Raw genomic sequence first — 72,089 nt, forward strand, 5'->3', positions numbered from 1 at the left:
GAAAATTATTTTGTCAAATGACTTTGATTAATTAAAATCATAACTTAAAAGGAAACAACTAATAAATCTATAAAAATTTCCACAAAGATGAAAGTGAAGTATTGGCAACGTGCATCTCATTTTAAAAATGTCGTGCCTTTGTCCTGCTTCACTCATTAATAATTTTTTGAACAGAATATTTGTTTCTGTATTAAAATCTCAGCTACATACATATCTATCAGAAATGGTACTTTTAAAGGCATATAGGATCATTTGCATTTTAATATCCCAAAAGTAACCTACTGAAATATTATCAAAAAGCTTACTTGGATGAAAGATAGTACTGGTACTGAACCCCCTGTGATATTATTCCGTCTGGCTTGCTCTCATTTAACAGAAATCAAGAAATGTATACAGGTGAATTCCAATGATCAGTCAATGGACTGAATTTTGTCTATAAAGAGTGCTGTTGACGAATTTGTGTTTCGTGATTACAAGGTGGTGCATGGTTTTTCAGTTTTCTCGTACAGTGTAACATTCACTAAGCTGAAATTTCGACAGGTTAGGTTTTGAACATTCTTCTTTGGATTTTGAGTGGTGTTATTATTGGAAATGAACAAAATGCATGAAAAGCAAATGATCCTATATGCCTTTGAGCAGTTGCAGTCAGGGAAGCTATAGTTAAGAGGATGAGTCGGGGCAGTCTGTGCTGGAGAACATTATCACTGTTACCGTCAGCACGCAGCACGCAGGTGGTTGGGTTGATAAAAGCTGATGTTATCTAGGCTGTTAATAGGCGCAGTATCAGGATTGTAGGCCACAAAGCGAGGGCAAGATGTCTGTTGTTAATGCTAGAAGCTGTTGGTCAACCATAGTCTATAAACTGAACTGAAGTAAAACAATTCCTTCCTCAATTGACAATGGAAAAAACCAGGAACAACCTGTACATGTATCGTCATAACTGCACCACTTTCAAGGGTTTCATAAATGTATCATTGATTTCAGCTTTAAACATTCACTTTTTAATATTTGGTTTTTCCCTTCACAAGTGTGCATGTGTAAAATCCAAACATGAAAGCTGAATCTCCCTCACACAATGTTCCATCGTCAATCACTTTGTGAGTCACTTTGCAACTTTGTAGTTTAAAAGTATTATTTGAATAATATATTTTCCCTTAATTAGTCAAAAATTTAAACTGCAAAATAATGTTTCTTTCAATCCTTAAATTCAAACTACGTGTAAATGTATGTAAGTGAAAACACTGATTTGTAGACAGGTATATGGCGATTCAAATTGAGCACAACATGAATTACCAAGAGCCAAATTCCTCACAATTTCCCAAGTTAGTGAAAATCTGATATTGCACTCGGATCAAACTCAACTAAATTTGGTAAATTGGGGCAATATTTGGAAAAAGGCAGTTTTTTTCCCAACGCTGGTCGGTTGACCATTGTTGGAAATTGACACAAAGATTCCACTTTTCTTGAAAATGACAGCACACTAGGTGCCATGATTTCACAGCATGACTATTACAGTCAAGTAAGGTATTTCATAATAATTTGGTAAGTTTTATTTTTTGATGTTTGCAAATGTTGTATTACCTTTAAATATAACAACTTACAAAGAGCCTGGTTTGGTTTTGGTAATCATAACCTAAGTTAGTGAAAATCTGGTGTAGCAATCAGATCAAACTCAGGATAAAAAGGGTATAAAATGAACAACAAACAGCCAACTTTAGGTAGTCACAATTCGCTAAGATAATGAAAATCAGGTACGGAAGTTGAGTCAAGAAGATGCTGGAGAAAAAAAAATGTCTTACAAAGAGCCTACTTTCGGTAATCACAAAATTACTAAGATAGGCCTAATGAAAATCAGCAGTGGTGTGCCGCAACTCGGCGCTTGTGTTCCTGGGGGCAAGCCATAGTTGCAGGCCAGGGTGCAATCTGGCACATCTACAATAGGGTCCATACAATGGACGGCGGTCGACTCACTGATTCTGGGTCAAGCAAGTTCAACGCTTCCCCCCCCCCCCACCCCATCTCTTTTTGGGGTTAAAAACTACACCCCAATTCTCCTTCTCCGACCCATAGCCAGAAGTGACGTGCTACCGTTTGCTCTGCGGCTTAAAAAAAATTCGCCGACAGTCTGTTTTTGTCATGGTAATGACAGAGTGCGAGGGATAAAAACATCAAAGAGTTGCTCGCAAGACTCCTTGTCAACTGCGAAAGGTGAGTATATTCCAGAAATGACAGCGAAATTAAAACTACCCCCATATGTTAAATAACGACAGAGTCAAGGAAATATTTACCGCTGTATAATTTTACTTTACCAAATACTTGTCTAAAAACATTTGTTGACAATCTATACTTTTGCAACTCCAACATTTTGGAATAAAATGCAATCATGATATCTAATTAATGATTCAGAGAAATGATCCAAAACTCCTAGTCTGTAATCTCCTTGACCATTGCCATGGATGTTTAAGAATTGAGAAATACATTTTCAGGTTTATTCACTGAGCTGTTATTTGAGTAATAGAAAAACAAAATCTGATTTGTAAATGTCCGTGACGTGGAATTGCCCACATGCATTTATGACAGTGTTAAAAACTACTGCAAAGAACATGGGGTCATTTATTTCAGCACACCTTATTTAATCATAAGTCGGTTAAAAATAATCACAGCATGCTTGACATTTTATGAAAATAATTGCCAAAATCTGATTTCTAACGGCAGAGTGCTGGATAATTGTACCATCCCCCCCCCCCCCCCCCTCCCCTTTGCTTGAGTGAGTGTAATGGCTGGGTAATTCGCCAGCAACGGACCGGCCCGGGCCCCGGCTGTCTAATGCAGGGCAGAGCCCCCATCCGCCTGTCAGTACGAGTTAGCGCCGGGGATTTAATGCCAAGAACATACAAGCACTCTCGCTTGTTGTGATTATCTAAGTCACTCATCCAATTAGGGATGGGGACTTATTGAGGTGTTTGGGTTGAGAGAGCGGGCGCCATGATGGTGATGTCCCTACAATGCCGGGGCCGTTAAAGGGGCTCTGAGCCATTCACGGTACAAGAAAAAAACACGCAGTTAGGACATTATCCTGCTGGACCCGCAGTGCACTGTGGGAAATCAGAGTCATTGTCGTACGTGTCCTTCACAAGTCAAAACTCAAACCCATCACAAGTAAAGTCATAAGTAGCAGTGAATGAACAATGACAAAGGAATACCGTTGACACAGTTCATTTGAATGGCTTGTCGGTTGACCTGAGACGGGAAGACTACTGATTGACGTGTGAGGGCTTGACAACTTTTGCAATGCATCATAGGAAAAAGTCAGCATCTGTGTTTAGACGCAACCGAACGGTATTCATTTTGCACTAGGTGACGAAGACAGGGAAGCTTTCTGATTTGTTCCCAGACCACACTTCAGACAAAACGGAACAATTTATAGACGTCGGAGAATTGTCACGTCAGGGAACCAGACTACCTGGCTAGCACCCATTCATTGCGAACAATTATTGTCAACTAACTAACTTTGGTAAACAAAATGCGGACTGACTAAATTCGGTAAATTGGGGGCAGTGTTTGAAACAAAGTCAGTTTATTTCAAACGATGGTCAGCCGACCATCGTTGGAAATCGATACAAAAATTCCACTTTTCTTGAAAATAACAGCACACCAGGTGCCATGATTTCACATGATGTTTGAGACTTTTATTCACTTACAGTCAAATAAGGTATTTCATAATAATTTGGTAGTTTTTTTTTCTATTTTTGCAAAATGTATATACCTTTAAGATCCACACTAAAAGTGAATCAACACAACATAAAAAGATGACCCTAAAAATGAGAAAATACATGCACATCTAAATACAAAAAGGATCTGCAATATTACTTACCTGTAGAAAAAATGTTCTTGCATTCATTTGCCTTGTCTGATTTCTTACAACTTACATTTTATGGGTCATTTTATGGCTCCAAACAGTGACATTTCCCCAAACAGTGACGTTACTCATGTCCCACGTACCTCTGAACTTTGTAATTTGCCATTCAAGTATCATTAAGAATGACTTCAAACAATTCTTTACCTGTTGTGAATTCTTCAATTGATGGCCTATTCATAATCACTCTTGCATGATTAAAGAGTGCATCAGAATTAGCAAATCATAGATGTCATGCAACAGGGACACAAAAATAGACCCCAAATTTATTAAATGACCCATATTTTTTTATTTCCATTTTTATTTTTAATGTCATTCAAATCAGATCAGTTTCAATAAGGCTAAAAGCAAACAAACACAGACATGACAAGACCAGGCAAATAAACGGATGTAAGCAAACACAACTATAGAACCACCGAACATAAATTTCAGGAAACGTACACGTGCATAAAATATAGCGGCTTGGCGCAGCATGATTATAATGTTCAGAGACAGTAATCTGATACGGATTAGTCATGATGCAGTGATGATGAGGTAAAAAAAAAAAAAAACACAGAAGAAAATGTGCATCTTGCCGCTGTCATATTTCAAAACTAGGGGTCAAGAGGTCTTTGACACCATGTGTTGAAGGGACCAAAACATACTCCAAAAAGACGTGCAACTGGGAAGTCATAAAAATAAGGGGATTTTTTTTGGGGGGGGGTGCACTTAGGTAAAAAAAATTCTTCCAATGTTTAATGCCAAAGGAGGAAAAGTGAAAGGAAAGGAACGTAAAACCAAGGATATTTTGTAATCCTAGGAAACTTTTCAAGGATTTCCATGACTTTTGACGATGTGACTTTTTTTTTTTTTGGGCAGGCAAAGGGAACTAGGGGATTAAACATAGTGTTTAATATCAACCAAGGACACATTTATTCCCATTTATTCCCATTCATAAATATCTAGGTATGTCAAAAATTTAAAAATTCCAACGATTTTGTTCAATAATTTTACTTCATGTTTTCCGAAACACCCCTCTAGCTATATAATGGAGTGTCCAGCTCGCGAAATACTATGAAATACTGACTCACTGGTATTTTTGTGCATGCCTATGTGAACGTTCAACCAATAAAATGATAAAAGGCACTGAGTCCAAATTTTATGCGATACTGGAAAAGTGTTGAAGACCAGCCCACAATGTCTTTATCATCCGTTTAAGACCGGCCACAATTAACCATTCCTATTGGTCAAGAGCCCGTCACATGGGTGGTTTTAACCCGCTGATAAAACACCGGCTCATTTAAAACACAATTCCTGCGCTCTGCGTTACATCGTGCAGTATGCACCACGCACGCACCAATTTCCATATAAGGAAATTTTTAGCACTACCTGTATGCGCTCGAGACACTTACCATAGACATGGCCTGGGGGTGTTTCCACTAAAGGAATTTATGAATGGGAATAAATATGTGTTTGGGTGGTTTTAAACAAGTACTGGTACCTTTAGAACCGGCAGTGAGCATGCCCCTAGCTGGTTTTAAACGTACTTGTTTAAAACTGGCCAAACACACATTTATTCCCTTATTTTATAATCAAATTGTATAACAAGATAAGACAGTGAAGGGTGTTGTTTAAAAAATGACTTGTAAATGTGACATTCCCTAAAGTCAATTTAGATTCCTGTTTTGAAATTTTATCTTGCAACCCTGTTCCAAAGAGCAGCACCTTTAATGACGAAATCTTGGGCCAAGCAGCCAGACTCTGTGCCCTGAGCCCCCAGTGAAAGACAGACTGCATTTTGAATAGATTCGATTTAATGCGATTGATGCGATGTGAACGACGATGTAAAAATGAGTGACGGCTTAAGAGGTTGGTTGACAGAAAGGGGTGTCAAAACAGAGGGAAAAGAACAAAGAAAATGGGAGGCTTTTTTTTTTACGGAGAGACAAGGATATTTAAAGCCAAACCTCTTTGTGGGATTTGATGCTCCTTGAAAGTAACAGTTAACCCTAAAAGGGCTGGGGGGGGGGGGGGGGGGGGAATCCGCGCCACAAAAACTACGCGCCGTGGAAACTGAGTTTTCCCATATACGTCGTGTACACAGAGCAGAATTACCATTCGTACACATGAATAATTAATGAGCAATAATTCCAAAACCCTTTGACCTATAATCATGAAATTTCTTGGGTATGTTCATGATGAGTTGTTCAATGCATGTACCGAGTTTCAACATTTTTCGTCACTCGATGGTCGAGATCTCGGGGGGGGGGGGGGGGGGGGGGCGGAAACCCCCCCCCATGTTCATGATGAGTTGCTCAATGCATGTATCGAGTTTCAAAATAGTATCAAAATATTTCGTCACTCGATGGTCGAGATCTTAGGGGGGGCGGAACCCCTCCCCCCCCCCCCCCATAAACTGATCAAGAAGGGCATGTGCACATATGCCCTTCTGCCAGGCACACGACGATTTCCAAACATAAAAAAAAAAAAACTACCAAATTATTATGAAAAACCTTACTTGACTGTAAGTGAATAATAGTCTCAAGCATCCTGTGAAATCATGGCACCTGGTGTGCAGTCATTTTCAAGATAAGTGGGCTTTTTGTATCAATTTCCAACGATGGTCGGCCGACCATCGTTGGAAATAAACCGACTTTTTTCAGATACTGCCCCCAGTTAACCAAATTCAATTAGTCCACATTTTGTTTGCAATCGTTTACACATCCATGAGCATGTGCAAACGAGCTATAGTCTGATACACTGTCAAATTCCCTGAGTTTTTCCTAATTTTTGTTGATTTCCTTAAATTCCCTGAGTTTTCCCCGACTGGAAAAAAATGGAAACTCTTTTCATGCTTTTCCCTGATTTCAAGAGTGGCTGGGACCCTCGCTCAAAACAATCACCAGGCTTCTTGTAAACCTGTCTAGGTGTTGGAGGTGGACTACAGTAAAATTATCTTCATCTACACCCATTGTGACCCAGGTTCAAACTATCCTAGGGCCAACATGTGGCTTGGATTTTCAGTATCTCCTGAAATATGAGGGTACTTACCCTTTTTATTTTTTATGCCGTTTTTTTCACTTCAAAGCAAAAAAAAAAACCATAAAAATTTAATTTGACTGGTTTTCAACTAGTGCTGGGCAAGTAACGCGAGTACTCGCGAGTAGTGTTTGCTACTCATTGTTTTTCATCTACTCGAGTACTCGTCCGGGTGCGAGTAGAAGTAGGTGCGAGTAGAAGTACATGTAGGTACTCGCGAGTAGCAATTTTTTTTCTACAAGTGCTGACTTTGAAAAAAGTAACCACTTTGAAGTTTCTGTACAAAACCTTTCTTTTGTCTTTCATCCCCCGCAATAAAGGAATCACTACCTCCATCTGTTTCCTTGGGATTCCAGGAGCATTCTCAACAAATAAATTTTCAAGTAAAATGAGACCAAATTTTGCACAATAAGGATATCTCAGTGTTGAAGAGTGTCAATGTGGTGTGTCTTCCACGATGTTTATTCATATAGTAACTTCCTTCTGAGAAATGTTCAAGCCATTTTTTCTTGTTTTTGTTTTATGGGAATTTAGTAAACTACTTGCGAGTAATCGACTACTCACGAGTAATTTCTCTGCGAGTACTCAAGTATATAATAATATAGTTGAAAATTAAGAAATAACACATTATTTTGGAGGATTTTTATTCTACCAGTAATGAGAGAGCCTTTTTGGAGGATCTACATGGACGATCCAATTATAAAGACAAAGGTAACTATTGTCCTATTCTCAGAAAAAGTATTGACCAATTATTTTGATCGGGTTTTACAAAGTTAAGTTTGTTTATTTATTTTGTTAACAATTTTTAAAGTTTGATCATTTTTAAAAGGTTTTTACTTACACATGTATCTTCCATTTATATAATGGATAATTATACAATTTCAACCAGTCTATGTTTGACAAAGGTTAACAATATGGGCTTGAAAAATGAACTGTTTTTACCCAAATGATTTGGATTGAGTTTTGCAAAGTTTACTCTTACTTTTTTTTTTACAATTTTTAAAGTTTCATTATTTTCAAAACATTTATGACTTCTTCATGAATCTTCAATTTAAATGATTGATAATTGTTTGATTTCAACCCAGCTACGTTTGAAAAGGTAAAAAATATAAAAACAGGATTTAAAAAAAAAAGAAACTGTTGTTACTAAAATGAGACCATGATTATTTTTGTTGGGAATATTTGACTTAGAAACTACACCGCCTTTGAGTTTGAGAGGCAACAGATGGATAAAAGAGCAATGTTTTTTGCATCTTGCCAGTCTCTGATTTTACAGGGCCACTTTACGGCCTGATCTATGTAAGCCAACACAGGAGTGTAAACATTGGCGGCGGTGAGCCAGGAACAAGTCGGCGGATATTTGGTGCATCTGGGACCCCCGATCCTCCCATGCAGTGCCCGCTAATCCTATATGCCCATTGATTAATAGCGCCGATCAATCTTCCCCCAGATGCGGAACAGGAAAAGTTGGACAACTCGGGGATTTCCTGTGTGTTGGAGCTGCGGGGATCAAATCAGCAACAATTGACGAAGGCTGTACATACAGGCAATCGGGCATCGTCCTCTTTTTTTTTGTGCATACGTACGGATCAATCAATCTTGCTGCCGTTTCACTTTATTAGGTTAAGACCGTGATTAAAAGTACAACAGCCAAAATGACTGGATGGCATTGCATTCATATCCCTTCTTGATAGTTGAACTGTGTGTTGTCCAAAACAAATTGTGTTCCTTGCCAGCACTGTTTGTGAATTGTTTAACCTAATTTCAGCGATACTTATACATACATATACGGTACACGTACCTATTAAGTGTACATCTCGAATGTGCGGTAGGCATTATTTTCAGGACTTTTGTGCATCGCTGGTGCATGAAAACCACAATTATGGTTTTGTTCGTGTATTGCTAACTTTCCATGTACGTGTAAGTGATGAAAGATTACAAAAGGAAATGGATGCTGTTCTTGGCAGTTTGGGTTCATCATTCTTCGGTGATTGTGTAACATTTGATGACAAGGTAACATTTGACGACAAGAGAATTTGCAAAACATGATATATCCATTTGAGCAAGTGAAAAAGGTGTACAGTTATGAAACTTTGAAGAACAAAAACAATCAATTTTATCACTAAGTGATCAAATTATTTCTACACATGCAAGCAGCAAATTTTGCAATTGGTCTAGCTTCCCCTATTCATTATGTGTTGTGCAAAAGGAAGGCAATACTGCATGTAATAGCATCTCACTACACTGCAGTACTCTGCTATTGAGAGCTTTTGTACACGAAAGCCCATAGAAAATTTTGTAACTAAAGTTGGATCCGGTAATCATAAATATAGCCAATCAAGAGCCACGAATTGTAACCAATGGCTGAGAAGGCTTGGAGGGGTAACCAGCCAATCAGAGATCTTGTTTTGTGATACTTGGCAAGGCCTGGCTGTAGGTCAATGGGAAGTAGGGTTGGTTCTTTACATCCTAGAGGTAAAAAGGTTAGGAGGGAAGGAAAAGTTGCCATGCTGTCACTTTTGTCTCAGCCTCTGAACTTAACAACTTAAAAACAGTCATAATACTTCACAAATTTAATTTTTTTTAGCCTAACAAATGTTTCTGAACTCAATTTTTCGCTTGATTGTATTCTTAAATTGTGTTTAACTACATAACTGTCGTCAAAACTGAGTTTGGGCTACCAGGACAGGGCGGGATTGCAAAAGGTAACAAAATGGCGTCTATCGCATTTTGGAATAAACTCATCATTTCTTTACTGGAAACAGTGCAGCAAGTTGTTTATCAACTTCCACGGCACCATTCCACAATTTGCGATAAAAAGATGGAAACTATTTGTAGAAATGGGTCTTCTGGCAACCGGCTATCTTTTGATTTGTAAGTTATTTCCCTGTTGAAATATGGCGTCCACCGAAGACCCAAAAACCCACGGGGTTGTTTTGTAACACAACATGTGAAAAAAACCTGCAGTACCTGGACATCTAAGGAGAGGAAACATGTGGGGCATAATTACATCAAAGTCGTATCAATGCAGCCACCGCCGGCAGAAAGGCGGTATCACAATCGGGTTCCGTGGCCGGTACTCGGTTCCGTGGCCGGTACCCGCGCGCACTTGTCAGTGATATACCGCCCAGACTTGGGCCCAGGCCCCGGGTAGGGCAGTAAGTCCCAATTTCCTCACGATCTACGAGCCCTAGGAAGCTGCCAGCGTTGAAGTGGTTTGATGGAGCCACGGACGTGGGGACCGAAATCGGAGTCCGGTTCTCCTCCGCTTTCCAAAAATACCCCGTACACCTCGGTGGCCTGAAGGGCACTGGCAAGGCCCGGGTGTTAAATACCAGAGAAATTCGGCTGAAATTGGACACACTCTTTCACTTTCTTCCCACAGAGTGGTTTCCCTTGCCCCAAACTATTTCTGCTCTGTCTCCAGAGCTTTGCAGTCTAGGGTTCTCGTTATTTATTTCTCTTTCTGTTCTCAAATCTAACAAAAAAACAAGAGTTGTAACAAAAACAACGTTGTCCCAATACATGTACCATGCATGTTTATACACGTGTAATTGAATCAGATCAGTTCATTTAAAGTTGGATCCGTAGGTCAGTCACTGCATAAAAAGTAAACAAATTCTAAAAACTGCCCATTTGCTCAAAGTTGTTTCATCCAAGCTCTAATTTTATAGATGCGGCAGATAACAAGACAAATGTTACCACAACAATAGCAAGTTCATTCAAGTTGCTGACAATTTTTGTTTGATTTTAAGAAAGTACTCTATACAATATAAGTATATGGTTCATGGTATTTTACATTAATTATTGATGTGGGACTATTATCTTGGATTGATATTAGTCAGGCCCAGAGTGAGCCTGTCTCAAATTATTGTGCATCTTACTGTGCATTTAATGTTTTGATGTCTTGGTGTTAATTGAGGGACTACTATCATGGTACCTTGCATTTAATAATATTCTGATGTGGGACTTAGGGGTCAGGCCCAGAGTTAGCCTGTCTCATCTTGTAGTGCATTTAATGTTTCGAAGACTTGATTTTAATTGTGGGGTTTACCATTATATATTTTATATTAAGTTTTAATATGGGACTATACCTTCATGGATTGATAATCAGGCCAAGAGTGAGCCTGTTTCATCCTGTGCATTTTATGGGTTTTTTTAATTTAATGTTTTGATGTCTTGATTCTTATGCAAATTTGTTAATTTTTAAATGTTCTATTCGTCTCTGGCCCTTGCGCTGTTGGATGTTGTATGAAATAAATAAATAATAAATAATACTGTCTGCAGTAAAAGTGGCACTGCATGCTTGCTTGCACATATTGAAAATGTTTGCATTTTATGTATTTATATCATTATATGTATAACTGTAGACTAAATTTCAAAGATATTTAATTGCCTTCCATATATGAAATGTCTTCAAATAAATCATGAAGGAAATTGGTACATTGATTGCTTGATGCTTCAGATAACTACAAATTACATGTAGGTAGCCTTGGTCAAGGCGTTCGCCGATAGTGTCTGTGATGGTATCTGGCTGTTAACATTAAATACTATAGCCCCGCGCTATGCAACACATGCACTATATGAAGTGCGAACAGCGACCCCAAACTGCTACCTCAAGCGGTAACAATATGCAAATCAGCTGGTGCGGGTCAAACACCACCTGATTTGCATATGGTAGTGCGTAACTCATTTGTGTATTATAGTCGCATGAGGTCGCAGTTCACGCTTATGTTAAGCGGCCAGGTACCATTGCGAACACTATCAACGACACCTTGATCAAGGCTAACTTAAATGTTGCCTGCTCACAATATCTTCCATAAACACCCATATCAACTCTGTGCATGTATACATTGAAAACGTTCAAATTTTTTTTTATTTAATAAAAAAAAAAATGTTAAAGACATTTGATTGTCTTGAACACGTGACATATCTGCAAATGTGATAATTGGTTATCATGAAGGATATCTGTACATTTAGTGATTCAGTGAGTTAGTTCACTTTTCAGCAATCCCGCAGGGGCGTGCAATTATCTAGGTGTAAGGGTCTTAGTCCTTTTTTATGGTTTAATGTGTATTTTTTAATATGTCTTTTTTTGATGTCTATACTGTCTGTAATAATATTATTATTTTTGTTTTACCCATTGTAAATTTGACCTACAAAATAATAAATGAAATGAAAAATTCAGATAACAACGAGCTACACATCTTAAAAGTTCGATCACAATGTCTTCGCCCATAAACACCCATTTATACGTAACTCCGCCACGTCGATTTCTCCTGAACTGGTTCTGGAGAGTCCCCCAGCTCTGTTGTCGCAACTGACTGGCCGGCTAGAAATTAACAGTGACACAGTGACCGGCCAGGTATCTGTGCTGCCACCATGCTCTAATCAACAGGAATCAGGCCATCTAAATGCCCCTCGGCTGTCTTTGATGTTCTGCGACAGACTTCAAATTTTTCCCGGACATTCCACAACGCCTCTCTCTCTCTGTAGCTATTTTTCCCTCCCGAGCCGGCAACTAAAATGAAATTTGTCTGGCAGACAGCTCCGAAAATGATTTGAGTGGGAGCGTGTTGGGCAGGGACGTCGTTGGCAGAATGGGGCTATCAAAATGCCCCTTGGCTCTGCAAAATTGGGATGTTTGGTGACACGTTTTCTTATTTTTATCAACTCGGAATTTCGGGACAACAGTTACAGAAACAACTTCCATTTGAAACTGACTGTCAAATTGGAAATACAAAGTCCCATTGCATTGTCAAGCAATACATGTATATCCAATCTGCTTCATACTGCCCTGCCAAAAAAGTCGTTGCATGTATTGTCTCTATTCAGACAGCCAAATCAAGAATTTTGTTATCACTTAAAAAAATGTACAGCAATCCTTATATACTGTTCATTGTAACTTTCCCATGATCATTATCATAGGACCTACAGTTGTTCTAACAACTATTTTGACAAGTTGTGCAAATACATAAATTAGCAAAAACACTCCAAAGCCTTTTGAGGAATTTGTTTTATTTTTTATTAAATATTTTATAATTTTTTTAAGAAATTGTTTTTGTTGTCTTTGTTTTTTCCCTTTGATTTTTTTTTCCATTCCAGTCAATACCAACCTAAAATAAAGATACAAGTACTTAGCAAATATTTCGGAGCCATCTTTGGTTACTATAAGTATTTGAATATTACAAATATTATTGAATATTCTCATTAATATTTTAAATCCAAGATTGACGGTTCCATGATACGTAAGAAGGCCACACGTTATCCCTCAAGATAAACACGGCTAAATTTTATAACAGACGTGCATGGACATCAATTTGTGGTCAATTCATTGAGCTCTTTACCAACCCACTTTTCAGATGGATCACGTATCCACTGCGATACCAGGCAGAGACTAATTTGCACATAGTGTGTCTCTGAAAGAAAAAAAAAGTGCGATATAAAATTTGCTTGTAAGGAAAACACCGTTGCGGCAAAGGAAAACACCACTAGGGAGTTATGTGTTGGGGGGGGGGGGGAGAGAGAGAATGACGAATGGGAAGCGGTAGGACATAATGTAAATGCAGGAGCAGTGCGTAAAGACAAGAGGGAGCCCTCAAAAGGCGTTGAATTAGCCATGCCGTACTTGAGCGTGTTTGTTGAGGGGATTGGATACAGAGTAGCAATCGCAACGACTCTAGCCGTCCCGTTCCTGGCTTTTATATACCGTAAGCATTCAAGCAGTCCGGCGGCCCCTCGGAGTTTATGCAGAGAGGGTACTCGCTCCGTCGCGGTGTTTTCACGAAAGGGTTCTTGGCCAAAGGCGATTTTTTTTTTTTTTTTTTTTTGGTGAATTATGAATCGTCGACTGCGGGGGATTGTTGACTTTGGGCACTGGAGATTCAAGCAAACTCCACTTCAAGGGGAGGTCGGTGTGGGAATTACACCTTGTTTTTCTCCATCAGATGATTGAACAAAAGAGCTTCAGAATTCATTCCTCCAGAAGCTGTTAATGTATGAGTTTTAGGGTGGAAGAACTATGTGCATGCGTACATGTATACAGTCACACATTTTATAGAAGGAATACTGAAGTGAAAGGTCCCAAGGGAATTAATCTTTCACATATTCAACAAAAATTCATCAAAAAAATATGAAGGGGTCCAAATTAGTTTTCACAATGACAACAATGATGTTCCAATTCGAAGACAGATGGAATTAAAGTAAATACAATGTGCATCTTCCAACACAGAAAGATTTTTCAAGTTAAAGTTAAAAGTACAAAGGGGTAGTTTGATTTAAAAATATAATAATCAGAACTATATCACCGAATTTGGGATGTGTATATGATCAGGGCACTAGCATCAAATAGATTTTGCAATCTAAAGAAGACACACTGTTAATGGGAATATACAACATTTGCAAACATCGAAAAATAAAACTACCCAGTTTTTACGAAATACCTTAATAGGATGTTGGTAATTGACAGTCTAAAGCATCCTGTAAAATTATGGCACCTGGTGTGAAGTCATTTTCAAGAAAATGGTATTTTTGTAAAAATTTCCAGCGGTGGTCGGCCGATCACCGTTGGAAAAACCTAACTATTTCTCAACTACTGCTCCAAATTTACCATTAATTCAGTCCAAATTTTGTTTGCTATTGGTTACATGTTCATGAACGGGTGCAGGCCAGCTAGACTGGTACCCTTGCCTTACAATTTTCCAGCATCTGTAAATTGATCCATTTTATACTTAGTGGAGTCAGGGAACCAGACTACGTGAACAGTTTTGTTTTTCTTGGTTTTTCCAGCATTTTCGAACACAAAACTTCAAACATGTCAGTGTAACAATATTTGATCTATTATACTAACCCCTGAAATAGTTCATTTCTGAAAATTACAGCAAAAGCCAATGATGTACATTCCCTTTAACAGACTGTATACAGTTTTATCAGTTAATCATTACTGTATTGGCTCCGTGCACAAGTACGGTAACCCTACAATGGCCAGGAAAAGAGAGTTGGGGAAGACCTAGACTGGTTCCCGGTCCATACATTGCAGACTTCGAATGTATTCATATTGATGAGGGGCGGGGTTTAGTCTAGAGGAGACCATCGAAAGACTTTCAAACGAATTTGCGCGCTAATGAAGCCTGACGCTCATGAGAAGATGCTACATTTAGTGGCTCATTCAGAATAAGTCGTGCGTACTTCGCGCGCAACCTAGTACGCACACACATTGATCTCCACAAGTTGATCTCAATGGTCCCGCACACGGGGCTCTCAAAAGTGGTTAAAAAACGCCCTCTTTTGTTGGCGCACGGAGCCCATAACAAACAGTGCCGTCACTCTCTGGGCAAAAAAAATAATAAAGCGATGAAATCCAGCATTAAGGAAAATTTCATAGTACCTTCAAGAACTCTCATCTCAAGGTCCATTAGCCCTCAGAGTTCCCATTCATAAAAAATTGGAAAATGCCACACTTACCCTAATGGCTTTTTTCCCCCTGTGTTATTTGTAACAACTAAAAGCCGGATCCTCAGTGCATAAGCCATGGCATCAGCATTGATTTGACCTCACGAGAAGCCCCCATCAAAATTGCATGAATGGGACTTTAAAGAGTAATGACAGATATAATGTCTTGCATTATCCACATGCAGGTTTCCGAAAAACCGGGCGTTGTCTCGAGCTTCGGCTTTATCTCTAGATCAAAATCGTTAAGAAGCCTTTAAACTGAAAGACATATCTATATCGGACCTTTGGTAATTACATTGGAAATCTTGCACAAACTGAAGAAAGGAATGGCACCTAAAACCCTGTGAAATTATTCCGCCTGAAACAATATCGTTCAGATGAAAATAATCATCTTAGATCTTTTTTCAAAAGTGTGTCCTTGGGCACACTTTTTTTTTTTTTAAATATTTGACGATATTTGTTAGATACTTGGAAAATTACATAGGCCTACCTTCTTTAATGTGAAGAAAGGACTGGCACCAAAATCCCTGTGAAATTATTCCGCCTGAAATTGTCGCAGTTCAGAAGGAAATAATCATTGATAAGATCTTTTAACGGCACACTTTCTTAGGATTTCACAACATTTGTTACATACTTGGAAAATTACATATCCACTTCAACTCAGAGAAAGGACTGGCACCAAAAACCCTGTGGAATTATTCCGCTTGAAACTGTGTAGTTCAAAAGGAAATTTCATCATTTAGTTTTTTTTTCCACAGTCTGTCTGCAGGTATTTTTTTTTTAAATATTTGAAAAAAGTTTAAGATGATGTAAGTCCCCCATCCCTGCAGAATGACACCTAAAAATACGATAGTGGATACATTTAACCAGGACAAATAATGTACACTAATCTTACCTCCTTTATTTATTTTTTTCCCGATCAATTCAGCTAAAACCTTTTTCTAACATTCAAAACTTGTACTTTTCCCAAAATGCTGAAAAATTGTTCAAAGAGTAAATTCCTTAATTATCGTAACTCCCTAGCGGTGTGAGAAATCATCTTAAAATTGGAAATTTTAGGACTGGAGTTTAAGTAGTATAAGCTATGTATCTTTCTGACTACCATAACAATAAATTATTCCACAATAATTTCACTCCAAACCACATTCAAAAGATAAAAATCTAGAACCGGGCCTTGTCAACAACACTAATAATCTATTTCAGTGACTTGTGATTCACACTTTCATAACATCCTTTTGCAGACACGCCTTCATTCATTTTTTAAACCGCAAAAACCAAACAAATAATTTTCTTTTTCTCGTTATGAGTTGGTCGACGTTCTAGCGGTCAACTCGCGGCATATATACCATCTATACCAACAAGGAATTTCCCTTTCCTGAATGGGTATAGCGTGATTGCGGCTCACCGAACACCTGATATGCTTGATAAACAGTGGTGTGGATAACTTAGTTGTGTTATTATCAGGCAAAAAAAATATATGGGTCAATAGAAATTAGGGGGAAAACAAAATTGGGGCAAACTTTCGAAAGTTCAAGCTTAAACGTGAAATATAAGTACTGATGTTGTGCATTTTCTAATTTTAATTTAGTATTTGATTATTGGAACTTGGATTTGATCGGATATTCAAATATTCGGAAACAAACTAATGAATATGTGTTTATTGATATATTTTTTGAGATATCTGACCAACTGATATTTGATTTCATAGATGCAAATTAGGGCTAATATTCCCACCGAAGCTTTCAAATCATACACATGTGTAAACTGACTGTACACCAAAAAATATGGCGCTTGACAATAGCCCAAAAAACACTCAACTTATACAAATGAAATTACAGCATGGACAGTTTTCATCAGCTTCTCAAGATGACTCCCATTTTTTGAATATTCTATTTGATAAAACTGTGGATGAACCGAATATTAAGATATCCGGTATATTCGGCAAATCCCCTTCAAGAATTCAAATTAAGTTTTGTGCATGTTCACATACATATGTCCATACCATGTACATATACAAAGTTTGTTTTAACCCTCCTATGCAAACACACATTCTGAGCAAAGTTGCCCTTTCAGTCAAAGTCAATCAAGTGACTGTTTTAGCAGTTAAGAGCTCCCAGCCTACATAAAGCAGGATTGACTGGCTGGGACTGTTTATGTAAATTGATACAGCTACATGTATACTTTGACTGTACATGATTGATAAGCCAGCTGTGCCTACTTCTTGCCTGCTTTTGTCTGTTGACTGAATTTGACTAGTCACAGTGTTTGCTAGAAATATGATCTGACTGTTGGTGACTAGCCTGTGTAAAAAGGCATGGCAGGGGAAGAGGATTGATTTTTCTTGACAGTCTGTGACTGTTCAGACAGCAGGGGGATTAAAGGACTCACAAAATGACTGATTTCCAACCAACAACCTTTCAAATCTTTTCTTGATTATTATGCAATGTCACACATTTTCAGAATCTCAGCTGATTATCTCAACTGAGTTTCTGCAGACAAGGGCGGATCCGGGGGGGGGGGGGGGGGGGAGGGGGCGGGGGCAACGGGCAATGTGGGGCCACAGGCACTATGTACACCACCATCTTTTCCTTTAAAAAAAATCGGTTAAAGTGGTCAGAAATTGCCTCAGATCGCACCACAGAGCATCTAGAATCCAAGACATTTTCGGGGCCTTTAAGCGGGCCCCGAACCCCTCGCCATAATTTTTTGACCCATTGTGTTCTGGATCCGCCCTTGTCTTCATACAAGACAATCTTTTAACCTGGCCTTAACAGCTATTTAGGCCATCACACTTTGCACACGCATGACACGTAACAAAAACAAAGTTTATTGACTTCTGTGAACTTTCATATTACCTCTCGGGAAGTTCCTTTGAAAAAAAAAAAAACAATTAAAGAGATGATGTCATGTCATTTCTCTTCCTTGATGACAAAAAATACTTTGAAAAACCTGTCTCACTTTTATTTGCAGATCTAAGCAGGGTGCAGATAAACATGTGCCTGCAAAATCATAGAGCCAAAGCCGAGTGAAAAAATAAAAATGAAATCACACAAGCAAACGAAAGGAAACTAATCAATTTTGAAAGGTTGGCATGGTGACGATACCAATAAGTTAAAGGTTTACGGTAGCACCATGTGACAAATCTCTTTTGCGAGTTTGTGCGATTTTGGAAAGAATTAACCGAGGGAAACTCAACGTTTCGGACAATATACTCTGCTCGTCGTCAGGAGACTGAAGGAATTCAAATGGAGAAGGAAACCACTTCAAGTTTATGTCTCAATGATAGAGCATTAACTTGCTTCTGGATTATAAAAAAAATCCACCCAAACAAAACTGCCGCTTTAAATATTTTTTCGTCAACTTTTCTTCTTCAACCGGTGATAACTCCAAAGACCTCATTCTGGTGACCCGGTTGCATCCCAGGGAAGTTATTTTTCATTTCAACCTCGCCGAATAAGGACTTTAGGGTGGCCGCTTCGGGTCATGTGACACAAGGAAGGAAGCCGCCTACAAGCCGACATTCCGAGAGAGTGAGAAAAATAAAAAAAGGGGAAGTTACAACACAAGGGGATCGAAGGAAACAAACAACAAACAAAATCCGTGTTGCTGAACAGGGAAATCGGAAAGCGGAGACGGCTATTACAAAATTTATTTTTTGGAATCTTTGATGACAGGGCCCGAGGTGTTATCCTGGTCAAAAGTACGTAAACGGGGAAAGCCCCTAGGAAAGCTTGTCTTTATTTTTTGGAAACGTTGGAAAAAACAATAGGATCGAGTTTCTTAGCTTTTGCAATTATCCCTGTTATCTCATGTTAACATTAGGGTTGGAGAAATACAAAAATATTCCATGAAGGTGTTTACGGGGAAATTACGGGTCGCTTTTTGGGTTTTAATTTTCATCGCATCCATTAATCATTAAACCAACTCCTTTTGTAATGTTTTTTGGAGGAGCAGATGCAGTACCAAAATGTTTCTTCTTTTGGGTTGCCTTTTAATCACAAAACTTTGTTGGGTGCTTAATGAGAATGAAACTTTTTGTCAAAGATATTTTACAATTTAGTTTGATATTACACGTGCTTTTAACCCAAATCCTCAAAAATCATCTGAGCAAAATAGAGGTTTTTGCAGGATTGTGGCTATATGGCAAGAATGTGTCGCTGATTTCGGAGGATGCACTGTGTCAAGGTCTTGGGCCATGACCTTGCCATGCATAAATGTAGGCCTGGATTATACATGTACTTGAAATCCTCCACACTGCTCCAGGATGTCACTGGCTCTGCCTCAACATATATACAGTGATTGCTGGAGGGTTTTCCGGGATTGAGGCAGTGGTCATCCCTCCAAGGACCACATTCAAGAAACAACGCATGATCTTGCAGGATTGAGGCTGTATGCAATTTCTACATGGAGGCAGTTGGAGGATTTTGCAGGATTGAGGTTGCATCCTAGCAAAAATACCTAGGGAAGCAAAGACACTTACAAATTGCTCAGGCTAGTTGTGGCCGTTAGTTGTGGTTGCAATTTGGTGAACATCAAAATACAAGTTTTATTTTAAATTTCACTTTTCTGCCGCATTACATGTAGTTGATGGAAATATCAAAGTTGAATCAAACTCAAAAAGTTGTGTCAAACTTAAAAAGTAGTATTAGTCCAAGATTCGACAATTGGGATTTTGTTCCTGTGTGTATAGCCAGTTCCCTTGCAAGCCCAAGGTAGTGGGCGCTATTAAGAAGAAGATTCATATGCAGTCTTGGTAACTTTGGCAGCGCTACCCAGAAAATTCATGAGGTATGCTCAGAATTTCCTGGGACCTGCTGCCAACGTTCCCGACATTGGACTTGAATCATCGTTTTGTCTCCGACCGGCTGCATTAGGGAAATAAAACAAAATCTGGTCTTGGGCCAAGATTAGCCCAAAAGATGAAGAAGGAAATTTGAGGAAAGAGTAAATAAAAAAAACAACAGGTTTTAAGGTAGTTCCTCTGGAGAATAATGTGACACCCTCAAGGAAGAGAAATGTGGCCGATTGATAAGGATGCTGCACGCTCTGATGAAAAACAAACAGTCGACTTTGCTGTTTTTATCACTGGCAGCCATGGGTGAAACATCTAAATCAAACAGTCAAGGATGTTGACAAACATGGGTCCTGCTGCAAGTTCAAAATCAGTCAAACGCAACGGATAGAAGGTACTTCTGTCATCGATGTAGGACAGCCATTTCAACACAAAGATTCCTCATCCGAGTAAACTATTTCCTGGTGAGCCATTGTGCGTTATTCTGCTACTGGACTTTGGAAATGTCAGGAAACTCTGAACTGTAGAAATTTAAATTTAAGGGAACCGGGTGCACTTTCATTTATTAAACCCATTAGCACTTAATTGTATTACATTGTACTACATTGTATTAAATTGTATTACATTGTATTACATCGTATTACATTAATTGTATTACATTGTATTACACTGTATTACATTGTATTACATTAATTGTATTACATTGTATTACACTGTATTATATTGTATTACATTAATTGTATTACATCGTATTACATTGTATTAAACTGTATTTACTCCCTGATGAATCCATAAAACCATAGACTGCTGGGGCAGTTTTGCGCGAACAAGACAGGGTGCTTTTTTACCACTTTCGGGAGTCCAGTGGATGGCGCGAACCGTGTTCTCGTATGTATGCCGGACTTATTTTATTCTGAATGTGCACAAAGCCATAGCGTCTTCACGAGAGCGTCTTTACGTGATTGTCAGGCATCTTCAGCAAGCAACGTGTTCGACTGTCTCTCCCAGTGGTCTACCAAACTCACCCTTTCTTAAATTCTTACCGTTGAGGGAGTACTTGAACACTGATTCAGTTCACTCCCACCAGCCCAATGAAATTACCGGTTCTTTTTAGCATAGTACATGTATTGTTTTTCTGTGCAATTTTTGATATGTATACTATATTTTTTCTACTTACAATTTTCCTTTGTTTTTACCGTTTACTCTTTGTGATTTTAACCTCATCTAATTTTTATTGAAATTTGTATGTAAACTGACTTGTAATTCAGCCTGTGGGCTGCTATAAGCAGTGTTTTAATAAACCACAAATAATAATAATAAAAATTCCATAACGACTAATTGATACGACGCTTTGAGGCAGTACAGAAACTAATAAATTAATTTTCAAGTTAAAAATCAAAACATATTTCTAAGTATTTATCAAAAAAAAATTTACTTGGCAGGCCAAAATTTTCAAGCAAGAACTTCAAAAAATTGTTTCGCAAGCATCTACATGTATAATGTTTTACACTTACTTGCACTAGTGGAAACACAGACCGATGTAAATGTATGTATAAGTACTACGTGGCTCAAGCACCTGCCAAAAGAACTGCCAAACACCCAACAGTTGCCACCAACAAACAGACACAACTTCACAGTACTCAAACAAAGGCAACACATATCCATCAAGTTACTTCTGGAATATACAGGATTTGGTTTGGGAAAAACAAGTTTCACTCACAAGTAAAATTGACAGCAAGTTATTACTTGCAATGACCCCTAGGCTGTTGGTGAAATTTTGAACTTACACCCCAACAATGTCACCATCGCACCTCTGCAGATGTATGCATGATTTGTGATATCAAAAACACCCAGAATTTCCCTGACTTTGGGTATAATTGCCATATCATTAGATGCTTGTCCCCACCAGTGCCCTGCCCAGAGGCAGTCTTCCTAGCCAAATAAACAAAGAGCAGGTCTCATTCAGTTTCAACTTTTTGTTCTACCTTCAAAGTTTCTTTTGTTTTGTCTAAGAACATGTCACTTGGGAATACTTGGCTCAGCCATATGGTGTCCTTGCACAACATAATTATTGCCACTGTTTTGCTTTGGGTTTTTTGTCGATCAGTACTTAGCAAGTCAATCAAATGAAACTTTTATTATCCAAACTGTATGACTCAAAATTCTTTTAATTCCAACTTTTGAGAGTCAGCTAACTTGCCAAATGCCTGAACTGAAATAAAGGGTCAACAGTGATTTTTTTTTTCAACCAACTATAGCGAAAAATTTAAATTGTCCCTCATTAATTAACAACAAAATGAAAAAAAGTGAAAAAGTGAAAGTAAACTTTAAGTTTGAGTTTTTTGACAAGCAGATGTGTTTTTTATATTTAGGTGTTCCCCCCCCCCTTTTTTTTTATTTTGACCTAAACAAAAACCAGCGAACATTTTTATGAAAATTAAAGACAAAAAGAACCCAAACCAGCTTGCAAATAAATCTTTTCAGACTCAAGTTCCGGAAACTGGCTACTCTATACAGTAAGGCTTGTAACTCAAAAGGTCAAATTGAAACACTAGAAAAGTCAACTCAAAAACTCGAAAAGTCAACTCGAAACTTGAAAAGTCAACTCAAAAAACTTGAAAAGTCAACTCGAAACTTGAAAAGTCAAGCCGAAACTTGAAAAGTCAACTCAAAACTCGAAAAGTTAACTCGAAACTCGAAAAGTTAACTCAAAATGCGCAAAGTCAACTCGAAACTCAAAAAGTCAACTTGAAATTCACAAGTCAACTCAAAACTCGAAGTAAAGAAACCCTCTTGCAAATGTTGTACATTACCTTTGATACTTTTCTGAAACTAGCAAAATCTGGGAACAGTTGATGAAAAAAAAAAGACTCTGCTATATGGTACTGGGAACTTGCTCCAATTCTGTAGCCGCCCTTTAAACCAGATGTGGAGAGAGTCAGGTGCATCATAGCACCCTAGACTGGGACATGTTTTCATAAGGTGTTGGCCTGATGAGCGGGGGCGTGTGTGTGACACTTAAACACCCCCCCCCCCCCCCCCTCCCCCCCCCCCCCCCAGCCAATGAATGATATAGGGTAATATTGCCAGCCATGCGCTGCAATAGTTTGCATTGGTACTTGACTCCAAGACCTGACATTTTAACCCTGCTGTGCGGACGGAGGAGTTAGACAAACCTCGCCAACAGAGGGCGTATATCTAAAACGGGGTAGCAAAAGTACCGTTCACACCTCTTTCAGAGGTGACATTCCACATAAAAATGCTCAGACAAAATGAACTGGCGCTACACACCCTTGCATCAGGGATACCGTTTCTTATCAATTTCAATAAAGTCCAACACACATTCTACATTCCATTTAAATATGCTTTGTGACCAGCCCTATTGCTAAGTCCACAATGAACAGAACAAAAATAGCATGCCACCTCTATTGACCACAACAGTGCCCCACTACTACCAAATACACACTGTTATTAGTTGAAGAAAAAAAATGACTGTGGACAAGAGAGGGCGCTATACTTATTTTATGGAGAACAGCTTCTATTTTTTATGAACCTTTGTTTAGACTTGGCATTTATTGGTACATCGCTTATTACTATTAGATGAGTATGCTCGTGTCTCCTTGCACTCTTTTTTAATTAAATGAGCATAAGCTATTTTGATGAACTAACTAACAAAAGGGGAAAAAATATATCCTACCAAAACCAACATAGTTAAAAAATTCAACACCTCCTCTTTTTACTTAGTCTATAATAGACCCTTGCAAATATGTGAGCCGCTTTGCTGATATGCAAGACCACCGCCTCTTGTCCTCTAGATTTTGACAAATCAGCGGGTGCTTTCTATATCAGGTCTCGTCATGGATATCTTTCAATAAAACGTAGACGTGCTGTAAATTGAGCAAAAAAAGTCTGCGGTTACGCGCTTTGTAACGATATGTTACGCGATATGCCAGCAATAATAGAGCCGACCAATCATGGTCATGTCTAGGTTTTGTAGATCTATGCACGCTCGGCCGTTGTTGTATTTCAAAAACACTGCATCCAAATCGACAAATCAGAGTATTAGTTCTGATTTGGGAATGAAATGATGTCACGAACTAGTAACATCGACTCCGATTGGCTGGCGCGCAGCATTGGATAAATTTGCATTCCTAGATATATCAGACGTTTGACCGGAGACAGGGCTCTTTGGAGAACGGGTGATACTCAGACAACTTTTTACTGTGGTGGATGCAGAAAATTTGTAGATCCTCATCACCATCTTTAATGGCTCATAAAAGGTCAAATTATTTTTTGAATGTTTTATTGTCAGGCAGAAAGACTGGTTCATGCATGTACATCCAGCAATAGCAAAAGTGAAGTGAATTTCGTATGAATCAGTCTTTACTGTTTGATATTGGTATTTGGAAGGAACATTATGGAATGTTACTTGGTAATATACCAATAACGGAGTGCTGTGGAGTGCTGTGGCCTTGTGGTCTGGAGCATTGAATTAGTGGTCTGTTGGTAATTCCGCGGGTTGTGGGTTCGAGTCCAGCCTGTGGCTAGGGTGGCGTGTGCCCTTGGGCAAGGCACATTGTAGCACATTGCTTCTCTCCACCCAGGAGTAAATGAGTTCCTGTGAGGGCAGAGATGGTTATTGTGGTTGATTTTAGCTGCTTTGCACCGAAATGGCAGCATCCAGCTGTATACTCCCCAGGGATCTGAGATGGTATTTGGCCGGAATGTTTCATTGGCCCGATGAGCAGGGGTAATAATAAGCACCTTGTATCCTTTGGCAGTTTGGTGCTCTATAAGTCCAGTTATTATTATTATTTTTAAAACGGCTCTTGGAAAAACAAAAAAAACAAGCAAAATTGTGCAAGTGTCAACAAAGACATCCAATCAAAGAATTGTACTTACCGGTCGCTCTGGTTCAGTACAAGAAGGCATCTTGGTGGTGGCCATTGTGAGTTTCAGGCACGTAGTTGAAGCAAACACATCACAGCTTGCTCACAGATCAACAGACCATGACGTCATCTGTCTGCTGGATTCTGTTGATTGTTCTCTTGAAATCCTGACGGCTCTCACTGGTGACTTGGTCAAGTTTATGGATCAGTTTGTATCGCTCACACGAGCTCTACTCGTCCAGAAACAAAGTCAATTTTTGTGAGGACGTGTTGATGCAGCATACGAACTTTCAACGTCGGTCATTTTATTTATAAAAAATAAAATGAGTGATGTTCCTCTCGATGAGATATATATCAAACATTAATTGCAGCACACTATTGGGAGTTTTCCCACAAATGACATGTATATCAAGTTTATGATGCACATTTTATATAAAAAAAAACTATAAAATTGTAGCACACTGCAGGAATGTTCATCAGAACTAAAATGCTGTGATTCAGAGATTGAATCATCAAATTTATCAAAGGTTGACGACAAACGTTTTGAAAAAAAAAACTGATTGCCACTTCCAAGCACACTGCAAGAATGACCACGAGGACTTAAATTATGTTCCGATACAGAGAGTTTTAACGGGCGAATTATGCAGTACAACGGTAAAATCACTGAGGCTTTTGAAGTCACAACACTTGTACGGTGAACCCAATAGAAGCAAGTTCACGTTCACTGTTCAAAGGTTGAAAACAGTGCGAAGGCACTAGTTCACGACACTTTAAAGGCTTTTTTTGGTTCCTTTTTTTTGCAGCACACGATTTTGAAGGATCTCCACACACACATCCAATAGATTAAAGCTCACTGCATGTGTTTACTGAAGCAACACGCAGCTCGCGCTCACGACACTTTTGGCCACTTTGGTTCGGCGATCAAGACGGATTCACCCGGGAAAAGGTAATTTGCCACTTACGTGTACGCCGGGCTCAGCGTTGATCGCTCCAAGACTTGTTTGGTTCAAGCCTCCAAGGATTCAGAGGCAATTCCATTGGAATTTAGTGCGACGCTGGCGTAAATAGCCTTCTCCAAGTGCTCGTTCACCAACTCAAATGCGTCGTCCATAGTCTGTCAATAGGAATCGAAATTGAAAGTTGAAAACAGATAATGTGATTTATTCTGAACATGAACAATCTATTTGCTGTCGATATGCTTAAAGCAGTCTGCCATGTGTTTTTGGTTTTTAGGTTTGTTTTTGTTTGTTTGTTGTTGCTTTTTAACCCTAACCCCCTAAAGCTCACTTTGGGGTAAAGTACCACATACTACATAGTATTACAGAAATTATGTATGCAGTACCCAAATACTAAACAATACTTTGAGTGCTGTGCCCACGTATAATTACAATGCTGAAGTACTGCATGCTACAGATTACTTCTAGTGGTATGTTGTAGCTTTAGATGAGGTTAGGGTTAAAGGGAATATACAACATTTGCTTTTGCTGTAATTTTCAGAAATGGATGGATTTGGGGGTTAGTATTTTATAGAAAATATTGTTGCACTGACTTGTTTGAAGTTTTGTGTTTGTAGCTGCGGGAAAAACCATCTTGTTCTTGTGGTTCCCTGACCCCACTTAAATTGAAATAAAGCAATGGATAGATGTCGAGGAATTGTAAGGTAAGGGAACCAGTCTAGGCTTGTTCCCATTCATAGATGTGCAAATAGATTGCAAATAAAATTCAGACTAAAGTTTACAACTAAACATGGTAAATTGGGGGCAGTATTTGAAAAAAAACCATTTTTTTCATTTTGAAAATAGATACAAAAGTACCACTTTTCTTGAAAATGTCAGCACACCGGGTGTAATGATTTACTGTGATGCTTTAGACTGTCATTCACTAAAGTCCATTAATGTAATTCATAATAATTTGGTAGTTTTGTTTTTTGATGGTTGCAAATGTTGTATATTCCCTTTAAAGCAACAAAACGGCCTTTCTTCACTTTGAGCAAGACTTTTTCCATCATCAAATCGGTAGGAAGCAAATATTTACTGATCAAGCTAACAAAATTTTGTGGGCTTCTCTGACCCAGAACCAGGCCAGTCGCCAAGGGGGGGGGGGCCTTGTGGGGCCGGGCCCCCCTTGGCGAGCAATTGCCCCCCCCCCCCCCCCACGGCAAAAGCCATACATATGTATTTTTGTATTTTTTGTGGTAGTGGGCCCCCCCCCCCCCCCCCCCCAGTTGGTACTATGCGACAGGCCTACCAACAACACTGGACAATGACTAATTACTTTTTTCTGAAATATCATCTGTGCACACTACTTCAGTTTCGTTTTGTACGTACATGTACACTGCAGACAAATCCGAACTACAAAAAAATAGAAAAATAATCAGGTTTAGATGTTACGTACATGCATTGTACGTGTACGGTAGAAGAATACACCGTAGCCTACATTTTTCTTACCTTTGGGCAACAAATTCTTTCTCCAATGTACTTGCTTCAGTGTGAGAACCTACCATCAAAAGAAGTTAAAACAGTCATGTAATAGCAATCAGTTACTTTCGATTACATTCACACGTTATGATTTCTTGAGTGTGCAAGCTTATGCTTGTCTTTTGTACTTTATCGTTGTGACTCTGAAGCGGAAAAAGAAAGCAACGCAAGGTCAACATATTATCACCTGACCTGTTAGATTGCTCGCTAAAGAGAGCGTGTAGTCACAATCTCACAAAAATTCAGGATAGGCCAGTGCCTATTAGTTTATGAAATCTTAATATCTTTGAATTTTTTTAAGTGTAAGATTTCTGCTTTTGGGCAATTGCAGTGTCAAGCCAAATAATAAAAAAAAAACCAGTTGATCGTCCGGGGTTTTATTTTTTCAAAAAGAGGATGAGGGCTTTTAAATTTTTTTTTCCAAGATGGCGGCCAAGTATTTCAATTAAAAATGGTCGTCAACTTCGGTTCAAAATGACCGTCGTCTTTTAATTAGCCTCCTAATAGTAAGTAGAGTCAAAATAATCATGTTAAACATGTTCTATGTATTTCATTAAAGCAAAATACAAGAAAAAGTGAGGTGAGGTGAGAAACAAAAAATTTTAAAAAGGATGCGGCTTCAAAAAGGATGCGGGCGGGGACAATCAATTGTTTGGGGTTTTTTTTACTTGGCCTTAATTCCAGCTTTTTAAGAGCTCTGTGGAAAAAACCTGAAGGGCAATTCCACGGTTACTCACGTTACATTTTCGTAACGTGAGTAACCGATTTTGTGCGTCTTGTTTATCATACATAACACATTTTATTTTTCTGGATGTCATCTTTGGTGCTTAGGTAGGTCTAGGTCTACTCTATATACCATGGGGATAACAGTTATTAAACCTTTTCAGTAAGGTAATTACAGCCCAAGGAAACTCAAATGTACATTAAAAATGTAACGTGAGTAACCGTGGAATTGCCCTGAAAATGTATTTTGCAAATCTTATATATAATCCATCATCTAGTAATGGTCAAGGAGATTACAGACTAGGATTTTGGGATCAATTCTCTGAATCATTCATTCAATATCACAGTTAATTGGCTCTTTCACGGACATTACGCTTCCTTTCATAATGCTGGAAATGCCCTTTTACGGAAATACAATTGAATACAATGAAATGATCGGTTGTAACAAAAATCGAGTGAAATAATTTGACCTTATTATTAAAGTAGACAATGTTTTTGTCCTATTCTATCCATCTTCTACACAGTAGTCAAGTTTTGTTTTTCAGAAACTAAATTAAACATCTAATGCCCTTTAAAGTAAGGTACAATGTACATGTAGATCATTTGTCATTTGTGCATTTTTTTTCGTTTGAAGCAACAATAGTGCTCAAAATCTAAAGACAGGTGCTTAACAACTAACCTGATGAAGTTTTAGCTCAGAGAATGCTGTCTATTCCGAGAAACCAATATTTTAAGATCTCGATTTTAATTCAAAAGTTGCAGAGTCATGCTTTGAATTGGGCCCAAAATCAGCATCCGGAACACGTTCTCATTCAGCCGATTGCAGCTACGCGACCTCACGCACTGAACCGGCAAATAATAGCAACCGTGCATCGTGTCAACGCTTCTGTTCACAGATTCGCCGAATTACAAACCGACTACTAACGGAAATTTCCAAAAATGCGTCATTTGACCCATCTTTGGAAATTGCCTTCTTTATTGTTTTCTTCAAAATGACAGCATGCCCGAAGGTACAAATTCACAGCGAGTTTATAGTGCCATTACTATCTTTAAACCAAGTCAGCTTTTCAACAGTAATTTCGTCAGATACTTTTTGGATGGCTGCAAATGATCTACTCTACCTTTAAAAACAGCATCAATTGAACAACATGAGACTGAACATTTACTCCACATATTACCATGAATGATTTGCAGTGCCTCCAAAATTGGCAATCCATTAAACTAGTAAGGACCATTACAACAGAAGGTATTGAGCAGGTGTCCTCATTAATTAACTAGTGAGCAATGACAAGTGACCATCAAGCTAGACTAGGCTAGGCTTTGTTTGAGATCATTCATGCTAATTTTGTCAGATGGAGCCCAGTCATTGCCATTTTTTTTTCAAGTGCTCCTGCAACTCGTAGTCCAACACGATAATATTATAATCTCGACTCCTGAAAGTCCCCCGGGACCCGGCATCATCAAGTGTTTATATATTGACTGTATGGATCTGCATTGAGTCATAGCCCTTATGGGAGATTGTGTGCAAATACACCATTGCAGGCCCTTTGTCTTGACGACTGGAAATGCTGCTCTTTGTTCATAGAAAATTTAATTATCAAATTCACACACGAATCTGCTGTTAGACTTGTAAATCAATTTTTTTCCTATTTTTTTAGGCTATAACTATAGTTTTTCTTTATTTTGATCACCCTTACATTGTACACATTAAAGTAAAACATGTTTGAATCAATCTTTACATTCTTTTTTCCATAGTTCATAACACGAATTAAATATGCCTAGAATACATTATTTTCAAGAAATGCAGAAAGTCTGTTATCAACCAGTTCAGCTTAATTAATTGGAGACAAGTGTACGGACAAGTTTAATAAGTGTACAGTATAGAGAGACGTATGCACAGACAGACAAAGGGAAAAGGACAAACAAAACGGAACACGACAGGAGTGCCAAACATATAGAAGCTCATCAAAATTTGTAAAGAAAATAACACAGTATACCCTACACTGATAGCTCTTTGCTAGGACTGATGTTCATTTGACAAAATTCAATAATGTAGAATTTAGTGTTTTTCAATTTCGTAGGCAACAGACAGTAATTTATACACAATTGGTCAAAATTACAAGAAGGATTGGTGATGTGGTGATTCAGTGACAGAAACAAAGGAGATTGTCGACTTAAAAAAAAAAGTCTGAAAATGAGATGAAAGATCTGAAAGATGCATTTCTTTCTTAACTGATAATGTCTTTCTCTCAGATTAAAAATGTCTGATTTCGGGGAAAAAAGTCTTAAAAATGTCATGCCTGCAAAAATGCCTGCAAAAAGCACATGCATGCAGTATACAACATCAGAATTGATGGCATAAATCAGCACAAGGAAAGCATATGAAAAAATGCTGAGAAGCTGAAAACTTGCCTGCAAAATCAATAACGACTTTTGAAGAGTATAGGAAGACCCACTGATCAGCTCGTTATGAACAGGATATGTTATCCCCTCCCCCACCGACTCCCCTTAATTTGGCGAGGAAATCCGATGCAGTCATCGGGAAATGAAGCAAGATTGGAACAAGCTCTCCAATGATTATTCTGAGCAAATTGATAATTTCCCATCGGTAATGAGGTGAAGTAATTTCATGGATAGTTCGTCTTAGAGCAGATATCTGGTGATGACAGATTTAATGCATAACATTCAGCTAATCATAAAGGACAGTTAGGTGGTATACATGTACATCACAGCACTGTGGCTAATCAAGGATTTATTTTAAGGACAGGTATACTGTGACTAACTTTATCCATAACTCCAGTGGCGCAGCTACGAAAGGGGGGGGGGGTGGAACAGTCTGGGGAGGGGCAGCGGGGAGGGGCAGCGGGGAGGGGGTGCCTCATTTTATGCTGCAGCTCAACTCCCAAGGCATTCTTTCATTGGAACCATCCCAATTCCTCCAAAATCCAACACGAGGGCAGAAACCAAAATATTTGTACTTTAACCCTAACGTCCTAACCATTACTTATGGGCAATTCCACGGTTACTCACGTTACATTTTCGTAACGTGAGTAACTGATTTTGTGCGTCTTGTTTATCATACATTTACACATTTTTCTGGATGTCATCTTTGGTGCTTAGGTAGGTCTAGGTCTACTCTATCTACCATGGGGATAACAGTTATTAAACCTTTTCAGTAAGGTAATTACAGCCCAAGGAAACTCCAAAGTACATCAAAATGTAACGTGAGTAACCGTGGAATTGCCCTTTGGGATAAAGAACGGAGTACTACAGAATACTATGAGTTTGTGCACACTTATATGGTGAAGTATTTCATACTACAGTTTACTAGTAGTTAGTGTTTTGTAGCTTTAGGTTAGGCTAGGGTTTTAAGGGGTACTAATTGGCCCATGCAATGTCAATTTTTAATGCATTCCTTGAAAATGCACCATTGTGTCCCAAATTTTCAATTTCATTTGGCATTTTTAATGGCATTTTGGAGCCCTTTTCTGGTTTTTATGCTAATGCAAAATTCCATATTCATGAGCAAAAGTGTGATGTTATTTGAGCACCAAATTTTGCCAGAACTTTGAAAGTGTTACTGTCGTAAAGTTTCTTTTCTTTGGTGGTTTGTTGTTTGGGTACATGACAGTAAACCAATGAGCTAAGTTTTCTCACTCATTTATGTTTTCAATGAGCAAATTTTGGTTTCACAATTTGAACAGAAGCCCTAAAGTGAACAGTGTCTTCCTGAAATTACATCACAGCAAAAGCGCCCTCATTAGTTAGCAAAAGTATGGAAACTTAAAATGTTAAAATAGTGCACTTTTTGATAAAATTAACCAAAAAGGGGTGTCCAATAGATTTCATACATATAAGAGTAGAAAGTTGCACAAAATATAGTCCCTAGTAAGATTCATGTCAAGAGCTCTTTCATTCGTCATCGGCACCACGAACTGACATTCACGCGCAAGCAGGTGTCAGTTCGTGAAAACCACGTAATCACCAATTTCGGTTTCACGAACTGACACCCGATAGTGCGCGCACACATTCACAAACAATTAAATTAAAAAGCATTTTAATTGGTGAATAAAGGTCAGTGTCAGTTCGTGAAACCAAAAAAGTATGGGGTGCGCTCTAAAAGTGCCGCACTGTGGAGGACGTCAGTTCGTGAAACCCAAAATAACCCGGTTCTGTAAGCAGCGCACTCACGCGCAACTGAATGTCAGTGCGTGGTGCCGATGACAAATTCAATAGCGTACACAATGGTTTTTCCATTGAAGGGGGTGCCGTGAGTGTAGAGTGATTACGTGCCTGGATTTGTCTACATGTATGCTGTGGCTGCACATACCTTCTTTAAATTAATTTTAAAATATCTTCCGCGATCTTTTTGACCAAGTTTTATTATTAATGAATATTTAGTAAAAAAAAACACTTTTAAACATTAAAAACATTGCGTTGCTGTAAAATGCGAGGGTGAAACAGATTGCAAGATTTTACTTACATTGTAACTTTTCTTACTTTTTTAGTTGCCGCTCCCAACCCCCCAACCCCCAAGAAAATCAATCAGTTAAAATACAGTCCATCATTTACAGCTATCCAAAAAGTAACTGACGTAATTATTGTTGAAAGGCTTACTTCGTTTAAAGATAGTAATGGGACTAAACTTCCTGTGAAATTATTCTTTCTTGCAAGCTGTCATTTTGAAAAAAATCAATGAAAGAAGGCCTTTCCAACGATGCGTCTAATGCGCATAAGCGTTGACACAACGCACACGTGAACGGTTGCTTTAATTCGTTGGTTCAGTGCGCAACATCGCGTAGCTGCAATCGGCTCAGTGAGAACGTGTCTCGGACGCTGAATTCAGGCCAAATTAAAAATATGACTCAGCAACTTTTGATTTGAAATTGAGATCCTAGAACATTGTTTTCTCGGAATATACAGCATTCACTGTGTTGAAACTTCATCAGGTTAGTTGTTCAGCACCGTTCTTTAGATTTGGAGCACTTGTGTTGCTTCAAACGAACATAATGCACAAATTACAAATGATGGATGCTACCTTTAATATTTAAATATATAAAAAAAATTATTACTGGAGTGAATATACCCAGTGAAAACTGATTAACAAGTATTACTGCAAACATTTACATACGTACACGATCCACTCACTATTAAAATTTCTTCTTTACAATTGAATTTGAATTTATTTGGCATCGACGCCGACATATCACACATATTGTACAGTTAAAGGCCGTGTACCCAAAACAAGTCTGCTGGCAGAGTCACCACAAACATTGACACAAATGGATACTAATTTGATAACACAGACCAGTTATTGGGTCATTTGAGGTTACTTGCTCCATCAACACTTTACCCTGCATACCGACTGACCTAAATATACTCTGGAAATAGGTCAAAGCTTGAAGCAATTTGTCTGCGCAACAAATATGTCGACCTACATGTTTGATACAGGTGAATATATGGACCAAGACATAAAGTACACTGTATTGTACAATGCATAATGCAAGTACACGTATCTAGGCTTTTTATGGATTTTTGTTAAAGGGGCATTACCGCCTGAAATTACTTGTACTATTTTAAAGGTCCCGTTGAAAGGACCTAATGTCTTACCGTTCCCAAGAAAAGATTAAAAAATGACTGATTGTTTACATCTACACAACAGAGTACGTATACATATTTCATGTCGTTTCCACTCAATGCATGATACACGTTGTGTGTGTAACATAAATAACACACAGCACCAAGGCACGAATGTTGTTTCTAACACGTCCGCAGCGGTTGGAATCACACTTTTCACTGAACAGCTCGATTTTTCGGGGACAAAATTTTGACCCCCGAAATTTGTTCTCGCATGGTATTCTCGCAAGAATGACACAAAATCGCCCAGTTTTTAAAGGACGCTTGTGTAGACGTTTAAAATCTACTTTTCAATGCTCTTTCCATTTAATATCAATTTGTTAAAAATGCCTTTAGTATCCCAATTGGGCGCATTCCAGGCCGCAGTGTCCCTTTAAAATAGCCAATTCTTAGGCACAGATACAATTTAATCTAAAATAATACACAAAGCACAAGTTGTTTTTCCCTGTAGTTATTGAATTATTTCTTTACAAAATTTGAATTACGACAAGATTTACAGTGTTTGTTTTGAATATTAATTAAAGACTGCCCCATGCTCTTCAAAAAAAAATTCCCCTAACTACTTTTCATTTTGTAGTTGTATGTATTGTTTTTGGCATCTGCAACGCTCTGAAACAGGGCTGTAATTTTGTTCACAAACGAACCCGCCCTGCCAGAGCCAACTTATTGCCTGACAGCTAATAATTTGCATGAAAGATAATTTAATAACTAAATGTCTGTGGATATTTTCGTTCGATATCAAATTCAAATGTGGATAAGTGTTATATTTCTAGGTAAAATAGCAACTGAATAAAACAAATACAATTTTCGAAGTGAAATTTAATCTAGGACAGGGAAAGAATCTTTAAAAACGCTTTTAACTGATTCTGAAATCAGACATGAAGCGGCAACCAACCTTGGGTACAAACCCGGACAGATAACAACGGCTGATCGGTATCAAAATGGATCAGCAGGCTTGCTGGGAGGGCTGCGGCAAGATATAACAGCTGACTAAGTGTCAAAGGTCACATAACCCTTGGTTCTCAGTCCCTGTTTATAGACTTGTCCCAGTCTCTGTTATTCAAACTCTTTCTTTTGTGTTTTCAGTTTCTTCAAGAAAACACGATTTACACAGTTTGGTTTTGCTGAAATCAGCAGCACGGCAGAGCATATCCAATTCAGTTATCGTTTTGGATTGTTTTTGGTTGGGGGATGTATGTATTTGGTCTTTACAGGAACAGCTCTGTGTTCTGTGGGCAAGTATGGCAGTCTATGGAATGTTGTGTCTGACACTGATCCTTGGTGACATTCACATACTATCATAGCCCTGCCGGAAGACCTGGGGTCAAACACAGGTAAATTAAAGTAGCCAAGTCCAAACAAATCCAATTGGCTTTATGTGTAAAGACTCAGTGAAGACGTGGAGTGAATGCGAAATATCAATAATTAGGGAATAACAGTGTGAGGACACAGTCTTCACAGCATGATAATGACCATGTTGGGGAATGGCCGCTGTTAATGGACCGAGCCGAATATTAATAAATACAATTTTTAATGAAATAAACAGCTAAAATGCTCCAAATTTGTGACTTTTCTTTCGGCGATATTTTCAGACTTTCTGTGTTAATGTTCGGGGCCATATTTTAGCTTAAAGTGCGTTGTTATCATCACCCTAGCCCAGGTTGGATGCCGTCTTCATTGCATTACGGCTGACGTCCAGGATATGAAATTCGGCTGCCATAGCGAAAAAAAACATTACAACAATTTTTTTGCATATTTTTACCTGACGGAGGAAGCTGAAATTTCATTTACATATATATTCCTTGTGTCCATAAGTACAAAGATGCTCGGTTTAGAAAAAAAGGATGTGTAAAGACTGCCCTCAGTCGAGTGAATGTTATCAAATATCAGTAATCAATATAAAAGACAAATATGATCATTTGCATTAATATCCAAACAAGTAACCTACCAATTTATTATCAAAAACTCACTTGGATTAAAGATCGTACTGATACTAAACAATTCGCGACATCGCACGCGTAGTACAGCACGACTAATTAGTCGAAGTACGCACTGCTGATTTTATTCTGTTCAAGAGCATAGCATCTTAGCGTGAGCATCAGGTGTCGTCTGGAATGCGTTCGAATGTTTTTTTCCGGTGGTCTCCCCAAACTCTCCCTTGCTTACCCTTGAGGGGGTACTTGCGTACAGAGCCCATTAGGGGAATCATTTTAAGTGAAAGCAAACATCAACTGCAGAGTGTGATGTTTTGGGAATCCAAGATGGCGGATAGGTTGCTTCGAGGTGCATTGGCCAAAAAGCCAGTTCGGTATCTCAATGAAGTAGTCCAGGTCAAAGGTCATTCGGGATAAACTTGCTGACGCGATGTTATGCAACATTACGCGAACACCCAGTCTGTGGCCATCTCCGTGTGCGTTCATCAGTTCATGCGCCTTCAATGAACATTCGATTATTCTGAATGACTCTTGACCCACATTACTGTGCCCATGCCCAGTTGAAATTATCCCGCGGAATATACCAACATTTATATAACAATATTCAGAATTTTTGATAAAACTGCATCATTCGGAACTATCAAATCTGTTGGGATGACTGTGGAGAAACTGAAGCCCATAATATGTTTTAGAAGGTGTGTTCAGGGTTTCAAACGAATTGGACTTGCAATGTTATGTTGCAATGTCATAACTGCAGCCAATAAAAAATGTGTTACTGTTCCCGTAAATATAGCCACCTTGAATTTTGGGGGTTTGTGGAGATTTTGATGAATTTTTTTTTCAGCATGGATATATCATTTTAAGATGAATTGAGTATTTTCTTGAACTGTTTCATTAAATGTTTTTTACTATCTATTCGGACAAATACTGACATTTTGAATATGGGTTAATATATGCTATGCCTAAACTATAATTTTAGCCCTACCATTATTGGTCCCAACTTTAAAGTTGGGACAGTAGTTGTTTGGTCCCAACTTTAGTTGGTCGGTCCCAAATTTAGTTGGAAGGTCCCATACTTTAGTTGGGATGATCCCAAACTTTAATTGGGACATTCCCAACTTGGGATGGTTCCAACTTTAGTTGGACGGTCCCCAACTTTAGTTGGACGGTCCCAACTTTAGTTGGACAGTCCCAACTTCTGTTGGAACTGTCCCAAATTTAGTTGGGAATTTGGGATGGTCCCAACTATAGATGGTCCCAACTACAGATGGGACGCAGTTACTCTATGCTCAGTCACACACAGGCCTATGGCATATTACAGAGAGGGCATTTACATAAAAAGATGTATACACATCTGTCACAAGTAATGCAAAATGTTAGAGAAACCAACACAGCTACAGATTTGCTGAATAAGCATTTTCACGGTTATAGGCCTATGCTGTGGATATCTTGCTCACAAGCAAAAAAAATGTGCTGCTGAGCACGCACGTCAATCAAAACCTTTCACGCTTCTAAGTCATCATGTGTTTATTCCAATGTGCGCCAGCGTCAAGCAACGTGTGTTCTTTTTGCCCTGTGATTGAACAAGATGGCGGGTACTGCAGTGACATTTCTCATTCTGCTGTGAATGCCAAATTCAGGACTTGGGCTAGCACAAATAGATGGGACAATCCCAACTTAAGTTGAGACAAATGATGTAGTAGGGGCGATATGAATATGGCAGTGAATATTTGACCTTGAACCGGTCCCTGATTGTTATCAGTATTGTACTGGCATGGTACTGAACATGCACATTGCGCAGTGACTGTTTTGGGGGATTAGAATCTTTTACTGTGAGTGAGTGGAATCTTTGTCTGCATTCCATGCTAATATTGTCGTTCTTGTGTAATTATAAGCGATGGGAATCAGACGGTTCAGACCCAATGCAATAAGCCATTTGCGAGTAACCTATACCCTTTGAGATTTACATTTGAAAAACATGTGGTACACTGACTTGCTCAGAATGCTTGGCACATTTTAACTTTGAATTCTCCAGACCAAAGACACTGTTGCTAATCACATGATTCGGGGCAAGCTCTTGCATAGTTACGTAAGAGACGGTCAGCACCAATACATTGTTCACAATGGGTGAGAATGGTACAAAGACACCAGACCATGCCGGAGCTGGGGGGTTGCTAGCATAAGGCTTGCCCCGAATCACGTGATATAGTAACAGTCTCTTTGGTCAGGAGAATGCTAGGTTAAAACGTGCAAAGCATTGTATTAAGTCGGCGTTCCAGATTTTATTCAAATTTAACTCGCAAATGGCTTATTGAACTTTATTTCCCTTTACAAAAAATCCTCTAGAGCGATGAAGCTGAAAAAGAAGAAGAAATACTCTGCAATTTAATGTAGACAATTCTTATTTTTTGGGACACTAAAACTAAAGTTTCAAACACATTGGTCAAGCTGGGACTCAAACTCTAAATCTGATGGTGTACCGTGTATGCCTACTCATATACATGTGCATGAGGGGGCTATATGATCTGCCAGCTGAAGAATGGAAATAAATGAGAGACAGTTTCATGGCTAAATAAACACTTCTTTACTCCTAATTTATATATTTATACCCGTGTAAATATTATTAACCAATTAAAGGCATATTTTCAAAAGGGTAAACAAGGGCGGATCCAGAGAGGTTAATTTGAGGCTGCAAAAACTACAATTTTACCTTTTAGTGGTCATGATAATATAATATTTTTGTTTTATTAACCACTGAGTGATATTGATAACTCATGGTGCCACACTACTTCCAGAACTGTAAGGTTTGTAAAAAAAACCTCACACTAGTCACAGTTCTGGAAGTAGTGCCACACTACTCCTAGAAGTAGAACTATGATGCTCCGCTCACCATAGTCAGTTCTAGTGCCACACCGCACCGTGCATGCACGGATGACGAACAAGCTGCGAACTTACCTGCACTTCAACACGACGTGCGCACAAAATGATACACTAAACTGTACGTAGTAGGTCTACACTACTCACTAGTCATACGTATGACTTACCTCTCAAAAGCTGTTTTAGTGAAACTTGCGTTGAAAAACAAATAGCTCATTGACTACACATTTTGTGAAGTATGAAAGTCGCATGTCAAAGCGTGTACGTGTGCGACGTACAAGAAGTCTAGATCCGTGGAGGTGGTCACGTTGTTTCGATGCAGCCGAAAAACGTAAACATTTGACAGATGCGCTGCCAGTTTCGAGGCCCTAACTGGTTCCCGCACCATACGGTGATACAACGTACCGAGAAGTGGGAACCACGGGGTGGCAGACCGTGTCGCTAAGCATGCCGGGACGGGACAAGTTCACCTGACGTTAATTGATTGGAAATTACACCGGTTTAACCCGCTCAGCATTTTAACCGCTATGTGATAATAAAATAACCAGTGTTGTGTGTCGGTGGACCGTTAATTTGTAGCGTGCGTTCAATCCGTGGAATCTATACTTTGTACAACATTATTTTGCGTGTTTTTTTGTTTTTTTTACACTTCACAAAATTTTGAGGAACAGATATGCCATTTTTAGGGGAATTGAGTGGGGCACAATCATGCCACAGAAAAGGCCATAAAAGGGACTTTCCCGAAAGCATACGATTTGGGGAGGGCATTATAGGGTGCGCGCCTGTAAATAGGCCAAAAATCCGTCCGCCGAGCTCATGAATAAAAGTTATACCCTCAAAATATTCTATATTAGAGAGTTTTGAGAGCCATACAATTGGGCAATTGAAGAGATATGGAAATGAACCTCTGGCCCGGACTTGGGGCTTCCAATTCTGAGCATATTGGATGCTATTGGGCTCGAAAGTGGCGCTATTTTGCCATGTTGTGGAGGAATCGTTTTTCAAGATGGCTACTTTTCCGCTTTGGTGAAAATAGGGGTCGTCTTCTTTGGGTGAGAATATCTCAAAAAGTGAAATGTCAACCCACAAAAAAATGAAACGAAAATGACAAATGACACATTGATCATCGTTTTTCTGTGCAGCTTGAATACCTGTGAGAGTTTGGAGTATTTTAAAAAGAATTTTGAAGTATGCGAGTTTACCACTAGTGTCTATGGGATTTTTTTGCAAGATTCCACCCTTTATATATCTGGAGGTATAGCATCAATGACAATATCTTCATTATTGATTAGCTCTACAACCTGCAAAAATACAAGATGTAGTCACTCGCACCCGCTAGTTGCGTTTTGTGCAGTACATGCCATAGCAAGGCCTGTCAGCGCCATGCAACACCGCCTCTCTATGTCTCGATCCAAAACTACCTTAACATAGGAAATTCTAGACAAACTCTACGTTGTTCGGAAGCTGCTGAATAGCTCTACAGGCTGCAAAAACAAGCAAGTCTTTAGACCCAAGAATTGTGGAGAAAATGCAAGATGTAGTCACTCACACCCGCTAGTTGCGTTTTGTGCAGTACATGCCATAGCAAGGCCTGTCAGCGCCATGCAACACCGCCTCTCTATGTCTCGATCCAAAACTACCTTAACATAGGAAATTCTAGACAAACTCTACGTTGTTCGGAAGCTGCTGAATAGCTCTACAGGCTGCAAAAACAAGCAAGTCTTTAGACCCAAGAATTGTGGAGAAAATGCAAGATGTAGTCACTCACACCCGCTAGTTGCGTTTTGTGCAGTACATGCCATAGCAAGGCCTGTCAGCGCCATGCAACACCGCCTCTCTATGTCTCGATCCAAAACTACCTTAACATAGGAAATTCTAGACAAACTCTACGTTGTTCGGAAGCTGCTGAATAGCTCTACAAGCTGCAAAAACAAGCAAGTCTTTAGACCCAAGAATTGTGGAGAAAATGCAAGATGTAGTCACTCACACCCGCTAGTTGCGTTTTGTGCAGTACATGCCATAGCAAGGCCTGTCAGCGCCATGCAACACCGCCTCTCTATGTCTCGATCCAAAACTACCTTAACATAGGAAATTCTAGACAAACTCTACGTTGTTCGGAAGCTGCTGAATAGCTCTACAGGCTGCAAAAACAAGCAAGTCTTTAGACCCAAGAATTGTGGAGAAAATGCAAGATGTAGTCACTCACACCCGCTAGTTGCGTTTTGTGCAGTACATGCCATAGCAAGGCCTGTCAGCGCCATGCAACACCGCCTCTCTATGTCTCGATCCAAAACTACCTTAACATAGGAAATTCTAGACAAACTCTACGTTGTTCGGAAGCTGCTGAATAGCTCTACAGGCTGCAAAAACAAGCAAGTCTTTAGACCCAAGAATTGTGGAGAAAATGCAAGATGTAGTCACTCACACCCGCTAGTTGCGTTTTGTGCAGTACATGCCATAGCAAGGCCTGTCAGCGCCATGCAACACCGCCTCTCTATGTCTCGATCCAAAACTACCTTAACATAGGAAATTCTAGACAAACTCTACGTTGTTCGGAAGCTGCTGAATAGCTCTACAAGCTGCAAAAACAAGCAAGTCTTTAGACCCAAGAATTGTGGAGAAAATGCAAGATGTAGTCACTCACACCCGCTAGTTGCGTTTTGTGCAGTACATGCCATAGCAAGGCCTGTCAGCGCCATGCAACACCGCCTCTCTATGTCTCGATCCAAAACTACCTTAACATAGGAAATTCTAGACAAACTCTACGTTGTTCGGAAGCTGCTGAATAGCTCTACAAGCTGCAAAAACAAGCAAGTCTTTAGACCCAAGAATTGTGGAGAAAATGCAAGATGTAGTCACTCACACCCGCTAGTTGCGTTTTGTGCAGTACATGCCATAGCAAGGCCTGTCAGCGCCATGCAACACCGCCTCTCTATGTCTCGATCCAAAACTACCTTAACATAGGAAATTCTAGACAAACTCTACGTTGTTCGGAAGCTGCTGAATAGCTCTACAGGCTGCAAAAACAAGCAAGTCTTTAGACCCAAGAATTGTGGAGAAAATGCAAGATGTAGTCACTCACACCCGCTAGTTGCGTTTTGTGCAGTACATGCCATAGCAAGGCCTGTCAGCGCCATGCAACACCGCCTCTCTATGTCTCGATCCAAAACTACCTTAACATAGGAAATTCTAGACAAACTCTACGTTGTTCGGAAGCTGCTGAATAGCTCTACAAGCTGCAAAAACAAGCAAGTCTTTAGACCCAAGAATTGTGGAGAAAATGCAAGATGTAGTCACTCACACCCGCTAGTTGCGTTTTGTGCAGTACATGCCATAGCAAGGCCTGTCAGCGCCATGCAACACCGCCTCTCTATGTCTCGATCCAAAACTACCTTAACATAGGAAATTCTAGACAAACTCTACGTTGTTCGGAAGCTGCTGAATAGCTCTACAGGCTGCAAAAACAAGCAAGTCTTTAGACCCAAGAATTGTGGAGAAAATGCAAGATGTAGTCACTCACACCCGCTAGTTGCGTTTTGTGCAGTACATGCCATAGCAAGGCCTGTCAGCGCCATGCAACACCGCCTCTCTATGTCTCGATCCAAAACTACCTTAACATAGGAAATTCTAGACAAACTCTACGTTGTTCGGAAGCTGCTGAATAGCTCTACAAGCTGCAAAAACAAGCAAGTCTTTAGACCCAAGAATTGTGGAGAAAATGCAAGATGTAGTCACTCACACCCGCTAGTTGCGTTTTGTGCAGTACATGCCATAGCAAGGCCTGTCAGCGCCATGCAACACCGCCTCTCTATGTCTCGATCCAAAACTACCTTAACATAGGAAATTCTAGACAAACTCTACGTTGTTCGGAAGCTGCTGAATAGCTCTACAAGCTGCAAAAACAAGCAAGTCTTTAGACCCAAGAATTGTGGAGAAAATGCAAGATGTAGTCACTCACACCCGCTAGTTGCGTTTTGTGCAGTACATGCCATAGCAAGGCCTGTCAGCGCCATGCAACACCGCCTCTCTATGTCTCGATCCAAAACTACCTTAACATAGGAAATTCTAGACAAACTCTACGTTGTTCGGAAGCTGCTGAATAGCTCTACAAGCTGCAAAAACAAGCAAGTCTTTAGACCCAAGAATTGTGGAGAAAATGCAAGATGTAGTCACTCACACCCGCTAGTTGCGTTTTGTGCAGTACATGCCATAGCAAGGCCTGTCAGCGCCATGCAACACCGCCTCTCTATGTCTCGATCCAAAACTACCTTAACATAGGAAATTCTAGACAAACTCTACGTTGTTCGGAAGCTGCTGAATAGCTCTACAAGCTGCAAAAACAAGCAAGTCTTTAGACCCAAGAATTGTGGAGAAAATGCAAGATGTAGTCACTCACACCCGCTAGTTGCGTTTTGTGCAGTACATGCCATAGCAAGGCCTGTCAGCGCCATGCAACACCGCCTCTCTATGTCTCGATCCAAAACTACCTTAACATAGGAAATTCTAGACAAACTCTACGTTGTTCGGAAGCTGCTGAATAGCTCTACAAGCTGCAAAAACAAGCAAGTCTTTAGACCCAAGAATTGTGGAGAAAATGCAAGATGTAGTCACTCACACCCGCTAGTTGCGTTTTGTGCAGTACATGCCATAGCAAGGCCTGTCAGCGCCATGCAACACCGCCTCTCTATGTCTCGATCCAAAACTACCTTAACATAGGAAATTCTAGACAAACTCTACGTTGTTCGGAAGCTGCTGAATAGCTCTACAAGCTGCAAAAACAAGCAAGTCTTTAGACCCAAGAATTGTGGAGAAAATGCAAGATGTAGTCACTCACACCCGCTAGTTGCGTTTTGTGCAGTACATGCCATAGCAAGGCCTGTCAGCGCCATGCAACACCGCCTCTCTATGTCTCGATCCAAAACTACCTTAACATAGGAAATTCTAGACAAACTCTACGTTGTTCGGAAGCTGCTGAATAGCTCTACAAGCTGCAAAAACAAGCAAGTCTTTAGACCCAAGAATTGTGGAGAAAATGCAAGATGTAGTCACTCACACCCGCTAGTTGCGTTTTGTGCAGTACATGCCATAGCAAGGCCTGTCAGCGCCATGCAACACCGCCTCTCTATGTCTCGATCCAAAACTACCTTAACATAGGAAATTCTAGACAAACTCTACGTTGTTCGGAAGCTGCTGAATAGCTCTACAAGCTGCAAAAACAAGCAAGTCTTTAGACCCAAGAATTGTGGAGAAAATGCAAGATGTAGTCACTCACACCCGCTAGTTGCGTTTTGTGCAGTACATGCCATAGCAAGGCCTGTCAGCGCCATGCAACACCGCCTCTCTATGTCTCGATCCAAAACTACCTTAACATAGGAAATTCTAGACAAACTCTACGTTGTTCGGAAGCTGCTGAATAGCTCTACAAGCTGCAAAAACAAGCAAGTCTTTAGACCCAAGAATTGTGGAGAAAATGCAAGATGTAGTCACTCACACCCGCTAGTTGCGTTTTGTGCAGTACATGCCATAGCAAGGCCTGTCAGCGCCATGCAACACCGCCTCTCTATGTCTCGATCCAAAACTACCTTAACATAGGAAATTCTAGACAAACTCTACGTTGTTCGGAAGCTGCTGAATAGCTCTACAAGCTGCAAAAACAAGCAAGTCTTTAGACCCAAGAATTGTGGAGAAAATGCAAGATGTAGTCACTCACACCCGCTAGTTGCGTTTTGTGCAGTACATGCCATAGCAAGGCCTGTCAGCGCCATGCAACACCGCCTCTCTATGTCTCGATCCAAAACTACCTTAACATAGGAAATTCTAGACAAACTCTACGTTGTTCGGAAGCTGCTGAATAGCTCTACAAGCTGCAAAAACAAGCAAGTCTTTAGACCCAAGAATTGTGGAGAAAATGCAAGATGTAGTCACTCACACCCGCTAGTTGCGTTTTGTGCAGTACATGCCATAGCAAGGCCTGTCAGCGCCATGCAACACCGCCTCTCTATGTCTCGATCCAAAACTACCTTAACATAGGAAATTCTAGACAAACTCTACGTTGTTCGGAAGCTGCTGAATAGCTCTACAAGCTGCAAAAACAAGCAAGTCTTTAGACCCAAGAATTGTGGAGAAAATGCAAGATGTAGTCACTCACACCCGCTAGTTGCGTTTTGTGCAGTACATGCCATAGCAAGGCCTGTCAGCGCCATGCAACACCGCCTCTCTATGTCTCGATCCAAAACTACCTTAACATAGGAAATTCTAGACAAACTCTACGTTGTTCGGAAGCTGCTGAATAGCTCTACAAGCTGCAAAAACAAGCAAGTCTTTAGACCCAAGAATTGTGGAGAAAATGCAAGATGTAGTCACTCACACCCGCTAGTTGCGTTTTGTGCAGTACATGCCATAGCAAGGCCTGTCAGCGCCATGCAACACCGCCTCTCTATGTCTCGATCCAAAACTACCTTAACATAGGAAATTCTAGACAAACTCTACGTTGTTCGGAAGCTGCTGAATAGCTCTACAAGCTGCAAAAACAAGCAAGTCTTTAGACCCAAGAATTGTGGAGAAAATGCAAGATGTAGTCACTCACACCCGCTAGTTGCGTTTTGTGCAGTACATGCCATAGCAAGGCCTGTCAGCGCCATGCAACACCGCCTCTCTATGTCTCGATCCAAAACTACCTTAACATAGGAAATTCTAGACAAACTCTACGTTGTTCGGAAGCTGCTGAATAGCTCTACAAGCTGCAAAAACAAGCAAGTCTTTAGACCCAAGAATTGTGGAGAAAATGCAAGATGTAGTCACTCACACCCGCTAGTTGCGTTTTGTGCAGTACATGCCATAGCAAGGCCTGTCAGCGCCATGCAACACCGCCTCTCTATGTCTCGATCCAAAACTACCTTAACATAGGAAATTCTAGACAAACTCTACGTTGTTCGGAAGCTGCTGAATAGCTCTACAAGCTGCAAAAACAAGCAAGTCTTTAGACCCAAGAATTGTGGAGAAAATGCAAGATGTAGTCACTCACACCCGCTAGTTGCGTTTTGTGCAGTACATGCCATAGCAAGGCCTGTCAGCGCCATGCAACACCGCCTCTCTATGTCTCGATCCAAAACTACCTTAACATAGGAAATTCTAGACAAACTCTACGTTGTTCGGAAGCTGCTGAATAGCTCTACAAGCTGCAAAAACAAGCAAGTCTTTAGACCCAAGAATTGTGGAGAAAATGCAAGATGTAGTCACTCACACCCGCTAGTTGCGTTTTGTGCAGTACATGCCATAGCAAGGCCTGTCAGCGCCATGCAACACCGCCTCTCTATGTCTCGATCCAAAACTACCTTAACATAGGAAATTCTAGACAAACTCTACGTTGTTCGGAAGCTGCTGAATAGCTCTACAAGCTGCAAAAACAAGCAAGTCTTTAGACCCAAGAATTGTGGAGAAAATGCAAGATGTAGTCACTCACACCCGCTAGTTGCGTTTTGTGCAGTACATGCCATAGCAAGGCCTGTCAGCGCCATGCAACACCGCCTCTCTATGTCTCGATCCAAAACTACCTTAACATAGGAAATTCTAGACAAACTCTACGTTGTTCGGAAGCTGCTGAATAGCTCTACAAGCTGCAAAAACAAGCAAGTCTTTAGACCCAAGAATTGTGGAGAAAATGCAAGATGTAGTCACTCACACCCGCTAGTTGCGTTTTGTGCAGTACATGCCATAGCAAGGCCTGTCAGCGCCATGCAACACCGCCTCTCTATGTCTCGATCCAAAACTACCTTAACATAGGAAATTCTAGACAAACTCTACGTTGTTCGGAAGCTGCTGAATAGCTCTACAAGCTGCAAAAACAAGCAAGTCTTTAGACCCAAGAATTGTGGAGAAAATGCAAGATGTAGTCACTCACACCCGCTAGTTGCGTTTTGTGCAGTACATGCCATAGCAAGGCCTGTCAGCGCCATGCAACACCGCCTCTCTATGTCTCGATCCAAAACTACCTTAACATAGGAAATTCTAGACAAACTCTACGTTGTTCGGAAGCTGCTGAATAGCTCTACAAGCTGCAAAAACAAGCAAGTCTTTAGACCCAAGAATTGTGGAGAAAATGCAAGATGTAGTCACTCACACCCGCTAGTTGCGTTTTGTGCAGTACATGCCATAGCAAGGCCTGTCAGCGCCATGCAACACCGCCTCTCTATGTCTCGATCCAAAACTACCTTAACATAGGAAATTCTAGACAAACTCTACGTTGTTCGGAAGCTGCTGAATAGCTCTACAAGCTGCAAAAACAAGCAAGTCTTTAGACCCAAGAATTGTGGAGAAAATGCAAGATGTAGTCACTCACACCCGCTAGTTGCGTTTTGTGCAGTACATGCCATAGCAAGGCCTGTCAGCGCCATGCAACACCGCCTCTCTATGTCTCGATCCAAAACTACCTTAACATAGGAAATTCTAGACAAACTCTACGTTGTTCGGAAGCTGCTGAATAGCTCTACAAGCTGCAAAAACAAGCAAGTCTTTAGACCCAAGAATTGTGGAGAAAATGCAAGATGTAGTCACTCACACCCGCTAGTTGCGTTTTGTGCAGTACATGCCATAGCAAGGCCTGTCAGCGCCATGCAACACCGCCTCTCTATGTCTCGATCCAAAACTACCTTAACATAGGAAATTCTAGACAAACTCTACGTTGTTCGGAAGCTGCTGAATAGCTCTACAAGCTGCAAAAACAAGCAAGTCTTTAGACCCAAGAATTGTGGAGAAAATGCAAGATGTAGTCACTCACACCCGCTAGTTGCGTTTTGTGCAGTACATGCCATAGCAAGGCCTGTCAGCGCCATGCAACACCGCCTCTCTATGTCTCGATCCAAAACTACCTTAACATAGGAAATTCTAGACAAACTCTACGTTGTTCGGAAGCTGCTGAATAGCTCTACAAGCTGCAAAAACAAGCAAGTCTTTAGACCCAAGAATTGTGGAGAAAATGCAAGATGTAGTCACTCACACCCGCTAGTTGCGTTTTGTGCAGTACATGCCATAGCAAGGCCTGTCAGCGCCATGCAACACCGCCTCTCTATGTCTCGATCCAAAACTACCTTAACATAGGAAATTCTAGACAAACTCTACGTTGTTCGGAAGCTGCTGAATAGCTCTACAAGCTGCAAAAACAAGCAAGTCTTTAGACCCAAGAATTGTGGAGAAAATGCAAGATGTAGTCACTCACACCCGCTAGTTGCGTTTTGTGCAGTACATGCCATAGCAAGGCCTGTCAGCGCCATGCAACACCGCCTCTCTATGTCTCGATCCAAAACTACCTTAACATAGGAAATTCTAGACAAACTCTACGTTGTTCGGAAGCTGCTGAATAGCTCTACAAGCTGCAAAAACAAGCAAGTCTTTAGACCCAAGAATTGTGGAGAAAATGCAAGATGTAGTCACTCACACCCGCTAGTTGCGTTTTGTGCAGTACATGCCATAGCAAGGCCTGTCAGCGCCATGCAACACCGCCTCTCTATGTCTCGATCCAAAACTACCTTAACATAGGAAATTCTAGACAAACTCTACGTTGTTCGGAAGCTGCTGAATAGCTCTACAAGCTGCAAAAACAAGCAAGTCTTTAGACCCAAGAATTGTGGAGAAAATGCAAGATGTAGTCACTCACACCCGCTAGTTGCGTTTTGTGCAGTACATGCCATAGCAAGGCCTGTCAGCGCCATGCAACACCGCCTCTCTATGTCTCGATCCAAAACTACCTTAACATAGGAAATTCTAGACAAACTCTACGTTGTTCGGAAGCTGCTGAATAGCTCTACAAGCTGCAAAAACAAGCAAGTCTTTAGACCCAAGAATTGTGGAGAAAATGCAAGATGTAGTCACTCACACCCGCTAGTTGCGTTTTGTGCAGTACATGCCATAGCAAGGCCTGTCAGCGCCATGCAACACCGCCTCTCTATGTCTCGATCCAAAACTACCTTAACATAGGAAATTCTAGACAAACTCTACGTTGTTCGGAAGCTGCTGAATAGCTCTACAAGCTGCAAAAACAAGCAAGTCTTTAGACCCAAGAATTGTGGAGAAAATGCAAGATGTAGTCACTCACACCCGCTAGTTGCGTTTTGTGCAGTACATGCCATAGCAAGGCCTGTCAGCGCCATGCAACACCGCCTCTCTATGTCTCGATCCAAAACTACCTTAACATAGGAAATTCTAGACAAACTCTACGTTGTTCGGAAGCTGCTGAATAGCTCTACAAGCTGCAAAAACAAGCAAGTCTTTAGACCCAAGAATTGTGGAGAAAATGCAAGATGTAGTCACTCACACCCGCTAGTTGCGTTTTGTGCAGTACATGCCATAGCAAGGCCTGTCAGCGCCATGCAACACCGCCTCTCTATGTCTCGATCCAAAACTACCTTAACATAGGAAATTCTAGACAAACTCTACGTTGTTCGGAAGCTGCTGAATAGCTCTACAAGCTGCAAAAACAAGCAAGTCTTTAGACCCAAGAATTGTGGAGAAAATGCAAGATGTAGTCACTCACACCCGCTAGTTGCGTTTTGTGCAGTACATGCCATAGCAAGGCCTGTCAGCGCCATGCAACACCGCCTCTCTATGTCTCGATCCAAAACTACCTTAACATAGGAAATTCTAGACAAACTCTACGTTGTTCGGAAGCTGCTGAATAGCTCTACAAGCTGCAAAAACAAGCAAGTCTTTAGACCCAAGAATTGTGGAGAAAATGCAAGATGTAGTCACTCACACCCGCTAGTTGCGTTTTGTGCAGTACATGCCATAGCAAGGCCTGTCAGCGCCATGCAACACCGCCTCTCTATGTCTCGATCCAAAACTACCTTAACATAGGAAATTCTAGACAAACTCTACGTTGTTCGGAAGCTGCTGAATAGCTCTACAAGCTGCAAAAACAAGCAAGTCTTTAGACCCAAGAATTGTGGAGAAAATGCAAGATGTAGTCACTCACACCCGCTAGTTGCGTTTTGTGCAGTACATGCCATAGCAAGGCCTGTCAGCGCCATGCAACACCGCCTCTCTATGTCTCGATCCAAAACTACCTTAACATAGGAAATTCTAGACAAACTCTACGTTGTTCGGAAGCTGCTGAATAGCTCTACAAGCTGCAAAAACAAGCAAGTCTTTAGACCCAAGAATTGTGGAGAAAATGCAAGATGTAGTCACTCACACCCGCTAGTTGCGTTTTGTGCAGTACATGCCATAGCAAGGCCTGTCAGCGCCATGCAACACCGCCTCTCTATGTCTCGATCCAAAACTACCTTAACATAGGAAATTCTAGACAAACTCTACGTTGTTCGGAAGCTGCTGAATAGCTCTACAAGCTGCAAAAACAAGCAAGTCTTTAGACCCAAGAATTGTGGAGAAAATGCAAGATGTAGTCACTCACACCCGCTAGTTGCGTTTTGTGCAGTACATGCCATAGCAAGGCCTGTCAGCGCCATGCAACACCGCCTCTCTATGTCTCGATCCAAAACTACCTTAACATAGGAAATTCTAGACAAACTCTACGTTGTTCGGAAGCTGCTGAATAGCTCTACAAGCTGCAAAAACAAGCAAGTCTTTAGACCCAAGAATTGTGGAGAAAATGCAAGATGTAGTCACTCACACCCGCTAGTTGCGTTTTGTGCAGTACATGCCATAGCAAGGCCTGTCAGCGCCATGCAACACCGCCTCTCTATGTCTCGATCCAAAACTACCTTAACATAGGAAATTCTAGACAAACTCTACGTTGTTCGGAAGCTGCTGAATAGCTCTACAAGCTGCAAAAACAAGCAAGTCTTTAGACCCAAGAATTGTGGAGAAAATGCAAGATGTAGTCACTCACACCCGCTAGTTGCGTTTTGTGCAGTACATGCCATAGCAAGGCCTGTCAGCGCCATGCAACACCGCCTCTCTATGTCTCGATCCAAAACTACCTTAACATAGGAAATTCTAGACAAACTCTACGTTGTTCGGAAGCTGCTGAATAGCTCTACAAGCTGCAAAAACAAGCAAGTCTTTAGACCCAAGAATTGTGGAGAAAATGCAAGATGTAGTCACTCACACCCGCTAGTTGCGTTTTGTGCAGTACATGCCATAGCAAGGCCTGTCAGCGCCATGCAACACCGCCTCTCTATGTCTCGATCCAAAACTACCTTAACATAGGAAATTCTAGACAAACTCTACGTTGTTCGGAAGCTGCTGAATAGCTCTACAAGCTGCAAAAACAAGCAAGTCTTTAGACCCAAGAATTGTGGAGAAAATGCAAGATGTAGTCACTCACACCCGCTAGTTGCGTTTTGTGCAGTACATGCCATAGCAAGGCCTGTCAGCGCCATGCAACACCGCCTCTCTATGTCTCGATCCAAAACTACCTTAACATAGGAAATTCTAGACAAACTCTACGTTGTTCGGAAGCTGCTGAATAGCTCTACAAGCTGCAAAAACAAGCAAGTCTTTAGACCCAAGAATTGTGGAGAAAATGCAAGATGTAGTCACTCACACCCGCTAGTTGCGTTTTGTGCAGTACATGCCATAGCAAGGCCTGTCAGCGCCATGCAACACCGCCTCTCTATGTCTCGATCCAAAACTACCTTAACATAGGAAATTCTAGACAAACTCTACGTTGTTCGGAAGCTGCTGAATAGCTCTACAAGCTGCAAAAACAAGCAAGTCTTTAGACCCAAGAATTGTGGAGAAAATGCAAGATGTAGTCACTCACACCCGCTAGTTGCGTTTTGTGCAGTACATGCCATAGCAAGGCCTGTCAGCGCCATGCAACACCGCCTCTCTATGTCTCGATCCAAAACTACCTTAACATAGGAAATTCTAGACAAACTCTACGTTGTTCGGAAGCTGCTGAATAGCTCTACAAGCTGCAAAAACAAGCAAGTCTTTAGACCCAAGAATTGTGGAGAAAATGCAAGATGTAGTCACTCACACCCGCTAGTTGCGTTTTGTGCAGTACATGCCATAGCAAGGCCTGTCAGCGCCATGCAACACCGCCTCTCTATGTCTCGATCCAAAACTACCTTAACATAGGAAATTCTAGACAAACTCTACGTTGTTCGGAAGCTGCTGAATAGCTCTACAAGCTGCAAAAACAAGCAAGTCTTTAGACCCAAGAATTGTGGAGAAAATGCAAGATGTAGTCACTCACACCCGCTAGTTGCGTTTTGTGCAGTACATGCCATAGCAAGGCCTGTCAGCGCCATGCAACACCGCCTCTCTATGTCTCGATCCAAAACTACCTTAACATAGGAAATTCTAGACAAACTCTACGTTGTTCGGAAGCTGCTGAATAGCTCTACAAGCTGCAAAAACAAGCAAGTCTTTAGACCCAAGAATTGTGGAGAAAATGCAAGATGTAGTCACTCACACCCGCTAGTTGCGTTTTGTGCAGTACATGCCATAGCAAGGCCTGTCAGCGCCATGCAACACCGCCTCTCTATGTCTCGATCCAAAACTACCTTAACATAGGAAATTCTAGACAAACTCTACGTTGTTCGGAAGCTGCTGAATAGCTCTACAAGCTGCAAAAACAAGCAAGTCTTTAGACCCAAGAATTGTGGAGAAAATGCAAGATGTAGTCACTCACACCCGCTAGTTGCGTTTTGTGCAGTACATGCCATAGCAAGGCCTGTCAGCGCCATGCAACACCGCCTCTCTATGTCTCGATCCAAAACTACCTTAACATAGGAAATTCTAGACAAACTCTACGTTGTTCGGAAGCTGCTGAATAGCTCTACAAGCTGCAAAAACAAGCAAGTCTTTAGACCCAAGAATTGTGGAGAAAATGCAAGATGTAGTCACTCACACCCGCTAGTTGCGTTTTGTGCAGTACATGCCATAGCAAGGCCTGTCAGCGCCATGCAACACCGCCTCTCTATGTCTCGATCCAAAACTACCTTAACATAGGAAATTCTAGACAAACTCTACGTTGTTCGGAAGCTGCTGAATAGCTCTACAAGCTGCAAAAACAAGCAAGTCTTTAGACCCAAGAATTGTGGAGAAAATGCAAGATGTAGTCACTCACACCCGCTAGTTGCGTTTTGTGCAGTACATGCCATAGCAAGGCCTGTCAGCGCCATGCAACACCGCCTCTCTATGTCTCGATCCAAAACTACCTTAACATAGGAAATTCTAGACAAACTCTACGTTGTTCGGAAGCTGCTGAATAGCTCTACAAGCTGCAAAAACAAGCAAGTCTTTAGACCCAAGAATTGTGGAGAAAATGCAAGATGTAGTCACTCACACCCGCTAGTTGCGTTTTGTGCAGTACATGCCATAGCAAGGCCTGTCAGCGCCATGCAACACCGCCTCTCTATGTCTCGATCCAAAACTACCTTAACATAGGAAATTCTAGACAAACTCTACGTTGTTCGGAAGCTGCTGAATAGCTCTACAAGCTGCAAAAACAAGCAAGTCTTTAGACCCAAGAATTGTGGAGAAAATGCAAGATGTAGTCACTCACACCCGCTAGTTGCGTTTTGTGCAGTACATGCCATAGCAAGGCCTGTCAGCGCCATGCAACACCGCCTCTCTATGTCTCGATCCAAAACTACCTTAACATAGGAAATTCTAGACAAACTCTACGTTGTTCGGAAGCTGCTGAATAGCTCTACAAGCTGCAAAAACAAGCAAGTCTTTAGACCCAAGAATTGTGGAGAAAATGCAAGATGTAGTCACTCACACCCGCTAGTTGCGTTTTGTGCAGTACATGCCATAGCAAGGCCTGTCAGCGCCATGCAACACCGCCTCTCTATGTCTCGATCCAAAACTACCTTAACATAGGAAATTCTAGACAAACTCTACGTTGTTCGGAAGCTGCTGAATAGCTCTACAAGCTGCAAAAACAAGCAAGTCTTTAGACCCAAGAATTGTGGAGAAAATGCAAGATGTAGTCACTCACACCCGCTAGTTGCGTTTTGTGCAGTACATGCCATAGCAAGGCCTGTCAGCGCCATGCAACACCGCCTCTCTATGTCTCGATCCAAAACTACCTTAACATAGGAAATTCTAGACAAACTCTACGTTGTTCGGAAGCTGCTGAATAGCTCTACAAGCTGCAAAAACAAGCAAGTCTTTAGACCCAAGAATTGTGGAGAAAATGCAAGATGTAGTCACTCACACCCGCTAGTTGCGTTTTGTGCAGTACATGCCATAGCAAGGCCTGTCAGCGCCATGCAACACCGCCTCTCTATGTCTCGATCCAAAACTACCTTAACATAGGAAATTCTAGACAAACTCTACGTTGTTCGGAAGCTGCTGAATAGCTCTACAAGCTGCAAAAACAAGCAAGTCTTTAGACCCAAGAATTGTGGAGAAAATGCAAGATGTAGTCACTCACACCCGCTAGTTGCGTTTTGTGCAGTACATGCCATAGCAAGGCCTGTCAGCGCCATGCAACACCGCCTCTCTATGTCTCGATCCAAAACTACCTTAACATAGGAAATTCTAGACAAACTCTACGTTGTTCGGAAGCTGCTGAATAGCTCTACAAGCTGCAAAAACAAGCAAGTCTTTAGACCCAAGAATTGTGGAGAAAATGCAAGATGTAGTCACTCACACCCGCTAGTTGCGTTTTGTGCAGTACATGCCATAGCAAGGCCTGTCAGCGCCATGCAACACCGCCTCTCTATGTCTCGATCCAAAACTACCTTAACATAGGAAATTCTAGACAAACTCTACGTTGTTCGGAAGCTGCTGAATAGCTCTACAAGCTGCAAAAACAAGCAAGTCTTTAGACCCAAGAATTGTGGAGAAAATGCAAGATGTAGTCACTCACACCCGCTAGTTGCGTTTTGTGCAGTACATGCCATAGCAAGGCCTGTCAGCGCCATGCAACACCGCCTCTCTATGTCTCGATCCAAAACTACCTTAACATAGGAAATTCTAGACAAACTCTACGTTGTTCGGAAGCTGCTGAATAGCTCTACAAGCTGCAAAAACAAGCAAGTCTTTAGACCCAAGAATTGTGGAGAAAATGCAAGATGTAGTCACTCACACCCGCTAGTTGCGTTTTGTGCAGTACATGCCATAGCAAGGCCTGTCAGCGCCATGCAACACCGCCTCTCTATGTCTCGATCCAAAACTACCTTAACATAGGAAATTCTAGACAAACTCTACGTTGTTCGGAAGCTGCTGAATAGCTCTACAAGCTGCAAAAACAAGCAAGTCTTTAGACCCAAGAATTGTGGAGAAAATGCAAGATGTAGTCACTCACACCCGCTAGTTGCGTTTTGTGCAGTACATGCCATAGCAAGGCCTGTCAGCGCCATGCAACACCGCCTCTCTATGTCTCGATCCAAAACTACCTTAACATAGGAAATTCTAGACAAACTCTACGTTGTTCGGAAGCTGCTGAATAGCTCTACAAGCTGCAAAAACAAGCAAGTCTTTAGACCCAAGAATTGTGGAGAAAATGCAAGATGTAGTCACTCACACCCGCTAGTTGCGTTTTGTGCAGTACATGCCATAGCAAGGCCTGTCAGCGCCATGCAACACCGCCTCTCTATGTCTCGATCCAAAACTACCTTAACATAGGAAATTCTAGACAAACTCTACGTTGTTCGGAAGCTGCTGAATAGCTCTACAAGCTGCAAAAACAAGCAAGTCTTTAGACCCAAGAATTGTGGAGAAAATGCAAGATGTAGTCACTCACACCCGCTAGTTGCGTTTTGTGCAGTACATGCCATAGCAAGGCCTGTCAGCGCCATGCAACACCGCCTCTCTATGTCTCGATCCAAAACTACCTTAACATAGGAAATTCTAGACAAACTCTACGTTGTTCGGAAGCTGCTGAATAGCTCTACAAGCTGCAAAAACAAGCAAGTCTTTAGACCCAAGAATTGTGGAGAAAATGCAAGATGTAGTCACTCACACCCGCTAGTTGCGTTTTGTGCAGTACATGCCATAGCAAGGCCTGTCAGCGCCATGCAACACCGCCTCTCTATGTCTCGATCCAAAACTACCTTAACATAGGAAATTCTAGACAAACTCTACGTTGTTCGGAAGCTGCTGAATAGCTCTACAAGCTGCAAAAACAAGCAAGTCTTTAGACCCAAGAATTGTGGAGAAAATGCAAGATGTAGTCACTCACACCCGCTAGTTGCGTTTTGTGCAGTACATGCCATAGCAAGGCCTGTCAGCGCCATGCAACACCGCCTCTCTATGTCTCGATCCAAAACTACCTTAACATAGGAAATTCTAGACAAACTCTACGTTGTTCGGAAGCTGCTGAATAGCTCTACAAGCTGCAAAAACAAGCAAGTCTTTAGACCCAAGAATTGTGGAGAAAATGCAAGATGTAGTCACTCACACCCGCTAGTTGCGTTTTGTGCAGTACATGCCATAGCAAGGCCTGTCAGCGCCATGCAACACCGCCTCTCTATGTCTCGATCCAAAACTACCTTAACATAGGAAATTCTAGACAAACTCTACGTTGTTCGGAAGCTGCTGAATAGCTCTACAAGCTGCAAAAACAAGCAAGTCTTTAGACCCAAGAATTGTGGAGAAAATGCAAGATGTAGTCACTCACACCCGCTAGTTGCGTTTTGTGCAGTACATGCCATAGCAAGGCCTGTCAGCGCCATGCAACACCGCCTCTCTATGTCTCGATCCAAAACTACCTTAACATAGGAAATTCTAGACAAACTCTACGTTGTTCGGAAGCTGCTGAATAGCTCTACAAGCTGCAAAAACAAGCAAGTCTTTAGACCCAAGAATTGTGGAGAAAATGCAAGATGTAGTCACTCACACCCGCTAGTTGCGTTTTGTGCAGTACATGCCATAGCAAGGCCTGTCAGCGCCATGCAACACCGCCTCTCTATGTCTCGATCCAAAACTACCTTAACATAGGAAATTCTAGACAAACTCTACGTTGTTCGGAAGCTGCTGAATAGCTCTACAAGCTGCAAAAACAAGCAAGTCTTTAGACCCAAGAATTGTGGAGAAAATGCAAGATGTAGTCACTCACACCCGCTAGTTGCGTTTTGTGCAGTACATGCCATAGCAAGGCCTGTCAGCGCCATGCAACACCGCCTCTCTATGTCTCGATCCAAAACTACCTTAACATAGGAAATTCTAGACAAACTCTACGTTGTTCGGAAGCTGCTGAATAGCTCTACAAGCTGCAAAAACAAGCAAGTCTTTAGACCCAAGAATTGTGGAGAAAATGCAAGATGTAGTCACTCACACCCGCTAGTTGCGTTTTGTGCAGTACATGCCATAGCAAGGCCTGTCAGCGCCATGCAACACCGCCTCTCTATGTCTCGATCCAAAACTACCTTAACATAGGAAATTCTAGACAAACTCTACGTTGTTCGGAAGCTGCTGAATAGCTCTACAAGCTGCAAAAACAAGCAAGTCTTTAGACCCAAGAATTGTGGAGAAAATGCAAGATGTAGTCACTCACACCCGCTAGTTGCGTTTTGTGCAGTACATGCCATAGCAAGGCCTGTCAGCGCCATGCAACACCGCCTCTCTATGTCTCGATCCAAAACTACCTTAACATAGGAAATTCTAGACAAACTCTACGTTGTTCGGAAGCTGCTGAATAGCTCTACAAGCTGCAAAAACAAGCAAGTCTTTAGACCCAAGAATTGTGGAGAAAATGCAAGATGTAGTCACTCACACCCGCTAGTTGCGTTTTGTGCAGTACATGCCATAGCAAGGCCTGTCAGCGCCATGCAACACCGCCTCTCTATGTCTCGATCCAAAACTACCTTAACATAGGAAATTCTAGACAAACTCTACGTTGTTCGGAAGCTGCTGAATAGCTCTACAAGCTGCAAAAACAAGCAAGTCTTTAGACCCAAGAATTGTGGAGAAAATGCAAGATGTAGTCACTCACACCCGCTAGTTGCGTTTTGTGCAGTACATGCCATAGCAAGGCCTGTCAGCGCCATGCAACACCGCCTCTCTATGTCTCGATCCAAAACTACCTTAACATAGGAAATTCTAGACAAACTCTACGTTGTTCGGAAGCTGCTGAATAGCTCTACAAGCTGCAAAAACAAGCAAGTCTTTAGACCCAAGAATTGTGGAGAAAATGCAAGATGTAGTCACTCACACCCGCTAGTTGCGTTTTGTGCAGTACATGCCATAGCAAGGCCTGTCAGCGCCATGCAACACCGCCTCTCTATGTCTCGATCCAAAACTACCTTAACATAGGAAATTCTAGACAAACTCTACGTTGTTCGGAAGCTGCTGAATAGCTCTACAAGCTGCAAAAACAAGCAAGTCTTTAGACCCAAGAATTGTGGAGAAAATGCAAGATGTAGTCACTCACACCCGCTAGTTGCGTTTTGTGCAGTACATGCCATAGCAAGGCCTGTCAGCGCCATGCAACACCGCCTCTCTATGTCTCGATCCAAAACTACCTTAACATAGGAAATTCTAGACAAACTCTACGTTGTTCGGAAGCTGCTGAATAGCTCTACAAGCTGCAAAAACAAGCAAGTCTTTAGACCCAAGAATTGTGGAGAAAATGCAAGATGTAGTCACTCACACCCGCTAGTTGCGTTTTGTGCAGTACATGCCATAGCAAGGCCTGTCAGCGCCATGCAACACCGCCTCTCTATGTCTCGATCCAAAACTACCTTAACATAGGAAATTCTAGACAAACTCTACGTTGTTCGGAAGCTGCTGAATAGCTCTACAAGCTGCAAAAACAAGCAAGTCTTTAGACCCAAGAATTGTGGAGAAAATGCAAGATGTAGTCACTCACACCCGCTAGTTGCGTTTTGTGCAGTACATGCCATAGCAAGGCCTGTCAGCGCCATGCAACACCGCCTCTCTATGTCTCGATCCAAAACTACCTTAACATAGGAAATTCTAGACAAACTCTACGTTGTTCGGAAGCTGCTGAATAGCTCTACAAGCTGCAAAAACAAGCAAGTCTTTAGACCCAAGAATTGTGGAGAAAATGCAAGATGTAGTCACTCACACCCGCTAGTTGCGTTTTGTGCAGTACATGCCATAGCAAGGCCTGTCAGCGCCATGCAACACCGCCTCTCTATGTCTCGATCCAAAACTACCTTAACATAGGAAATTCTAGACAAACTCTACGTTGTTCGGAAGCTGCTGAATAGCTCTACAAGCTGCAAAAACAAGCAAGTCTTTAGACCCAAGAATTGTGGAGAAAATGCAAGATGTAGTCACTCACACCCGCTAGTTGCGTTTTGTGCAGTACATGCCATAGCAAGGCCTGTCAGCGCCATGCAACACCGCCTCTCTATGTCTCGATCCAAAACTACCTTAACATAGGAAATTCTAGACAAACTCTACGTTGTTCGGAAGCTGCTGAATAGCTCTACAAGCTGCAAAAACAAGCAAGTCTTTAGACCCAAGAATTGTGGAGAAAATGCAAGATGTAGTCACTCACACCCGCTAGTTGCGTTTTGTGCAGTACATGCCATAGCAAGGCCTGTCAGCGCCATGCAACACCGCCTCTCTATGTCTCGATCCAAAACTACCTTAACATAGGAAATTCTAGACAAACTCTACGTTGTTCGGAAGCTGCTGAATAGCTCTACAAGCTGCAAAAACAAGCAAGTCTTTAGACCCAAGAATTGTGGAGAAAATGCAAGATGTAGTCACTCACACCCGCTAGTTGCGTTTTGTGCAGTACATGCCATAGCAAGGCCTGTCAGCGCCATGCAACACCGCCTCTCTATGTCTCGATCCAAAACTACCTTAACATAGGAAATTCTAGACAAACTCTACGTTGTTCGGAAGCTGCTGAATAGCTCTACAAGCTGCAAAAACAAGCAAGTCTTTAGACCCAAGAATTGTGGAGAAAATGCAAGATGTAGTCACTCACACCCGCTAGTTGCGTTTTGTGCAGTACATGCCATAGCAAGGCCTGTCAGCGCCATGCAACACCGCCTCTCTATGTCTCGATCCAAAACTACCTTAACATAGGAAATTCTAGACAAACTCTACGTTGTTCGGAAGCTGCTGAATAGCTCTACAAGCTGCAAAAACAAGCAAGTCTTTAGACCCAAGAATTGTGGAGAAAATGCAAGATGTAGTCACTCACACCCGCTAGTTGCGTTTTGTGCAGTACATGCCATAGCAAGGCCTGTCAGCGCCATGCAACACCGCCTCTCTATGTCTCGATCCAAAACTACCTTAACATAGGAAATTCTAGACAAACTCTACGTTGTTCGGAAGCTGCTGAATAGCTCTACAAGCTGCAAAAACAAGCAAGTCTTTAGACCCAAGAATTGTGGAGAAAATGCAAGATGTAGTCACTCACACCCGCTAGTTGCGTTTTGTGCAGTACATGCCATAGCAAGGCCTGTCAGCGCCATGCAACACCGCCTCTCTATGTCTCGATCCAAAACTACCTTAACATAGGAAATTCTAGACAAACTCTACGTTGTTCGGAAGCTGCTGAATAGCTCTACAAGCTGCAAAAACAAGCAAGTCTTTAGACCCAAGAATTGTGGAGAAAATGCAAGATGTAGTCACTCACACCCGCTAGTTGCGTTTTGTGCAGTACATGCCATAGCAAGGCCTGTCAGCGCCATGCAACACCGCCTCTCTATGTCTCGATCCAAAACTACCTTAACATAGGAAATTCTAGACAAACTCTACGTTGTTCGGAAGCTGCTGAATAGCTCTACAAGCTGCAAAAACAAGCAAGTCTTTAGACCCAAGAATTGTGGAGAAAATGCAAGATGTAGTCACTCACACCCGCTAGTTGCGTTTTGTGCAGTACATGCCATAGCAAGGCCTGTCAGCGCCATGCAACACCGCCTCTCTATGTCTCGATCCAAAACTACCTTAACATAGGAAATTCTAGACAAACTCTACGTTGTTCGGAAGCTGCTGAATAGCTCTACAAGCTGCAAAAACAAGCAAGTCTTTAGACCCAAGAATTGTGGAGAAAATGCAAGATGTAGTCACTCACACCCGCTAGTTGCGTTTTGTGCAGTACATGCCATAGCAAGGCCTGTCAGCGCCATGCAACACCGCCTCTCTATGTCTCGATCCAAAACTACCTTAACATAGGAAATTCTAGACAAACTCTACGTTGTTCGGAAGCTGCTGAATAGCTCTACAAGCTGCAAAAACAAGCAAGTCTTTAGACCCAAGAATTGTGGAGAAAATGCAAGATGTAGTCACTCACACCCGCTAGTTGCGTTTTGTGCAGTACATGCCATAGCAAGGCCTGTCAGCGCCATGCAACACCGCCTCTCTATGTCTCGATCCAAAACTACCTTAACATAGGAAATTCTAGACAAACTCTACGTTGTTCGGAAGCTGCTGAATAGCTCTACAAGCTGCAAAAACAAGCAAGTCTTTAGACCCAAGAATTGTGGAGAAAATGCAAGATGTAGTCACTCACACCCGCTAGTTGCGTTTTGTGCAGTACATGCCATAGCAAGGCCTGTCAGCGCCATGCAACACCGCCTCTCTATGTCTCGATCCAAAACTACCTTAACATAGGAAATTCTAGACAAACTCTACGTTGTTCGGAAGCTGCTGAATAGCTCTACAAGCTGCAAAAACAAGCAAGTCTTTAGACCCAAGAATTGTGGAGAAAATGCAAGATGTAGTCACTCACACCCGCTAGTTGCGTTTTGTGCAGTACATGCCATAGCAAGGCCTGTCAGCGCCATGCAACACCGCCTCTCTATGTCTCGATCCAAAACTACCTTAACATAGGAAATTCTAGACAAACTCTACGTTGTTCGGAAGCTGCTGAATAGCTCTACAAGCTGCAAAAACAAGCAAGTCTTTAGACCCAAGAATTGTGGAGAAAATGCAAGATGTAGTCACTCACACCCGCTAGTTGCGTTTTGTGCAGTACATGCCATAGCAAGGCCTGTCAGCGCCATGCAACACCGCCTCTCTATGTCTCGATCCAAAACTACCTTAACATAGGAAATTCTAGACAAACTCTACGTTGTTCGGAAGCTGCTGAATAGCTCTACAAGCTGCAAAAACAAGCAAGTCTTTAGACCCAAGAATTGTGGAGAAAATGCAAGATGTAGTCACTCACACCCGCTAGTTGCGTTTTGTGCAGTACATGCCATAGCAAGGCCTGTCAGCGCCATGCAACACCGCCTCTCTATGTCTCGATCCAAAACTACCTTAACATAGGAAATTCTAGACAAACTCTACGTTGTTCGGAAGCTGCTGAATAGCTCTACAAGCTGCAAAAACAAGCAAGTCTTTAGACCCAAGAATTGTGGAGAAAATGCAAGATGTAGTCACTCACACCCGCTAGTTGCGTTTTGTGCAGTACATGCCATAGCAAGGCCTGTCAGCGCCATGCAACACCGCCTCTCTATGTCTCGATCCAAAACTACCTTAACATAGGAAATTCTAGACAAACTCTACGTTGTTCGGAAGCTGCTGAATAGCTCTACAAGCTGCAAAAACAAGCAAGTCTTTAGACCCAAGAATTGTGGAGAAAATGCAAGATGTAGTCACTCACACCCGCTAGTTGCGTTTTGTGCAGTACATGCCATAGCAAGGCCTGTCAGCGCCATGCAACACCGCCTCTCTATGTCTCGATCCAAAACTACCTTAACATAGGAAATTCTAGACAAACTCTACGTTGTTCGGAAGCTGCTGAATAGCTCTACAAGCTGCAAAAACAAGCAAGTCTTTAGACCCAAGAATTGTGGAGAAAATGCAAGATGTAGTCACTCACACCCGCTAGTTGCGTTTTGTGCAGTACATGCCATAGCAAGGCCTGTCAGCGCCATGCAACACCGCCTCTCTATGTCTCGATCCAAAACTACCTTAACATAGGAAATTCTAGACAAACTCTACGTTGTTCGGAAGCTGCTGAATAGCTCTACAAGCTGCAAAAACAAGCAAGTCTTTAGACCCAAGAATTGTGGAGAAAATGCAAGATGTAGTCACTCACACCCGCTAGTTGCGTTTTGTGCAGTACATGCCATAGCAAGGCCTGTCAGCGCCATGCAACACCGCCTCTCTATGTCTCGATCCAAAACTACCTTAACATAGGAAATTCTAGACAAACTCTACGTTGTTCGGAAGCTGCTGAATAGCTCTACAAGCTGCAAAAACAAGCAAGTCTTTAGACCCAAGAATTGTGGAGAAAATGCAAGATGTAGTCACTCACACCCGCTAGTTGCGTTTTGTGCAGTACATGCCATAGCAAGGCCTGTCAGCGCCATGCAACACCGCCTCTCTATGTCTCGATCCAAAACTACCTTAACATAGGAAATTCTAGACAAACTCTACGTTGTTCGGAAGCTGCTGAATAGCTCTACAAGCTGCAAAAACAAGCAAGTCTTTAGACCCAAGAATTGTGGAGAAAATGCAAGATGTAGTCACTCACACCCGCTAGTTGCGTTTTGTGCAGTACATGCCATAGCAAGGCCTGTCAGCGCCATGCAACACCGCCTCTCTATGTCTCGATCCAAAACTACCTTAACATAGGAAATTCTAGACAAACTCTACGTTGTTCGGAAGCTGCTGAATAGCTCTACAAGCTGCAAAAACAAGCAAGTCTTTAGACCCAAGAATTGTGGAGAAAATGCAAGATGTAGTCACTCACACCCGCTAGTTGCGTTTTGTGCAGTACATGCCATAGCAAGGCCTGTCAGCGCCATGCAACACCGCCTCTCTATGTCTCGATCCAAAACTACCTTAACATAGGAAATTCTAGACAAACTCTACGTTGTTCGGAAGCTGCTGAATAGCTCTACAAGCTGCAAAAACAAGCAAGTCTTTAGACCCAAGAATTGTGGAGAAAATGCAAGATGTAGTCACTCACACCCGCTAGTTGCGTTTTGTGCAGTACATGCCATAGCAAGGCCTGTCAGCGCCATGCAACACCGCCTCTCTATGTCTCGATCCAAAACTACCTTAACATAGGAAATTCTAGACAAACTCTACGTTGTTCGGAAGCTGCTGAATAGCTCTACAAGCTGCAAAAACAAGCAAGTCTTTAGACCCAAGAATTGTGGAGAAAATGCAAGATGTAGTCACTCACACCCGCTAGTTGCGTTTTGTGCAGTACATGCCATAGCAAGGCCTGTCAGCGCCATGCAACACCGCCTCTCTATGTCTCGATCCAAAACTACCTTAACATAGGAAATTCTAGACAAACTCTACGTTGTTCGGAAGCTGCTGAATAGCTCTACAAGCTGCAAAAACAAGCAAGTCTTTAGACCCAAGAATTGTGGAGAAAATGCAAGATGTAGTCACTCACACCCGCTAGTTGCGTTTTGTGCAGTACATGCCATAGCAAGGCCTGTCAGCGCCATGCAACACCGCCTCTCTATGTCTCGATCCAAAACTACCTTAACATAGGAAATTCTAGACAAACTCTACGTTGTTCGGAAGCTGCTGAATAGCTCTACAAGCTGCAAAAACAAGCAAGTCTTTAGACCCAAGAATTGTGGAGAAAATGCAAGATGTAGTCACTCACACCCGCTAGTTGCGTTTTGTGCAGTACATGCCATAGCAAGGCCTGTCAGCGCCATGCAACACCGCCTCTCTATGTCTCGATCCAAAACTACCTTAACATAGGAAATTCTAGACAAACTCTACGTTGTTCGGAAGCTGCTGAATAGCTCTACAAGCTGCAAAAACAAGCAAGTCTTTAGACCCAAGAATTGTGGAGAAAATGCAAGATGTAGTCACTCACACCCGCTAGTTGCGTTTTGTGCAGTACATGCCATAGCAAGGCCTGTCAGCGCCATGCAACACCGCCTCTCTATGTCTCGATCCAAAACTACCTTAACATAGGAAATTCTAGACAAACTCTACGTTGTTCGGAAGCTGCTGAATAGCTCTACAAGCTGCAAAAACAAGCAAGTCTTTAGACCCAAGAATTGTGGAGAAAATGCAAGATGTAGTCACTCACACCCGCTAGTTGCGTTTTGTGCAGTACATGCCATAGCAAGGCCTGTCAGCGCCATGCAACACCGCCTCTCTATGTCTCGATCCAAAACTACCTTAACATAGGAAATTCTAGACAAACTCTACGTTGTTCGGAAGCTGCTGAATAGCTCTACAAGCTGCAAAAACAAGCAAGTCTTTAGACCCAAGAATTGTGGAGAAAATGCAAGATGTAGTCACTCACACCCGCTAGTTGCGTTTTGTGCAGTACATGCCATAGCAAGGCCTGTCAGCGCCATGCAACACCGCCTCTCTATGTCTCGATCCAAAACTACCTTAACATAGGAAATTCTAGACAAACTCTACGTTGTTCGGAAGCTGCTGAATAGCTCTACAAGCTGCAAAAACAAGCAAGTCTTTAGACCCAAGAATTGTGGAGAAAATGCAAGATGTAGTCACTCACACCCGCTAGTTGCGTTTTGTGCAGTACATGCCATAGCAAGGCCTGTCAGCGCCATGCAACACCGCCTCTCTATGTCTCGATCCAAAACTACCTTAACATAGGAAATTCTAGACAAACTCTACGTTGTTCGGAAGCTGCTGAATAGCTCTACAAGCTGCAAAAACAAGCAAGTCTTTAGACCCAAGAATTGTGGAGAAAATGCAAGATGTAGTCACTCACACCCGCTAGTTGCGTTTTGTGCAGTACATGCCATAGCAAGGCCTGTCAGCGCCATGCAACACCGCCTCTCTATGTCTCGATCCAAAACTACCTTAACATAGGAAATTCTAGACAAACTCTACGTTGTTCGGAAGCTGCTGAATAGCTCTACAAGCTGCAAAAACAAGCAAGTCTTTAGACCCAAGAATTGTGGAGAAAATGCAAGATGTAGTCACTCACACCCGCTAGTTGCGTTTTGTGCAGTACATGCCATAGCAAGGCCTGTCAGCGCCATGCAACACCGCCTCTCTATGTCTCGATCCAAAACTACCTTAACATAGGAAATTCTAGACAAACTCTACGTTGTTCGGAAGCTGCTGAATAGCTCTACAAGCTGCAAAAACAAGCAAGTCTTTAGACCCAAGAATTGTGGAGAAAATGCAAGATGTAGTCACTCACACCCGCTAGTTGCGTTTTGTGCAGTACATGCCATAGCAAGGCCTGTCAGCGCCATGCAACACCGCCTCTCTATGTCTCGATCCAAAACTACCTTAACATAGGAAATTCTAGACAAACTCTACGTTGTTCGGAAGCTGCTGAATAGCTCTACAAGCTGCAAAAACAAGCAAGTCTTTAGACCCAAGAATTGTGGAGAAAATGCAAGATGTAGTCACTCACACCCGCTAGTTGCGTTTTGTGCAGTACATGCCATAGCAAGGCCTGTCAGCGCCATGCAACACCGCCTCTCTATGTCTCGATCCAAAACTACCTTAACATAGGAAATTCTAGACAAACTCTACGTTGTTCGGAAGCTGCTGAATAGCTCTACAAGCTGCAAAAACAAGCAAGTCTTTAGACCCAAGAATTGTGGAGAAAATGCAAGATGTAGTCACTCACACCCGCTAGTTGCGTTTTGTGCAGTACATGCCATAGCAAGGCCTGTCAGCGCCATGCAACACCGCCTCTCTATGTCTCGATCCAAAACTACCTTAACATAGGAAATTCTAGACAAACTCTACGTTGTTCGGAAGCTGCTGAATAGCTCTACAAGCTGCAAAAACAAGCAAGTCTTTAGACCCAAGAATTGTGGAGAAAATGCAAGATGTAGTCACTCACACCCGCTAGTTGCGTTTTGTGCAGTACATGCCATAGCAAGGCCTGTCAGCGCCATGCAACACCGCCTCTCTATGTCTCGATCCAAAACTACCTTAACATAGGAAATTCTAGACAAACTCTACGTTGTTCGGAAGCTGCTGAATAGCTCTACAAGCTGCAAAAACAAGCAAGTCTTTAGACCCAAGAATTGTGGAGAAAATGCAAGATGTAGTCACTCACACCCGCTAGTTGCGTTTTGTGCAGTACATGCCATAGCAAGGCCTGTCAGCGCCATGCAACACCGCCTCTCTATGTCTCGATCCAAAACTACCTTAACATAGGAAATTCTAGACAAACTCTACGTTGTTCGGAAGCTGCTGAATAGCTCTACAAGCTGCAAAAACAAGCAAGTCTTTAGACCCAAGAATTGTGGAGAAAATGCAAGATGTAGTCACTCACACCCGCTAGTTGCGTTTTGTGCAGTACATGCCATAGCAAGGCCTGTCAGCGCCATGCAACACCGCCTCTCTATGTCTCGATCCAAAACTACCTTAACATAGGAAATTCTAGACAAACTCTACGTTGTTCGGAAGCTGCTGAATAGCTCTACAAGCTGCAAAAACAAGCAAGTCTTTAGACCCAAGAATTGTGGAGAAAATGCAAGATGTAGTCACTCACACCCGCTAGTTGCGTTTTGTGCAGTACATGCCATAGCAAGGCCTGTCAGCGCCATGCAACACCGCCTCTCTATGTCTCGATCCAAAACTACCTTAACATAGGAAATTCTAGACAAACTCTACGTTGTTCGGAAGCTGCTGAATAGCTCTACAAGCTGCAAAAACAAGCAAGTCTTTAGACCCAAGAATTGTGGAGAAAATGCAAGATGTAGTCACTCACACCCGCTAGTTGCGTTTTGTGCAGTACATGCCATAGCAAGGCCTGTCAGCGCCATGCAACACCGCCTCTCTATGTCTCGATCCAAAACTACCTTAACATAGGAAATTCTAGACAAACTCTACGTTGTTCGGAAGCTGCTGAATAGCTCTACAAGCTGCAAAAACAAGCAAGTCTTTAGACCCAAGAATTGTGGAGAAAATGCAAGATGTAGTCACTCACACCCGCTAGTTGCGTTTTGTGCAGTACATGCCATAGCAAGGCCTGTCAGCGCCATGCAACACCGCCTCTCTATGTCTCGATCCAAAACTACCTTAACATAGGAAATTCTAGACAAACTCTACGTTGTTCGGAAGCTGCTGAATAGCTCTACAAGCTGCAAAAACAAGCAAGTCTTTAGACCCAAGAATTGTGGAGAAAATGCAAGATGTAGTCACTCACACCCGCTAGTTGCGTTTTGTGCAGTACATGCCATAGCAAGGCCTGTCAGCGCCATGCAACACCGCCTCTCTATGTCTCGATCCAAAACTACCTTAACATAGGAAATTCTAGACAAACTCTACGTTGTTCGGAAGCTGCTGAATAGCTCTACAAGCTGCAAAAACAAGCAAGTCTTTAGACCCAAGAATTGTGGAGAAAATGCAAGATGTAGTCACTCACACCCGCTAGTTGCGTTTTGTGCAGTACATGCCATAGCAAGGCCTGTCAGCGCCATGCAACACCGCCTCTCTATGTCTCGATCCAAAACTACCTTAACATAGGAAATTCTAGACAAACTCTACGTTGTTCGGAAGCTGCTGAATAGCTCTACAAGCTGCAAAAACAAGCAAGTCTTTAGACCCAAGAATTGTGGAGAAAATGCAAGATGTAGTCACTCACACCCGCTAGTTGCGTTTTGTGCAGTACATGCCATAGCAAGGCCTGTCAGCGCCATGCAACACCGCCTCTCTATGTCTCGATCCAAAACTACCTTAACATAGGAAATTCTAGACAAACTCTACGTTGTTCGGAAGCTGCTGAATAGCTCTACAAGCTGCAAAAACAAGCAAGTCTTTAGACCCAAGAATTGTGGAGAAAATGCAAGATGTAGTCACTCACACCCGCTAGTTGCGTTTTGTGCAGTACATGCCATAGCAAGGCCTGTCAGCGCCATGCAACACCGCCTCTCTATGTCTCGATCCAAAACTACCTTAACATAGGAAATTCTAGACAAACTCTACGTTGTTCGGAAGCTGCTGAATAGCTCTACAAGCTGCAAAAACAAGCAAGTCTTTAGACCCAAGAATTGTGGAGAAAATGCAAGATGTAGTCACTCACACCCGCTAGTTGCGTTTTGTGCAGTACATGCCATAGCAAGGCCTGTCAGCGCCATGCAACACCGCCTCTCTATGTCTCGATCCAAAACTACCTTAACATAGGAAATTCTAGACAAACTCTACGTTGTTCGGAAGCTGCTGAATAGCTCTACAAGCTGCAAAAACAAGCAAGTCTTTAGACCCAAGAATTGTGGAGAAAATGCAAGATGTAGTCACTCACACCCGCTAGTTGCGTTTTGTGCAGTACATGCCATAGCAAGGCCTGTCAGCGCCATGCAACACCGCCTCTCTATGTCTCGATCCAAAACTACCTTAACATAGGAAATTCTAGACAAACTCTACGTTGTTCGGAAGCTGCTGAATAGCTCTACAAGCTGCAAAAACAAGCAAGTCTTTAGACCCAAGAATTGTGGAGAAAATGCAAGATGTAGTCACTCACACCCGCTAGTTGCGTTTTGTGCAGTACATGCCATAGCAAGGCCTGTCAGCGCCATGCAACACCGCCTCTCTATGTCTCGATCCAAAACTACCTTAACATAGGAAATTCTAGACAAACTCTACGTTGTTCGGAAGCTGCTGAATAGCTCTACAAGCTGCAAAAACAAGCAAGTCTTTAGACCCAAGAATTGTGGAGAAAATGCAAGATGTAGTCACTCACACCCGCTAGTTGCGTTTTGTGCAGTACATGCCATAGCAAGGCCTGTCAGCGCCATGCAACACCGCCTCTCTATGTCTCGATCCAAAACTACCTTAACATAGGAAATTCTAGACAAACTCTACGTTGTTCGGAAGCTGCTGAATAGCTCTACAAGCTGCAAAAACAAGCAAGTCTTTAGACCCAAGAATTGTGGAGAAAATGCAAGATGTAGTCACTCACACCCGCTAGTTGCGTTTTGTGCAGTACATGCCATAGCAAGGCCTGTCAGCGCCATGCAACACCGCCTCTCTATGTCTCGATCCAAAACTACCTTAACATAGGAAATTCTAGACAAACTCTACGTTGTTCGGAAGCTGCTGAATAGCTCTACAAGCTGCAAAAACAAGCAAGTCTTTAGACCCAAGAATTGTGGAGAAAATGCAAGATGTAGTCACTCACACCCGCTAGTTGCGTTTTGTGCAGTACATGCCATAGCAAGGCCTGTCAGCGCCATGCAACACCGCCTCTCTATGTCTCGATCCAAAACTACCTTAACATAGGAAATTCTAGACAAACTCTACGTTGTTCGGAAGCTGCTGAATAGCTCTACAAGCTGCAAAAACAAGCAAGTCTTTAGACCCAAGAATTGTGGAGAAAATGCAAGATGTAGTCACTCACACCCGCTAGTTGCGTTTTGTGCAGTACATGCCATAGCAAGGCCTGTCAGCGCCATGCAACACCGCCTCTCTATGTCTCGATCCAAAACTACCTTAACATAGGAAATTCTAGACAAACTCTACGTTGTTCGGAAGCTGCTGAATAGCTCTACAAGCTGCAAAAACAAGCAAGTCTTTAGACCCAAGAATTGTGGAGAAAATGCAAGATGTAGTCACTCACACCCGCTAGTTGCGTTTTGTGCAGTACATGCCATAGCAAGGCCTGTCAGCGCCATGCAACACCGCCTCTCTATGTCTCGATCCAAAACTACCTTAACATAGGAAATTCTAGACAAACTCTACGTTGTTCGGAAGCTGCTGAATAGCTCTACAAGCTGCAAAAACAAGCAAGTCTTTAGACCCAAGAATTGTGGAGAAAATGCAAGATGTAGTCACTCACACCCGCTAGTTGCGTTTTGTGCAGTACATGCCATAGCAAGGCCTGTCAGCGCCATGCAACACCGCCTCTCTATGTCTCGATCCAAAACTACCTTAACATAGGAAATTCTAGACAAACTCTACGTTGTTCGGAAGCTGCTGAATAGCTCTACAAGCTGCAAAAACAAGCAAGTCTTTAGACCCAAGAATTGTGGAGAAAATGCAAGATGTAGTCACTCACACCCGCTAGTTGCGTTTTGTGCAGTACATGCCATAGCAAGGCCTGTCAGCGCCATGCAACACCGCCTCTCTATGTCTCGATCCAAAACTACCTTAACATAGGAAATTCTAGACAAACTCTACGTTGTTCGGAAGCTGCTGAATAGCTCTACAAGCTGCAAAAACAAGCAAGTCTTTAGACCCAAGAATTGTGGAGAAAATGCAAGATGTAGTCACTCACACCCGCTAGTTGCGTTTTGTGCAGTACATGCCATAGCAAGGCCTGTCAGCGCCATGCAACACCGCCTCTCTATGTCTCGATCCAAAACTACCTTAACATAGGAAATTCTAGACAAACTCTACGTTGTTCGGAAGCTGCTGAATAGCTCTACAAGCTGCAAAAACAAGCAAGTCTTTAGACCCAAGAATTGTGGAGAAAATGCAAGATGTAGTCACTCACACCCGCTAGTTGCGTTTTGTGCAGTACATGCCATAGCAAGGCCTGTCAGCGCCATGCAACACCGCCTCTCTATGTCTCGATCCAAAACTACCTTAACATAGGAAATTCTAGACAAACTCTACGTTGTTCGGAAGCTGCTGAATAGCTCTACAAGCTGCAAAAACAAGCAAGTCTTTAGACCCAAGAATTGTGGAGAAAATGCAAGATGTAGTCACTCACACCCGCTAGTTGCGTTTTGTGCAGTACATGCCATAGCAAGGCCTGTCAGCGCCATGCAACACCGCCTCTCTATGTCTCGATCCAAAACTACCTTAACATAGGAAATTCTAGACAAACTCTACGTTGTTCGGAAGCTGCTGAATAGCTCTACAAGCTGCAAAAACAAGCAAGTCTTTAGACCCAAGAATTGTGGAGAAAATGCAAGATGTAGTCACTCACACCCGCTAGTTGCGTTTTGTGCAGTACATGCCATAGCAAGGCCTGTCAGCGCCATGCAACACCGCCTCTCTATGTCTCGATCCAAAACTACCTTAACATAGGAAATTCTAGACAAACTCTACGTTGTTCGGAAGCTGCTGAATAGCTCTACAAGCTGCAAAAACAAGCAAGTCTTTAGACCCAAGAATTGTGGAGAAAATGCAAGATGTAGTCACTCACACCCGCTAGTTGCGTTTTGTGCAGTACATGCCATAGCAAGGCCTGTCAGCGCCATGCAACACCGCCTCTCTATGTCTCGATCCAAAACTACCTTAACATAGGAAATTCTAGACAAACTCTACGTTGTTCGGAAGCTGCTGAATAGCTCTACAAGCTGCAAAAACAAGCAAGTCTTTAGACCCAAGAATTGTGGAGAAAATGCAAGATGTAGTCACTCACACCCGCTAGTTGCGTTTTGTGCAGTACATGCCATAGCAAGGCCTGTCAGCGCCATGCAACACCGCCTCTCTATGTCTCGATCCAAAACTACCTTAACATAGGAAATTCTAGACAAACTCTACGTTGTTCGGAAGCTGCTGAATAGCTCTACAAGCTGCAAAAACAAGCAAGTCTTTAGACCCAAGAATTGTGGAGAAAATGCAAGATGTAGTCACTCACACCCGCTAGTTGCGTTTTGTGCAGTACATGCCATAGCAAGGCCTGTCAGCGCCATGCAACACCGCCTCTCT

The 72,089-nt window shown here is 41.6% G+C and overlaps 1 long non-coding RNA gene across 1 annotated transcript; it reads right to left on the reverse strand.

The window, feature by feature from the left end:
* Positions 1-25,050: 25,050 nt before the first annotated feature.
* Positions 25,051-39,109, reverse strand: LOC119721435. Its single transcript, XR_005270191.1, has 3 exons — positions 38,882-39,109; positions 27,514-27,562; positions 25,051-26,180 (listed from the first exon to the last, which is right to left on the reverse strand). It is a non-coding gene; the product is annotated as an uncharacterized LOC119721435 (long non-coding RNA).
* Between the last annotated feature and the right edge of the window lie 32,980 nt (positions 39,110-72,089).

This window comes from Patiria miniata, unplaced genomic scaffold (genome assembly GCF_015706575.1).
Source record: "Patiria miniata isolate m_02_andy unplaced genomic scaffold, ASM1570657v1 HiC_scaffold_13, whole genome shotgun sequence".
Taxonomy (NCBI): domain Eukaryota; kingdom Metazoa; phylum Echinodermata; class Asteroidea; order Valvatida; family Asterinidae; genus Patiria; species Patiria miniata.